The sequence below is a fragment of the Hevea brasiliensis genome, chromosome 17 (assembly GCF_030052815.1).
Source record: "Hevea brasiliensis isolate MT/VB/25A 57/8 chromosome 17, ASM3005281v1, whole genome shotgun sequence".
NCBI lineage: Eukaryota > Viridiplantae > Streptophyta > Magnoliopsida > Malpighiales > Euphorbiaceae > Hevea > Hevea brasiliensis.
In genome coordinates this window covers 55,190,281-55,255,719 of record NC_079509.1, presented here as the reverse complement: position 1 = coordinate 55,255,719, position 65,439 = coordinate 55,190,281, and the positions used below count along the sequence as shown (strand labels likewise).

At 36.5% G+C, this 65,439-nt stretch overlaps 1 protein-coding gene and 1 pseudogene across 1 annotated transcript; both read right to left on the bottom strand.

The window, feature by feature from the left end:
* Positions 1-5,922: 5,922 nt before the first annotated feature.
* Positions 5,923-36,257, bottom strand: LOC110649014 (uncharacterized; annotated as a pseudogene).
* A 1,376-nt stretch (positions 36,258-37,633) lies between these two features.
* Positions 37,634-39,223, bottom strand: LOC110639505 (NAC domain-containing protein 58-like). The gene is made up of 3 exons (XM_058140078.1): positions 38,812-39,223; positions 38,259-38,539; positions 37,634-38,179 (listed from the first exon to the last, which is right to left on the bottom strand). The coding sequence occupies exons 1-3, from the start codon at positions 39,209-39,211 to the stop codon at positions 37,670-37,672; spliced, it is 1,191 nt and encodes a 396-aa protein (XP_057996061.1). The 5' UTR covers positions 39,212-39,223; the 3' UTR covers positions 37,634-37,669.
* Between the last annotated feature and the right edge of the window lie 26,216 nt (positions 39,224-65,439).

Genomic DNA, 65,439 nt, shown 5'->3' with positions numbered 1-65,439 from the left:
AAAATTTTAAATTGGGTTTTATTATTTATTTATTTTAAGATATAATGAGAAATATTGAAAAGAAAAAGGATTGCTATCTCTCGGTAAGTTAAATTCAAATCTTATTGAAGTTAAAGAAAGACAATCATATCCTTAATTCAATTGGACTTGTAACAGTAATTAATCAATTATAAGAGGCAACTAAATCAAGGCAAACATTTAACAGTAAAGGCAATTTGTGTGTTCAATGTTTTATGTCTCTGATATATTTTTAAAATAACTGAACTTAGATATAATAAGGTTGTGGAACAGGGTTAGGACAAATCAGTTTTCTTATCATTTTAACTATTTTTATACGTGCGATTTATTTAGGTTATTGTTATCTATCTATCTATAATTTATCGATAATTATGAATGAGGAATGAATTTATAAATTGGTTAAAATATTTTTTTTAATTATATTATTTACAAAAAATATTAATTAACGTAAATTAATAATTTTATTATAAATTCTATTTTAAAAATATTTATGCATATTCTAGCTGGCAAGTAATTCTATCAATAATATACACCTAATTCTACATAATATCTTATAATTCAATTAAAATTTTAGTTTAATTAAAATTATTTATATGTAACACTAAGACCTCTATTATTCACCTAAATCTAACTTTAATTTTAATAATACTATTAAATTTAATCAAAGAAAACATATTAGCGCCGCTAAGGCAGCACAAGGGCTAAAACAAAGGGCACTTGCTCCAGCGGATTACAAATAAAAGAAGAATCATAAAGTGCTCGAGCTGCTAAAGAGTGAGCTGTTTGATTGGAAGTTGATACGGTTTCTACATTTAGTAGCTGATTCCACTAAGAAGAAAGACCAAAGGACAGTCTTCAAAACAAGCCAAGAAACTCCCTTAAACCTTCAACCCTTCACCTTGAAGATGGAGAACTGAAAATACAATTCCCAAGAAAGACAGCCAAGAAAAAGACCAATTCACCTATGCTGATGAACAACCTTGAACATATAATAAAACTTAACAAATCAAGACAAGAATTTGCTAAGAAAAATAGAGAGAGTTCTAAGAAGAACTTTGAAGCAAAACTCTAGCAATTTTGCTCAAAAAATTACCATCTGAATTCTGTCCCTAAAATGAAATAAAAGAAAGCAGAAATATGGGTTGGTGTATTCTGCCAAGACATTTCAACAACCATGGGACATGTGCAAGTCTTGGTTAATACACCAATCTCTCCTAAAAATAAATACAAAGTTCAAACATTAATAGGAAGGTCAGATTTGGCAGGCTACAAATGAGAGACAATCTGAAAAGAGATGTTTTGTCTTGAAGCTGAAAGTAGTAACTTTGCTTTTCCTATAAATAGTTGAAGCATGGCTGGAGCTCTTGGATAAAGTTATGGCTTCCAATCTTTGCAAAATGAACAAAAGCATCTTCAAAAGGTTGGTGGAGATGGGCTGCCAATTGTGCTGCCACCTAGGCACTCCACCTGGACGCCACATTGGATGCCAACTAGGATAGACTTGCTGACGTGACTGCCACATGTATGCCACCTTGGACGGATGCCACTTAGTCTCTTGGCTCCTTAAATATGCAAAGGAATGTACAGCAAGGTTGACTTCCCTCTTCCAAGTCCAAACCAAATACTTGCAAGAGGTTGGATTTGGTGATGTGCTTATGTACCAAGCCTTGAAGCTTCTTAGCCATTGCTCTAGTTATTGGCCCTTGGTGTGGAATTGGTGTAACTGGTTCCTCATCATCCTCTCCCTCTTTGAAAGAATTCGTCCTTGAATTGTCATCATCTGCATAGAAAGGAGCAAGATCAACCACATTAAATGTAGCACTTACACCATACTCACCTGGAAGTTTTATCTTGTATGCATTGTCATTAATTCTCTCTAGCACTTCAAAAGGTCCATCACTCCTAGGCTGAAGTTTTGATTTCCTTTGTGTAGGAAACCTCTCCTTCCTCAAGTGAACCCATACAAGATCAAGAGGTTGGAACACCATCTTCTTTCTTCCCTTGTTAGCTTGGGCTGCTCTCCTCTCATTCACTTTCTCCATTTGTTGCTTTGCTTTTTAATGCATTTGTTTCACCATTTCAGCTTTCCTTTTGCCATCTAAACTAGCAAGCTCATTAGTAGGCAAAGACAACAAATCTAAAGGAGTTAATGGGTTAAAACCATATACAAGTTCAAAGGGTGAATAACCAGTAGATGAATGCATAGACCTGTTATAAGCAAATTCTATGAATTGTATGCACTCCTCCCAAGCTTTCAAGTTTTGTTTAATCATTGCACATAGAAAAGTGCCCATGGTCCTATTGACAACTTCTGTTTGCCCATCCGTTTGTGGATGGCAAGTGGTGGAGAAACAAAGTTTGGTTCCTAATTTTCCCCACAAGACTTTCCAAAAATGGCTTAGAAATTTCACATCCCTATCACTAACAATTGTTCTAGGAATGCCATGCAATCTAACTCCCTAAAGAACAAAGAAGTAATGTAAGATGCATCGTCAGTCTTGTGACATGGTATGAAATGAGCCATCTTGGAAAAATGATCAACAACAACAAAAATACTATCATGGCCTTTCTTTGTCCTAGGTAAACCCAAAATGAAATCCATGGATAAATCTACCCAAGGTTCACTAGGAACACTCAATGGCATGTATAGACCATGCGGCCTTACTTTAGACTTTGCCCTCATGCAAGTCACACATCTAGCACACACTCTCTCTACATCCCTCTTCATGTGTGGCCAATAAAAATGTTCCTTTAAAATTTCTAAGGTCTTTGCAACCCCAAAATGTCCCATTAAACCACCAGCATGTGATTCTTTAATAAGCAACTCTCTAATTGAGCATTTAGGCACACATAATTTATTTTCCCTAAACAAGAAACCATTATGCCTATAGAATTTATCATATGCATCATGTTCACAAAAGGCAAACACTTTCCCAAAGTCATCATCATTAGCATACATTTCTTTCACATGTTCGAAGCCTAAAAGTCTAGCGTTAAGCATGGAAAGTAAAGTGTGCCTTCTTGAAAGTGCATCAGCCACCACATTCTCTTTGCCTTGCTTGTATTGAATCACATATGGGAAACCTTCAATGAATTCACTCCACTTGGCATGGCGCTTGTTGGGCTTGTTCTGCCCCTTTAAATACTTGAGTGACTCATGATCACTATGAATGACAAACTCCTTCGGCCACAAGTAGTGTTGCCAAGTTTCAAGTGCACGCACTAGAGCATACATCTCTTTGTCATAGGTGGAGTAGTTCAATGTAGCCCCACTTAGCTTCTCACTGAAGTAGGAAATTGGTCTCCTTTCCTGCTTCAAAACAACTCCAATACCCACTCCAAAGGCATCACATTCAATCTCAAAAGTTTTAGAAAAATCAGGTAAAGCAAGTAAAGGTGCAGAACACAATTTCTCCTTAAGTGAATTAAATGCATGCTCTTGTTCTTCCCCCCACTTGAATCCCACATTCTTCTTTATAACTTCATTCAAGGGTGTGGCTATGGTACTAAAGTCCTTTACAAATCTCCTATAAAAACTAGCTAACCCATGGAAGCTCCTCACATCAATCACAGACTTAGGTGTAGGCCACTATCTAATGGCTCTTACCTTGTCCTCATCAACCTCAATTCCCTTACCACTCACCACAAATCCTAAGAAATAACTTTGTCCATGTAGAAAGTGCATTTCTTAAGATTGGCATACAAGTGCGCTTTTCTCAACACCTCAAAGACTTGTCTCAAGTGCAGCAAATGATCATGCATATTTTGGCTATACACTAGGATATCATCAAAATACACTACAACAAATTTTCTTAGGAAAGCACGCAACACATGGTGCATAAGCCTCATAAATGTACTAGGTGCATTGGTCAAGCTAAATGGCATGACTAACTATTCATATAGTCCATATTGAGTCTTAAAGGCAGTTTTCCATTCATCTCTTAATTTCATGCGAATTTGGTGATAACCACTCTTTAAGTCAATTTTAGAAAATAAGCATGCACCATGCAACTCATCAAGCATATAATCAAGTCTAGGTATGGGATGTCTATACTTTACAGTGATTTTGTTGATTGCTTTACAATCTACACACATGCGCATGCTCCCATCTTTCTTAGGCACCAAAAGAACAGGTACGGCACATGGGCTCATGCTCTCCCTAACATGGCCTTTTGCTAGAAGCTCCTCCACTTGTCTTTGAAGTTCCTTAGCCTCTTTCGGATTGGTTCTATAGGCTGGCCTATTTGGGATTACAGCTCCAGGCACAAAATCTATTTGGTGCTCTATGCCTCTAATGGGTGGTAGCCCATTAGGTATTCTTCAGGGAAGACATCCTCAAACTCCTGCAATAAGTGCAAAGCACAACTAGGAATGGATGGGTTAAGGTTAGAAATATTGGTGTAAGCTCCCTTAAAAATTGGCAAAGCTATTGACATACTAGAAAAATATGCAGTCCTCACATCTTTGGCTTTTGCTAGCAAACTGACTTTATTCTCTCCACTCTTCTCACAACTCTCCTTTTGCCCCGAGCCCTTTCCTTTTGATTTCACTCTTTTTGAATTTTCTCTCTCCTCTTTCTCTCCCTCATTTTTCCCTCTTACTTTTTCCTCTCTTTCTTTCTCTTTCTGCACTCTTAGCTCGGCCTCTCTTTGTTGTTGCTCATTCATGGTCTGTTTTATCCTTAATTGATCTTCAAAAGCTTGTGCGGGTGATAATGCTGCTAAAGTAACCCTTCGTCCATCATGATCAAAGGAGTACTTATTCCTAAATCCATCATGCACTACCTTCCTATCATATTGCCATGGCCTCCCTAGCAAAATATGTCCAGTATCATTAGCACCACATCACACAACACCTCATCCTTATACCTTCCAATAGAAAAAGCTAACATCACTTGCTTGTTCACCTTAATTTCCCCACATTCATTCAGCCATTGCAACTTGTATGGTCTTAGATGCTTGATGGTGTGCATGCCAAGCTTCGCAACCATGAGTGTGCTGGCAACATTCACACAACTACCACTATCTACAATCATGCTACAAGTTTTACCATTCACCAAGCATCTAGTGTGGAAAATATTTTCCCTTTGTAGTGCATCTCCTTCTTCTTCCTTTGCTTGTGCACTTAGTGCACACCTAACCACCAGAATATTACCTCCCATGGCATGCTTTACATCACTAACTTCCTACAAAGGAGGCATACTCTCACTAGCATCATCATCTTCTGATTCGACCTCCCCATTCGGCCTTATCACCATCACCCTCTTATTAGGACATTGAGATGCATAATGTCCCTTCCCTAAGCACCTAAAACATTGGATATTCCTAGTTCTTCCACTAGAGGTATTCTGTCCCTTGCCTTTCTCAGTCACAGTAGGCTTTTCTCCACCCCTAGTCTCCTCTTTCTTTTTCTTAGAAATAGCCTTGGAATCACTAGTTTCACCCTTCTTCCAATTTGGTTTCCATGGAGCATTGTTGCCCAAATTCATACCTATACCCATTTTGAATGCTTTCTTCTTCTTTAGTTGTTTTTCTATCTTGATTGCCATATTTAACATGTCATCAAGCTCTACATAGTGTTGTAGCTCTATTGTGTTGGCAATATCAAGATTCAGCCCCTTTAGGAACTTAGCTATAGTGGCTTCCCTATCCTCCTCTACATTGGCTCTTATCATAGTCATCTCCATCTCATTGAAATATTCTTTCACACTTTTGTTTCCTTACACCAGCCCTTGCAACCTTTGATGCAACTCCCTATAGTAATGTTGAGGTACAAATCTATCCCTCATGATTTGCTTCATCTCATCCCAAGTTTCAACACCCCTCATCCCATTTCTCCTTCTTTTAGTGAGCAATTGATCCCACCAAACTATGGCATAATCTGTAAACTCAACTACTGCAAGCTTCACCTTCTTTTCCTCACTATAATTGTGACAATAAAAAATGAGATCCACCTTCCTCTCCACTCCAAATATGCATCCGGATTGGCTTTGCCTTGGAATGGTGGAATTTTCATTTTGATCCCACTAATGTTACCATCCACTCTCCCTCTCCCTCTTGCTTCCTCCATATTACCTCTTCTCAAGTTTCTGCCTCCACCTCTTCCACCCCTATTACCTCTAATTCCTCTCGGTCTATGGTGGTCATCATGTGCAGCAGAGTGCTGGTCATCCTCTTCATCAGAATCATCATCATTTTCATCCCCCCAATCATCTATAGGTGGTGCATTGTTCACACTAAATCCCCTAGCCCTATTCTGCCCCTCATTTGTGTTTTGTCTACCATTCCCACTATTCTACTCAATTCTTTCAATTCGGTCAGCTAGGTTGCTCAATTGTCTACCAATTCTTTCCAAATGTTGAACAAGTTCTTGTTGGTAAAAAGGATTATCCATATTAAGTCCACTAGTTTGTTCTTGTGACATTTTTAATACCTGCACAAAAAATTTAATAAAACAAAAAACCTCACAAATTCACTTAATTTTTTGGTCACTCAAGTGTTTGTATTCAGTTTATAGGCTTTTACCCTCTTGTAGTTCTTGCCACTCGATGCCTTTTTCCACTCAAGCTTGCTTACCAAGTTCTTGTTAGACCTAATGCAATTCCAGCAAGTTTAAATCAAGTTTTAATATATGTTCAAGCACAAACTCAAGCAAAACGTGTAGAATAAGTGTTTGTTATGACACTTGAAGCAAGAAATAAAGACACCAAGCTCTAGAGAAATGAAGTGAAATAGGAGTCGAAATTAACTTGCCAATTTTTAAATTAGCTTGCTATTTTTGCCTCTCCCCGAAAAAAAGGCAAAGTTTGAATTTTGTAAAATTATTTTAAGGGCAGCAACAAGACATAATTTTAGTAGGAAAATCAAGTCTAGAGGTTGCAGAAAGCACCTTGAAGTTTTGGACTCCTAATTAGCCTAATAAGTGCTAAATTTGGTTCACCAAGTAAACGGTAGAATTTTTATACCAAATTTGATTTCTAGGCTTAATTTCGCCAACAAGCACCCCTATGAAGTTTTAGAATTTTCTAGTTTGGTTTGGTTATAGCTCCCCCAAAACAGCCACCAAATAGAAATGTTGAACTTACAATGTTCCAGCACTCAAACATACACTTTAGCACCTTTTTTTTTCTTCTTTTTTTTTTCTTCTTTTTTTTTATATCATGTAACTACACAACAGATATACTCAACACATCCAACACTAAACGCTTCAACAACACACTTCACAAGCCACAAAGATGCAAATAACCAGGTTGTGAAGAAAAGGTTTAAGGTAGAAAACAACACAAATGTGACAAAACTAGGGAAACAAGGACAGATGCAAGAAAGACTCTAATATACCCTAAGATTAGTAGTATTGAGTGTTAACTCACTACTAAGCCCTGAATATGTTCAGATTTTCTTAAAAACACTAGAAAACACAAGGACTTGAAGAACCTTCAAGGCTGAAACACAAGAAAGATAAAAGAAGGAGAAAGGAAAAACAAGAACACAACAAAATGGATGACCAACCTATTTTGAAGAGAGCCTAAGCTCTGATGCCAAATGATACAGTTTCTACCTTTAGTAGCTGATTCCACTAAGAAGAAAAACCAAAGGACCGTCTTCAAAACAAGCCAAGAAACTCACTTAAACCTTCAACCCTTCACCTTGAAGATGGAGAACTGAAAATATAATTCCCAAGAAAGGCAGCCAAGAACAAGACTAATTCACTTATGCTGATGAACAACCTTGAACATATAATAAAACTTAAAAAATTAAGATAAGAATTTGCTAAGAAAAATAGAGAGAGTTCTAAGAAGAACTTTAAAGCAAAGCTCCAGCAATTTTGCTCAAAAAATTACCATCTGAATTCTGTCCCCAAAATGAAATAAAAGAAAGCAGAAATATGGGTTGGTGTATTCTGCCAAGACATTTCAACAACCATGGGACATGTGCAAGTCTTGGTTAATATACCAATCTCTCCTAAAAATAGATACAAAGTTCAAACATTAATAGGAAGGTCAGATTTAGCAGGCTACAAATGAGAGACAATCTGAAAAGAGATGTTTTGTCTTGAAGTTGAAAGTAGTAACTTCGCTTTTCCTATAAATAGTTGAAGTATGGCTAGAGCTCTTGGACAAAGTTATGGCTTCCAATATTTGCAAAATGGACAAAAGCATCTTCAAAAGGTTGGTGGAGATGGGCTACCAATTGTGCTGCCACCTAGGCACTCCACCTGGACGCCACATTGGATGCCAACTAGGATGGACTTGCTGACGTGGCTGCCACATGTATGCCACCTTGGACGGATGCCAATTGGTCTCTTGGCTCCTCAAATATGCAAAGGAATGTACAGCAAGGTTGGCTTCCCTCTTCCAAGTCCAAACCGAATACTTGCAAGAGGTTGGACTTGGTGATGTGCTTCTGTACCAAGCCTTGAAGCTTTTTAGCCATTGCTCTAGTTATTGGCCCTCCGCACTCGAAGCGACTGGAGGAGGTAGAGGCGGCTCTTCTTGGCGAGGAGGAGATCGGATCACGTCTACCTCGGGGATCGGCTGCCCCAAAGGTTGAGATGAGCCCCCTTGCATTTCCTCAACTTCATGCCTGGGTGTCTGGAGCTACTCGGATCGCTTCATCTCCTGCACTTTCCGGGAGACCTCTCTCTTTCGCTTCCGGCTCTCCTTGGAAGCTTCGCCACTTGCCATACCTGCACAAAGAAGAGGTCAGTGAGATCACTAAGGTCCAAAGATCTGAGATATAGAAAAATACCGATGCTGAGATCAGAGAGCTGAAGCCCGCGATCTTTGCCAGTGATTAACTCCATTGTCCAGTGATGCAGTTCAGCAGTCACCGCATCTAAACAAGAGAACTTCTCTCTGCCCGCCTGATCTTTCAGCTCCATCACCATCAGGCCTTCTTCCCTACTTAGGATGAGGCGCTTCGGAAGTAAGGGGCCCTGGTGCAGCCAGCTACGAGGGAAACCTTCAAAGCCATTCGGAATTTTGCTCCTAAGGATAAAGAAGCGGTTCTTCTAATTCTTCAGGGAGGAAGGCAGATCGGTAAAAAGCCCACAATGTGGCTTCGCCTGGAAGAACCAATACTCGTCGTCCTTTCGATGAGTTAATCTATGTAGTTCGGTGAATAACTTAGCTGTAGGACGGAGTCCCTTAGCTCGGCAGAGGCCCCGGAAGGCTACTAGTATCCGCCACGAGTTCGGGTGAACTTGGGCGATGCACACTTGGTGAAATTTTAGGACTTCCTTGAAGAAGTCATCGAGAGGGAACCGCAGTCCGGCTTTTAATTGCTCCTCGTATACCATGATCATGTCGTTCTCTTCGAAGAAATGATCGGCTCGAAAATCACCGTGACACTTAATGAGTTCGAATGAATAAGAATGAATGTTGTATTCTTGGCTGAACGATTGTAGGTCGGTTTCTTGAAGAATTGATGGCAGCTCGTCCATGGGAAGATTTTCCCTCCCTGAAGAAGGTACATGCCTTAATGGTGCTGTTTGCCCCCAAGCTGGAACGGAGACCCTAGGAGGTTCAGGTCGCACGCTTGGTCCGACCACCTCCACTTCATCAGACGACCACGAGATCTGAATGGAAGGGGGGCTCGCTGGTCTCTGACCCTTGGAGCTGCTCATTTTCAAAGGAAATAGAAAATTTATACTAAAAGAAGGATCAAAACCCTTATCGGAGCTTGATCGGTGTCGGAAAAACTTGAAAAATTGAGAGGATTTTGGAACCGCTCGCGGAATGCTGAAAATGACATAAGAGAGCAACTGGCTGACCCGTCCCCTATTTATACCCGTCTGAGCATTTAATGCTCACAGTGTTCCAGGCGGTGCATCGGTTAGTGGGATTCGCCAGCTGTTCTGACACGTATCACGAATATTCCAGAAATTCCATCGGCTAGTTAGAGATCGGTGAATTAAGGCGGATCGGTTAAGGGTTGTTCAGTTAGGGACCGGATCGGATAAACACATCAGAGATCGGAAAATAGTCAATGCAACAATTATAAAAATGATAGTTGTCAAAATAAAATTTTATTTCCGAAAAGTTCAGATTACATCATTTGGGCGATCTCTAGGGATCAGATTACATTAAAGGTCGGGTTACATCATTTGGGCGATCTCTAGAGATCGGATTACATTGAAAGTAAAATTACATCATTTGGGCGATCTATAGAGATCGGCAGTACATCCCATCTAATAAAGACCTATGTCAAAGCCTAGTCTCGTGGCTGAGTCAAAAGATGTGTTAGGCCAGCCATCGACATCGGACAGATGTACAGCTCAGATGGGGGGACTATGACTCTCATGAGGATGAGAGAGGTCGTCATCAATGTTATTGCTCGGAACCGAGCCGCTGTCGAGACACCCAATGTGGTGAGAAGCTAAATGAACTTCAAGGCGCAGTTACCAATGGTAAGGGAAATATTAGCAGTCTTCTCGCCCGAAGTCAGTTCACCGACTATATCGGTCGAACGATTCGAGATCGACACGATCGAAGTCCTCAATCCGGGTCGGTAAGTTAGTCCGGTTCTCCCACTGTCATCAAATGAGGTTATCATAATTCTCCGATCACCGAGGTCGTAAATTTTCAGTCGGGGAATAAGAAGAACAATCGGAAAAAGATCAAAAGCCACTATCATGGCCGGGACTACTGCCGGAGCAGTTAGAACAGGAATTGTGAGAAGGAAGAGGAGAAAATCAAATGTGGGGGGGCTTCCCGATTGAAGGTATATATATAGGAAAATCCGAGCATTTATTGCGAGCAGAAAATGAAGCGAATGCCTCGAAAATCGAGGGAATAAATACTTTGACTGAACCGGACCGGATGAAGGAAGAGACCGGAGTAGGAGAGATCGGAAAAAAGGAAGCCCGGCATGAGAGATAGGAAAAGCATCATGTTGGAAAGACCGGAAAGAAGGAGAGAGCGGAAAACAAAGAGAATAAGATGCCTACCGCTGTCGTCATAATCAGAGCCGAGGTAGTTAAAGCGTTGCAGATGAAATCTCTACCGCATGCCCCAGAATCGCCCGCATTGCTGACATGTGCCAGAATATGTCATGACAGTGCTGTACATCCTAATCTCCACCGTTGATCCGACTTGTAAGGATGAGCCCGGAGCCCTTGGATTAAAGAAGAAGACGACAAGACCAGCGCCTTTCACTCCTAGCCCTCAGATCGCCCTTGATAAGAAAATTTTGGGCCGTCAAATTAGAAGAGAGAAAGGACAAATATTCTGAAAGGAGACTCAGTCATTCGTTCTGCTTCTCTTTAATTCCTGAGCCTCAGATCATGTCCTTTAAAATCCTGACCCTCCATCTCCCTCAAAACAAATCCTGACCCTTCATGGGGAGCACCCGGTTCCTATAAATACCTGCATGAAAACTGTTCAAGGGAGGACAAAATAGTGAATATAGCGGAAGGACTCTAAAACTTAATTCAGCTCGCTACTCTGCTATTTTTGAGCTTTCATAAGAAAAACTTTTGAAACCAGTTTTCTGAAGGATTTTCTTGCAAAAGGGATTTTTGAATACTGAAACTCTCCATTTTCAGTTCGTTCATTATCCTGTGACACTCTCACTTTCTGTCTTTGTTATATTTATTTCTACTCCCATTGTCCAAGCTTAACTTCATTCAAACTCGGTTATAATTTTGATCGGACTGCATTTTAGCAAGGTATCCTTCATTTCAAGGCGAACCTTAGTCCTCAGGTTATCAGCCCGCAGCCCCATTGCATTTTGTGATCCCGTAGTTAGTTCAATAGATTCGGCTCCCTACAGGTGAGTGTTTATATCGCTACTTTATCAAGTGCTCATTTTTATTTTACGTATTTCCTTTATTTTTGTGTTTGTAATTTTAACCAAGTTTATATTGCGTTAAAAACGCGTAGAAGGTTATTCCCGGGTTTACTTCTTTGTTAATCAGTCCATTCTTTTTGTTAATCTTCATTACTTCTAAATGCAAGAGTTCTAGTTGGATAAAATGTAGGTAACTGTATCTAAAGCATTTCTTTAAAAATGGAAGGTCTGAATAATAAGTCAGGAAAGTAGTAAAGTTGAATCACTAGGCTAACACAGGGGACGATTGGGTAAGACGCCATGAGGCAGAATAAAAACCAAATCTCAGATAAATAAATGGAACAGATCGGGTACCAAAAGGTACTGGCTAGGCGACCACATAGGAGGTCAGTAAAATTCAGTTCAGTATCCTCTGTCTAGTCACGAGGTACCAAGGAGTTAAAAGAAGCCTTATTCCGATCCCCGACATCTTTGAATGGCCGAACCCTTAGTCTTAGGCTCTTATGATGTGTAGCTGTAATCAAATTTCGATAGGTCGGAAAAGTCCTTATTCGACTCCCATTAAAATAAAAGAGATCGGAGGAGAGTTCTTATCCGATTCTCAATCCTAAATTTTAACAAATATTTAAAAGGGATCGAAGGAGAGTTCTTATTCGATTCTCAATCCAAATTTTAACAAATATTTAAAAGAGATCGGAGGAGAGTTCTTATCCGATTCTCAATCCTAAAATTTAACAAATATTTAAAAGAGATCGGAGGAGAGTTCTTATCCGATTCTCAATCCAAAATTTTAATGAATATTTAAAAGAGATCAGAGGAGAGTTCTTATCCGATTCTCAATCCAAAATTTTAATGAATATTTAAAAAGAGATCGGAGGAGAGTTCTTATCCGATTCTCACCTAAAATTTTTTTAATGAATATTTAAAAGAGATCGGAGGAGAGTTCTTATCCGATTCTCAAATTGAATTCTAACAAATATGCAAAATGACCCCCTTAAACAAAACTGATATGCAATAGTAACTCACTAAGGATCGACTCATTTATTTATGTATCTGGGTAACCCGAATTGGTGAAAAATCAAATATTCCCTTTTACCAAAAGGACTAACACCTCCATTCGAACCTCCTAACTACTAATTCTAGTTTATAAAGAGCTTGAAGTTAAATCTGCTTACCCTCATTGAGGGACGAGGTGGGGTGCCTAACACCTTCCCCACCCGTTTACTGACCCCGAACATAGAATCTCTGTTTTTGAAGTGGTTTCATTTTAATTTATTTTCGCAAATGGTTTTCTTTAATTTCCCTCAAAATTAAAGTGGCGACTCCTCACTCTTTTCCACTTCAGTGAGGGTTCGTCCAGACGACCGCAAAACACCTTGCGATAGCTTGGCGACTCCACTGGGGACCGATTTCGAAATTTCGGCCCAGAGGTCCAAAAGCAGATTTAATTTTATGAAACTAGAATTATATTTAAATAGGTACAATTTACGAAACTCGAAAACCTTAGTGTATTAATGTTTGTTATTTTCGCTAACCGCTTTGTTTATTTTTGTTTTATATCCTACAGCATTCTCCGTCTAAAAAAGAAAAATAAAAATCCCCCTGTATTGGGAAGAGGTAAAGGTGTCCCTTCACATACTGAACACTCACACGATGTCCTCACACACTTCAGCCCTATACCCAGGCTTTCTTACCCTTTTAGGAAAATAGGAGGGGGTCATGTAGCGGTACCCGTGGGTTTTACCCCATTAGTATCCATGAAGGCTTCTGCTCAGATTGAAACTCGTTCTATCTACTGTGATACCCATGGAACTTTCCCGACAGTATCATGGGGAATAGAATGGGGCTCTACTGTTTACAGTAGGGGTAATTTGGGAACCTGTGGCTTTTAGAAAATTAGACCTTGAGCTAAACTGTCACGATAGTTGGAAGCCGTAGCAAGCTACCTTATAAGATAGAACTATCCAATTAGGTAGCACCTAGCCGGTACTAGGACTCTCCTTATTTTAGGACAAAAGGGGCATACTTACTCTTACCCTATTCCATTTGTGTTTATTTTGTTTTTAAGGGTAATCTTGAATCATACTGTTAAGAAAACCTACAAACTTTCCTACTTTGATAAATGTGTAGGTGTCACTCTGCCAACAGTATAATTCAAAACTATCTGAATTTATCCTGCTAACAAATCTTTCCTGCAGGCATCACCAAAATAAGGTCTGTAAAAGGATAAGTATCATTTTTAAGATGGCATCCTCGAGTCAGTCGGCAGAAGAAGTTCTTAAATCAGAACATAATGCTAAACCATGGCCCAAAATGCCTAATAGTCCAGTACCTCCACAAAGTGATAACAGCTCATTAACTCCATTGGACCTGAGCAAAATTGAGGTCAGAATGAACAGTCTCGAGGGTTTGACCAGTGGTTGGAAGTCATTTTCCGATCAGGTCAAAGCACAATTTGAGAAGAGATATGGGAGGATTGCAACCTTGATACGAGTTAAAGTTCAAGTCCCGGCATTAAAGGCCATGTTGCCAGTGTGGAATCCTAAGTATGGGGTGTTCTCTTTCAACGATATCGATACTGCTCCCACTATGGAAGAATATCAAGCATTGCTAGAAATTCCTTATGCAGCGCAGAATCGGATCTACCTACACCTCGAGCATAGGCAGACCTGGAAACGGTTCGCACATATGCTGGGAATTCCACCAGAAGAAGCAAAGGCGAGGGAAACTGTCAAAGGGAATACGCATGGATGGTATTGGACTTATCTCAAGAAGTGGTTGGATCAATGCATCCAAGATGAACAGTGGAATCAAGCTTCATTGATGCTCGCTTTAGCAATCTACGGCCTGATCTTGTTCCCTTGACCTTCCGAAATCATAACCTGCGACGTTGTGGAAATGTTCTGGGCAGTAGAGAAACAGAAAGTCAACCCGATACCGCAATTCTTATAGAAACCTTGTTGACTCTCACCTATTGTAGACGACGAGGCAAGGGATCCGTTAAATGCTGCCCTCAATTATTATACCTCTGGATCATCAGTCACATATGTCCTGTAGAGACGAAGGGATTGACTTGGTACCTTGACCAGCCTCTCATTGAGAAAATGACCAGACTAGTAATCAACCCAAAAGATGAGTTGCAATGGCAAGAACGGATCTTGAGCTTTAACAGCCCTGACTACTGTTGGAGGAAATTGTGGATGTCGGGTCAACCCATTTTGATCAGCACAGGGGATAATCAATCAGTATCCCTAATCGGAGTGACTGGATACACAAGTTACACTCCGGCATTAGTGATGAGACAATTTGGCTCGACACAGTTCAGAGTCAACATTGAAGAATACCATCAAGGACATTTCCACCATGAGCTCAAGGAAGAGGAAGGGTTGAAAATAGCTCGCAGATCTTGGGAAAACATCACTCTGATGGAGAGGTCGCCTAAAGGCCCGAGTGCCACGGGCGATTATCTCAAATGGAGGGCTGACAGAGATCAAGAACACTTAACGGCAGATCCAACAAAACCCGAAGACAGCAACCCTCACCGAAACGCCCTTTCAGAAGAAGATGGTGATCGTTTAGCCGACTCCCTACAAAAGGCAAACACTGAAAACTCACGACTGCAAGAACAAATAAAACAATTAGAGGACCAACAGCATATCCTCAAAAGAAAAGTAAGAAGACTCAGGGAAGAGGCAAGAACCGAAAAGAGGGGGTTCGAAGAGCAAGAGATACAGTGGGAAAAGGAAAAAAGCTCTCTCTAAGCTGTAATAAAAGAAGCAGAAGTACAGAATAACAAGCTTCAGGAAAAAATGAAATATCAGGAAATACTCATGGAAGAATATAAACAAGAAAGCAAAAAGAAGAAGCTTGAACTGAAGGAACAAGCACTGCTTATTAACGATATTCTGAAAGAATGTGCTAAAGAAAGGAAGGAAAAAGAGAGACAAGCTGCTCTCTATCAGGAGCTGAAAGAGAATGTTGACCAGCTAGAGAGAATGATAGCACAGGAAAAACAAGAACTCCTACCTGAATCCGAATATGCTCTAAAAGTGTTCAACCCTGCCAGACAGGAAGAAAGGTTATATGAGTATCTCAGAAAATGTAATCTCATTATAAAGAACCTCCCTGAGCCTAGGCCGATGTAAAGAATGCTGTGTATGAATTATTCAGTTAATAGAATGATTTTTGGGCCATTGTTTAGCAAAATTATGAATGAATAGTATGACTCCCATAGGAACCCCCTCGCTAGGGTTATGCGAAAAATTGGATGTGCCATATGGACAGGTATCATAGATGCGCATTCAATCCAGTCATTCACAGTCAGACTATCGAACGATGCCATGATAAAATTGATGCAATTATCCTTCTACAAACTTCATTTTGGCTCCCAAATGCCACTGTATCCTTTATCCGAACCAGGACCTTTAGTTTTTTTTTACGAAATTCAAAATTCATTAAAAGCTTTTTTACTTCCCTACAGAAGATCAACATTGCTTCGAACAAAGCAAGTCTGACCAGGCACACGGTTCAACCCAAACGAGTGTACTTAACAAGATCACGAACAAAGAAGATAATGGAAGACCAGGAACAAGTACAGAACCTACAAGGGCAAGTGTCCGAGCTGAAAGATCAGGTTTCAGAACTTATGAGACTAATGAGGGAGATGTCCCAGAATAAACCTGCTTCAGAACCTAACTTACCACTACCTCCCCCACCACCTACAACAATTGATTCGCATCAAGCTTCAACCTCTTTCACCTTTCAGTCACCTATCCCGGATCTGACAATCACTGTTAATCCGGCTACTATAAATAATGACCTACCTTTCTCCCATTACCCAGCCGTCTCAAATGCCGACCTATATCCTTCATTATTAATTCCTCCAGTTCACTCCACCTCTCATCTCCCAACTGGGGGAGCATTTCATGCAATAGGAGGAGAAAATAGGACCAGGGAAAATGAGAAGCTGTTTGCTCTAGAGGAGAGATTGAGAGCAATAGAGGGGCTGAACATGTATGGTTCAGTCAATGTGGCGTCACTGAGATTGGTGCCAGATGTGGTGGTGCCGCCAAAGTTCAAAATCCCGGACTTCGATAAGTACATCGGGAACTCAGACCCCCTCATTCACCTGGCAACCTACATTGCCAAAATGTCTGCCTTGACAGAAGATGACAGACTTCTCATCCATTTCTTTCACGAGAGTCTCTCCGAGGCAGCCCTGAGATGGTGCATACAGTTGGACAGGAGCAAACTGCGCTCCTGGAAGGATTTGGCTGATGCTTTCCTGAAGCAGTATAAATTTAACTGCGATATAGCCTCCACGAGGAGAGACCTCCAAAACCTGGTACAGAGAGACAGGGAAAGCTTCAAGGAATATGCCCAGAGATGGAGAGAAAAGGCTGCAGAAGTATATCCTCCGGTAACCGACAATGAGCTATGCTTCCTGTTCATCGAGACATTGAAGGCTCCTTATTTCAATCTGATGATTGGAAATAGCTCCAACAGCTTCTCAGATATTATCCAAGCCAGTGAGAGGATAGAAACTAATTTAAGGATGGGACGACTGCAGGAGTTGACTGAGAATCCTGCGAAGAAGACTGCCAGTTTTGGCAAGAAAAAGGAGGGTGATGTGCATTCCATCACCCGGTAAAACAATTACTCCCCACTTCCTCAGAATAAATACTGGCCATATCCTCCCCCTCATGCCCAAACCATTGCAAACATTCCACCTCCTTTCCCAAATTATCCACACCCGCGCCCACAATATCCACCACCTACAAATTACCAACCCAGACCGCCTCCTCCACCTACCCAACCCAGACCACCTCCAAATAACCCGAGACCACCAAGAAATCCTGATCCACCCCTTCCCCTCCCACTCAGCGAAATATACCGATACCTCGTCGGTATAAACCAGATAGTACCAGTTCCCCTTGACCCAATTCAGCCACCATACCCCAAGTGGTATGATGCTACTACCCAGTGTAAGTATCATGGAGGGGCACAAGGGCATTCAACCGATAACTGCGGGGCACTCAGAGGGAGAGTGCACACTTTAATCAGGAATGGGTGGTTGAAAATTGAGGGAAATGGTTCCCTCCCCAATGTTACCTCAAACCCATTGCCCAATCATGGTGCGGGCAACGGTGTAAACATGACAGAGCCAAAAGGAGAAGGGTCGACACCAGAGGTCTTCACCAAGCCGGTCATTGAAAATCCGGCAGAGGTTGAAGAATCACCCGACGAACCATCCATCGATGTCATCCACTTGGATTCCTTGTATGAGACTCTGGTTTCGCCAATAGTTGAAGGGCAAGAACTGGACAACTGGACGGCAGAGGACATTCCTGTACTCAATTTCGAGTAAAGTGCTTTTGGTTATCTACACTTGTTCATTTTGTCCATGATGACAAGTGTAATACTGTAAATGGACCCTTCTCTTATGTCATAAATGTCAATGAATTAATAGTGCATTTTATATCTAATTCTCTTTTTCTTTCCTTTTGAATTCCATCCTTATAATATAATCCATTTTCGTTCATTCAGGACCATTCATCAATTAGCACCTAATAATTCAATAGACTCAGAAATTCCTCTGGTTAATTTTGAAATCCCCATAACTGCCATTACTTCAAATGATTCTGAGGTAGAACTCACAGAAGGAAGGGATGAAAGAGATGAACCTTCCCTAGTGCCTTGTGGAGACGAAACGCGTACCATAAATTTAGGCACGGAAGAAGTGAAAAGGGAACTTAAGGTTGTGGAGAATAAAGAACCAGAAGATATGATCAGTTTGCTCAAAGAATTCCTAGATGTATTTTCATGGAGCTATGATGATATGATTGGTTTGGACCCCCAGATAGTGACGCACAAAATTTCTCCAATTCCAGGGACAATCCCGGTAAAGCAGAAGCTAAGAATAATGAACCCTGACACGCTGCTCAAAGGTAGGGATGAGGTCAAGAAACAGTATGATGCTGGGTTTCTGGAAGTAGTCAAATATCCCCAATGGATAGCTAACGTTGTCCCGGCAATGAAGAAGGACGGGAGAGTCAGGATGTGCGTTGATTACAGGGATCTTAATCAAGCAAGCTTGAAAGATGATTTCCCTCTCTCTCACATTGATGTGTTAGTAGACAATGCTGCGGGATTGGGCAGGTGTTCGTGTATCGATGGGGCATCAGGGTACAATCAAATCCCAATGGATGAGGAAGACAAGGAGAAAACTGCTTTTATCACTCAACGGGGGGGTATTTTGCTATCGGGTCATGCCTTTCGGGTTAAAGAATGCCGGAGCCACCTACCAACGCGCTATGGTCACATTATTCCACGATATGATGCATAAAGAAGTGGAGGTGTACGTGGATGATATGATCATCAAATCTAGGGGAGAAGAGAGTCATGTACAGATGATGAGGAAAGTATTCGAGAGACTCAGGAAATATCAGCTGAAACTGAACCCTGCCAAATGCATATTCGGAGCTAGATCTGGGAAATTGTTGGGATTCATAGTGAGCGAGAAAGGAATAGAAGTTGATCCAGACAAAGTCCGAGCCATTCAAGAGAAGCCATCCCCAAGAACAGAAAGGGAGGTGCGCAGTTTCCTGGGGAAGTTGAACTACATATCAAGATTTATTTCCAATCTCACCGCTAAAGCTGAGCCTATTTTTAGACTACTCCGAAAGAACAACACCACTCAATGGGATTCAGTTTGTCAAGAGGCTTTCGAGAAAATCAAGCAGTATCTGTCCAACCCACCAGTATTGGTTCCGCCGGTGGCAGGAAGGCCTCTGATTCTGTATATGGCAGTCCAACAAAGCTCAATGGGATGTGTTTTGGGGCAACATGATGATACCGGCCGGAGGGAGAGGGCTATTTATTACCTGAGCAAAAAGTTCAATGAGTGTGAGTCAAGGTATTCTTTCCTAGAGAAAACTTACTGCGCGTTAGCCTGGACAGCGAATCGCCTCAAGCACTACATGTTGAATCACAAGACATGGCTCATTTCCAGAATGGATCCTATCAAGTATGTATTCGAAAGCCCATTCGTGCTGGGGAGGATAGCCAAGTGGCAGGTCATACTATCTCAATATGACATTGTCTATATGACTCGGAAAGCAGTCAAAGGTAGCGTGATCGCCGATCTCCTAGCAGAAAACCCTATCCAGGATTATGAAGCTCTGGATTTTGAGTTCCCCGATGAGCATATTAACGAAGTGGACTGCGGAGAAGAAGAGCCAGCGGATATATGGGAAATGTATTTCGATGGAGCTGTCAATTTGTCCGGTAATGGAATCGGAGCTGTATTGGTATCCCCGGATGGGAAACACTTTCCGATAGCTATCAAGTTGAGATTTGACTGTACCAACAACGTCGTAGAATATGAAGCTTGTGTAATGGGTTTACAAGCTGCTATCGAAATGAAGGTCAGGAAGTTGGAGGTATATGGAGATTCAGCCCTGATCATTTATCAAGTCAAAGGAGAATGGCAAACCAATGATCCGAAGTTAATCCCATATCAGAAGTACTTTCTGGAGCTGATTAAGAAGTTCGAAGAAATCTCTTTCACTTACCTTAGTCGAGACAAGAATCAATTTGCAGACGCCTTGGCCACTTTGGCTGTTATGGCTCAAATGGAAGAAGGGCAGACGACTCAGGTATTAAAGATTAAAGCAAGGAGTGAGCCGGCTTACTGCTTCATGATCGAAGAAGAACCTGATGGTAAACCTTGGTACCATGACATCTTGCTTTACATCAGAACCAGAGAATTCCCCTCAGGGGCGAGCAAAAACGAAAAGAGGATGATTCGGAGATTAGCATTGGGATACTTTCCCAGTGTAGAAACCCTATACAAAAGGAGCTCCAATGGCGAGTTGTTGAGATGTGTGGATGCAAAAGAGGCGTAGAGAATCCTTTTCGAGACTCATGAGGGAAACTGTGCAACCCATGCCAATGGGCATATGATGCCTAAACAAATCATGAGACGAGGATATTTTTGGACTACCATGGAAAAAGAATGTGTCGAGTATTTTCGAAAGTGCCACAAGTGTCAAATCTACGCAGATCCGATAAATGTTCCACCTCACCAATTGTTCAATCTCGTTTCACCATGGCCTTTCGCAATGTGGGTCATCGATGTGATTGGTCCCATCAACCCTAAGGCATCCAATGGGCACAGGTTTATCCTAGTAGCAATCGACTATTTTTCTAAATGGGTCGAAGCGACATCATATGCCCACATTACACATAACACATTTCTCAAATTTCTCAGAAATAATATCATCTGCCGGCATGGCCTCCCCAATGAAATCGTCACTGACAGCGCCAAGAATTTGAATGGTTCAAAGATTCAGAAATTATGTGATCAATACAAGATCCGACATCTCAATTCCTCCCCATACCGTCCCCAGATGAATGAAGCGGTGGAAGCTGCAAACAAAAATCTCAAAAGAATAATCCAGAAAATGACGATCACTTATAGGGATTGGCATGATATGCTCCCCTACGCCCTTCACGCATACCAGACTTCCGTAAGGACCTCAACTGGTGCAACTCCTTACTCGCTGGTTTATGGGATGGAGGCTGTATTACCTATTGAAGTTGAAATTCCTTCCCTGAGGATTTTGAAGGAATCAGGGATTGATGAGTCAGAGTGGATCCAGTCGAGGTTGGATCAATTAAACTTGCTAGACGAGAAGAGGCTAGCAGCAGCATGTCATGGGCAGTTATACCAGAGGAGAATGGCCAGGGCATTTGACAAAAATGTTCGCCCACGCGAATTCCAACCTGGGGACCTAGTTTTGAAGAAAGTGCTTCTGAATCAAAACAATCCCCGGGATAAATGGTCACCAACCCACGAGGGACCCTATGTGGTTAAAAAGGCATTTTTTGGTGGGGCCCTGATCTTGACCCACATGGACGGTGAAGAATTTCCAAGACCTGTGAATGCTGACGCCGTCAAGAGATACTATGCCTAAAAAAAAAAAAAGGGGGTAGGGGTGAAAACCCGAAAGGGCGCTCCTAGCAAAATGTGTGAAAGAAGGCGAAAACCCTCGAAGGGCGCTTTCTGTAAAATGAGTGAAGGATGAAAACCCGAAAGGGCGTCCTGAAAGAGCGAGCTAAAAAAAAAAAAAAATCTAGGGGTGAAAACTCGAAAGGGCATCCCAAGAACCAAAAGGGAGAAATAAGGAAAGGAGCATGAAACCGAGAAGGGAAATAAACCGTCATGGCATGAGACTTCAGAGTACTAGAAATAATGGCAGTTAAGGGATTTCAAAGCCAGCCACAAGGAATATGTGAGATCTATCCTTGTACCCATTTTCTTTGAAACTGTACCTTTGTTTCTTAAAACCATAATAAAGTTATACTTTATTCACTTTGCTTTTATCTTCTCGTACACTCACTTTTTAATATTGTCCTTCTTCAATCTCTTTATCTAATGCGCTATTAATTATTTAAAATTTTGCCATAAGATTAGGATTTGAAAATTGATAACCTCACGTACTTTGCTATGAGATTTGTAGGAAATGGCCTAAAAAAAAAAAACTTGGAAGGGTGCTTCTAGTCAAATGGGCGAAAGGAAAGTGAAAACCCGCAAGGGCGCTTTTCGTAAAATAAGAAGAAAGTCGGGAACAGAAAAGGGGCATTCGAAGAAGTGGGGTCGTAGGTCAAGTCTTGCAACTCGTCCTCCATTAATCATCGGCTTTCGGGATCCTGTTAAGTACACTTCATCAGGGAGGAACTTCTCGTGTCGAGATTAGACTTGCTTTGTAAGTTGATTTTAATTTTCAGCATTTTAAATTTCCTGTTAATCAACCTCTGGTTCCTTGATGTAAGTTGATTTTAATTTTCAGCATTTTAAATTTCTTGTTATCAACCTCTGGTTCCTTGATCTAAGTTGATTTTAATTTTCCTACATTTTAAATTTCCTGTTAATCAACCTCTGGTTCCTTGATCTAGGTTGATTTTAATTTTCAGCATTTTAAATTTCCTGTTATCAACCTCTGGTTCCTTGATTTAAGTTGATTTTAATTTTCCTGCATTTTAAATTTCCTGTTATCAACCTCTGGTTCCTTGATCTAAGTTGATTTTAATTTTCAGCATTTTAAATTTCCTGTTATCAACCTCTAGTTCCTTGATCTAAGTTGATTTTAATTTTTCTGCATTTTAAATTTCCTGTTATCAACCTCTGGTTCCTTGATCTAAGTTGATTTTAATTTTCAGTATTTTAAATTTCCTGTTATCAACCTCTGGTTCCTTGATCTAAGTTGATTTTAATTTTCCTGCATTTTAGATTTCCTGTTATCAACCTCTGGTTCCTTGATCTAAGTTGATTTTAATTTTCAGCATTTTAAATTTCCTGTTATCAACCTCTGGTTCCTTGATCTAAGTTGATTTTAATTTTCAGCATTTTAAATTTCCTGTTATCAACCTCTGGTTCCTTAATCTAAGTTGATTTTAATTTTCCTGCATTTCCTGTTAATCAACTTCTGGTTCCTTGATCTAAGTTGATTTTAATTTTCAGCATTTTAAATTTCCTGTTATCAACCTCTGGTTCCTTGATCTAAGTTGATTTTAATTTTCCTGCATTTTAAATTTCCTGTTATCAACCTCTGGTTCCTTGATCTAAGTTGATTTTAATTTTCCTGCATTTCCTGTTAATCAACCTCTGGTTCCTTGATCTAAGTTGATTTTAATTTTCCTGCATTTCCTGTTAATCAACCTCTGGTTCCTTGATCTAAGTTGATTTTAATTTTCAGCATTTTAAATTTCCTGTTATCAACCTCTGGTTCCTTGATCTAAGTTGATTTTAATTTTCAGCATTTTAAATTTCCTGTTAATCAACCTCTGGTTCCTTGATCTAAGTTGATTTTAATTTTCAGCATTTTAAATTTCCTGTTATCAACCTCTGGTTCCTTGATCTAAGTTAATTATAATTTTCAGCATTTTAAATTTCCTGTTATCAACCTTTGGTTCCTTGATCCAAGTTGATTTTAATTTTCTAGCATTTTAACTCCTGTTACCAATCTCTAGGTCACTAACTTAAGTAGGCTTTAGTCTCCTAACCTTGAACACCTAATCGCCCAAAATATGGGTCTGAATCTTTACATAATTCCTACACGGGAAAATTTTTCCCTTTAATATAAATTATGTAAAGAGGGGCAGCTGTCGACACCATATTTTGGCCGATCCCCAGAATCAATAAATTTCGAAACCGATCCCCAGCACTAAGTCTCCCTTTGCCAGCTAATTACATTTCCGATCTCTCTTTGCCGGACAACCACATTTCCGATCTCTCCTTAAAAGGAATCGAATCAATACTAAGTCCCCATGTCATTTAAAGCCTCACCGACCTCTCAAACCAATTGTCAAATCTCCTGACTAGTCAATTACATTCCCGATCTCTCTTGACAAACGAAATTAAACCAACACTAGATCTTTATGTCACCAATTTTATTGCCGATCTCCCTTTTAAAAGTTTAGGAATAATCAAGTTAAGGTTCCAATCCAGTTTAATGATGATCCAGATCTTAAGTGTTCAAGCCAAATTTCCAATTTTAATCAAGTCCCGTTTAGCGTTGGTTCCCTGCCGATCTCATGCTTATTGTGTTTTCCGACCTTTTACACTTAGATTAATAATCACTTTTAGTTATTTTAATATGCTCAGACAATCAAGTGCTTAAGTAATTTAGAGATTTTCCAATCACATCCATTCACTGAACAAAAAGCGAATTTCATTTCATATTCAAATTTGTACAAGTCATTCGGCTGGAGGATCACCCCCAGCCTAATCTACATTTTGCTCACTTCCTCTCTCACCCTCAGCCTCCTCCTCGCTTTCCTCTTTGTCTTGGGGAGCCAGGTCAACCATCCAGGAGAAGTCCTCCTCGGGATAACGCTTCTTAAGCTCGGCCAAGAGATCCCTATGAGCATTTACATAAGCGTCGGCCTCCCTTGTTACCCACTCTTCCTCTTTCGCTTTGAGCTCCTCAGTGAGGTGAACAACTTCACCGGCCCGGAGCGCCTGAACTTCCTCAAGAACATGATCTCGCTCGGCCAGAACATGAGCTTACTCGACCAGCTTGTCCTCATAGAACTTCATCCGCCCCTCAATTTCAGATATGTAGTTCTGAGCGAATGAGAGTTGGGATCGGAGGGAAGCCACTTCATGACCCATCTTCTTGACCTCCTTACCCAGGCGGTGAGCCTTCTCCCGGACAATGTGCTGATTCACCAACCACTCCACGTTCAGGCTCATGGATCGGGTCAGGATGTCATCAAGATTATTCGAGGACAGCCTGTCCCGATCCTCCCGAAGGCAGATAGAAGCCCCTAGGACCTTAGCCAAACCCGGATTCTCCCGAACAGTTCGGTTCTTCTCCAGGGAATGGATCAGCACCTGAGCACCGCGGGAGAGGGTTCTTGAGGTAGGTTGGGAAGGACCCCCTTCCGCACTCGAAGCGACTGGAGGAGGTGGAGGCGGCTCTTCTTGGCGACGAGGAGATCGGATCACGTCTACCTCGGGGATCGGCTGCCCCAAAGGTTGAGATGAGCCCCCTTGCATTTCCTCAGCTTCATGCCAGGGTGTCTGGAGCTGCTCGGATCGCTTCATCTCCTGCACTTTCCGGGAGACCTCTCTCTTTCACTTCTGGCTCTCCTTGGAAGCTTCACCGCTTGCCATACCTGCGCAAAGAAGAGGTCAGTGAGATCACTAAGGTCCAAAGATTTGAGATATAGAAAAATACCGATGCCGAGGTCAGAGAGCTGAAGCCCGCGATCTTCGCCAGTGATTAACTCCATTGTCCGGTGATGCAGTTCGGCAGTCACCGCATCTAAACAAGAGAACTTCTCTCTGCCCGCCTGATCTTTCAGCTCCATCACCATCAGGCCTTCTTCCCTATTTAGGATGAGGCGCTTCGGATGTAAGGGGCCTTGGTGCAGCCAGCTGCGAGGGAAACCTTCAAAGCCATTCGGAATTTTGCTCCTAAGGATAAAGAAGCGGTTCTTCCAATTCTTCAGGGAGGAATGCAGATCGGTAAAAAGCCCACAATGTGGCTTCGCCTGGAAGAACCAATACTCGTCGTCCTTTCGACGAGTTAATCTATGTAGTTTGGCGAATACCTTAGCTGTAGGACGGAGTCCCTTAGCTCTGCAGAGGCCCCGGAAGGCTACTAGGATCTGCTACGAGTTCGGGTGAACTTGGGCGATGTACACTTGGTGAAATTTTAGGACTTCCTTGAAGAAGCCATTGAGAGGGAACCGCAGTCCGGATTTTAATTGCTCCTCATATACCATGATCATGTCGTTCTCTTCGAAGAAGTGATCGGCTCGAAGATCGCCGTGACACTTAATGAGTTCGAATGAATCAGGATGAATGTTGTATTCTTGGCTGAACGATTGTAGGTTGGTTTCTTGAAGAATTGATGGCAGCTCGTCCATGGGAAGATTTTCCCTCCCTGAAGAAGGTACATGACTTAATGGTGCTGTTTGCCCCTGAGCTGGAACGGAGACCCTAGGAGGTTCAGGTCGCACGCTTAGTCCGACCACCTCCACTTCATCAGACGACCACGAGATTTGAATGGAAGGGGGGCTCGCTGCTCTCTGACCTTTGGTGCCGCTCATTTTCAAAGGAAATAGAAAATTTATACTAAAAAAAGGATCAAAACCCTTACCGGAGCTTGATCGGTGTCGGAAAAACTTGAAAAATTGAGAGGATTTTAGAACCGCTCGTGGAATGCTGAAAATGACCTAAAAGAGCAACTGGCTGACCAGTCCCCTATTTATACCCCTCTGAGCATTTAATGCTCACAGTGTTTTAGGCGGTGCATCTGTTAGCGGGATTCGCCAGCTGTTCTGACACGTATCACGAATATTCCATAAATTCCATCGGCTAGTTAGAGATCGGTGAATTAAGGCGGATCGGTTAAGGGTTGTTCAGTTAGGGACCGGATCGGATAAACACATCAGAGATCGGAAAATAGTCAACGCAACAATTATAAAAATGATAGTTGTCAAAATAAAATTTTATTTCCGAAAAGTTCGAATTACATCATTTGGGCGATCTCTAGGGATCATATTACATTAAAGGTCGGGCTACATCATTTGGGCGATCTCTAAAGATCGGATTACATTGAAAGTAAAATTATATCATTTGGGCAATCTCTAGAGATCGGCAGTACATCCCATCTAATAAAGACCTATGTCAAAGCCTAGTCTCGTGGCTGAGTCAAAAGATGTGTTAGGCCAGCCATCGACATCGGACAGATATATAGCTCAGATGGGGGGACTATGACTCTCATGAGGATGAGAGAGGTCGTCATCAATGTTATTGCTCGGAACCAAGCCACTGTCGAGACACCCAATGTGGTGAGAAGTCAAATGAACCTCAAGGCGCAGTTACCAATGGTAAGGGAAATATTAGCAGTCTTCTCACCCGAAGTCAGTTCGCCGACTATATCGGTCGAACGATTCGAGATCGACACGATCGAAGTCCTCGATCCGGGTCGGTAAGTTAGTCCGGTTCTCCCACTGTCATCAAATGAGGTTATCATAATTCTCTGATCACCGGGGTCGTAAATTTTCAGTCGGGGAATAAGAAGAACAATCGGAAAAAGATCAAAAGCCACTATCATGGCCAGGACTACTGCCGGAGCAGTTAGAACAGGAATTGTGAGAAGGAAGAGGAGAAAATCAAATGCGGGGGGGCTTCCCGGTTGAAGGTATATATATAGGAAAATCCGAGCATTTATTGCGAGCAGAAAACGAAGCGAATGCCTCAGAAATCGAGGGAATAAATGCTTTGACTGAACCAGACCGGATGAAGGAAGAGACCAGAGTAGGAGAGATCGGAAAAAAGGAAGCCCGGCATGAGAGATCAGAAAAGCATCATGTTGGAAAGACCGGAAAGAAGGAGAGATCGGAAAACAAAGAGAATAAGATGCCTACCGCTGTCGTCATAATCAGAGCCGAGGTAGTTAAAGCGTTACAGATGAAATCTCTACCGCACGCCCCAGAATCGCCCGCATTACTGACATGTGCCAGAATATGTCATGACAGTGCTGTACATCCTAATCTCCACCATTGATCCGACTTGTAAGGACGAGCTCGGAGCCCTTGGATCAAAGAAGAAGACGACAAGACCAACGCCTTTCACTCCTAGCCCTCGGATCGCCCTTGACAAGAAAATTTTGGGCCGTCAGATTAGAAGAGAGAAAGGACAAATATTTTGAAAGGAATCTCAGCCGTTCATTCTGCTTCTCTTTAATTCCCGAGCCTCAGATCATGTCCTTTAAAATCCTGACCCTCCATCTCCCTCAAAACAAATCCTGACCCTTCATGGGGAGCACCCGGTTCCTATAAATACCTGCATGAAAACTGCTCAAGGGAGGACGAAATAGTGAATATAGCGTAAGGACTCTAAAACTTAATTCAGCTCGTTACTCTGCTATTTTTGAGCTTTCATAAGAAAAACTTTTGAAACCAGTTTTCTGAAGGATTTTCTTGCAAAAGGGATTTTTGAATACTGAAACTCTCCATTTTCAGTTCGTTCATTATCCTGTGACACTCTCACTTTCTGTCTTTGTTATCTTTATTTCCACTCCCGTTGTCCAAGCTTAACTTCATTCAAACTCGGTTATAATTTTGATCGGACTGCATTTTAGCAAGGTATCCTTCATTTCAAGGCGAACCTTAGTCCTCAGGTTATCAGCCTGCAACCCCATTACGTTTTGTGATCCCGTAGTTAGTTCAATAGATTCGGCTCCCTACAGGTGAGTGTTTATATCGCTGCTTTATCAAGTGCTCGTTTTTATTTTACGTATTTCCTTTATTTTTGTGTTTGTAATTTTCACCAAGTTTATATTGCGTTAAAAACGCGTAGAAGGTTATTCCCGGGTTTACTTCTTTGTTAATCAGTCCATTCTTTTTGTTAATCTTTGTTACTTCTAAATGCAAGAGTTCTAGTTGGATATAATGTAGGTAACTGTATCTAAAGCGTTTCTTTAAAAATGGAATGTCTGAATAATAAGTCAGGAAAGTAGTAAAGTTGAATCACTAGGCTAACACAGGGGACGATTGGGTAAGACGCCATGAGGCGGAATAAAAACCAAATCTCAGATAAATAAATGGAACAGATCGGGTACCAAAAGGTACTGGCTAGGCGACCACATAGGAGGTCGGTAAAATTCAGTTCGGTATCCTCTGTCCAGTCACGAGGTACCAAGGAGTTAAAAGAAGCCTTATTCCGATCCCCGGCATCTTTGAATGCCCGAACTCTTAGTCTTAGGCTCTTATGATGTGTAGCTGTAATCAAATTTCGATAGGTCGGAAAAGTCCTTATCCGACTCCCATTAAAATAAAAGAGATCGGAAGAGAGTTCTTATCCGATTCTCAATCCTAAATTTTAACAAATATTTAAAAGGGATCGGAGGAGAGTTCTTATCCGATTCTCAATCCAAATTTTAACAAATATTTAAAAGAGATCGGAGGAGAGTTCTTATCCGATTCTCAATCCTAAATTTTAAAAATTTTAAAAGAGATCGGAAGAGAGTTCTTATCCGATTCTCAATCCAAAATTTTAATGAATATTTAAAAAGAGATCGGAGGAGAGTTCTTATCCGATTCTCAATCCAAAATTTTAACAAATATTTAAAAAGAGATCGGAGGAGAGTTCTTATCCGATTCTCACCTAAAATTTTTTTAATGAATATTTAAAAGAGATCGGAGGAGAGTTCTTATCCGATTCTCAAATTGAATTCTAACAAATATGCAAAATGACCCCCTTAAACAAAACTGATATGCAACAGTAACTCACTAAGGATCGACTCATTTATTTATGTGTCTGGGTAACCCGAATTGGTGAAAAATCAAATATTCCCTTTTACCAAAAGGATTAACGCCTCTGTTCGAACAACCAATTCTAGTTTATAAAGAGCTTGAAGTTAAATCTGCTTACCCTCATTGAGGGACGAGGTGGGGTACCTAACACCTTCCCCACCCGTTTACAGACCCCGAACCTAGAATCTCTGTTTTTAAAGTGGTTTCATTTTAATTTATTTTCACAAATGGTTTTCTTTAATTTCCCTCAAAATTAAAGTGGCGACTCCTGACTCTTTCCCACTTCGGTGAGGGTTCGTCCAGGCGACCGCAAAACACCTTGCGACAATCAACATTAATATTTTGGATCTGAAGCAAAACAATCCCTCCTTGTAGCACTTTGATCACTATCTGAGAATCACCTTTTATCTGAATATTTCTGGAACCCTTAGCTTTGGCTAACAAAATTGCTTCTTTACAAGCCAAGCATTGATGTGGCGAATCCGCAAGTATACGGGTCGTCTCAAGTAATAAAGTGATGAATCAAGTATTGTTCCCACGAGGATTTGCAGTTTGAGTACCAAACTATGCATGAAGCGATTATTTGGGCTAATGATTAATGAACAAATTGTAAATGTAAATGAGCAAGGTAAATTGATTAATCTAATTGAAATGGGTAAAGAGCAACAAATAAATTTTAAATCTAGTTTGCAATTAAACTAAATTAACAATGGGTAATTTAAATGAAAGTCTAATTATATTAAAAATGATTCCAGAGTTGGGAGTTTATGCGTAAATTAATTGGGATTTGTCTTGGGCATTCCAATTTTTAGGGAAAAATAGAGTTTGAAGGAAATTGATTCTAAATTCCTTTGATATCTTTTTCAAGCAAACCAAAGTGTGTTCTAAAATAACAAAACCTACTTTCGTATGTTATTTGATTACTTTAAAACCCATTAAGTTTTGTAACCAATAATTAATTCTTCTTAAAATCCTAGTTTATTTCTAAATCTAGGTTATTTTAAGTTCCAATCCTTGATTATCTATCAATGACTTTCACCTTTCGGTCCTTCAATCAAAGATTAATACAATACCCAATGGGTGCCAACATTAGGCAAGTAAATCAAGCTCACAAGGAAGGAATCAAAACTCATATTTATGTAAAATAAGGAAATACCCAGTCCAAATCCACAAATTAATCTAAAACATATTTCTCAACTCTGAAATCTAAAGAGATTACTCACTCATTATGGTATTTACAAGAAAGGTTTATGGAAAAGTAAAGAAAAACATGATAAAAGGACTAAAATAGAAAAACCCAGGTAGAAGAACCAAAATCTCTGGTTTCTGGAGCTCCAAAACTGATGTAGCAGCTCCTCCTCCAAGAGAAAATGGCGTCTCCACTCTCTCTCTATTAAATTTTCTTTCCTTTTTGTCTTTCCTTCCTTTCCTCCTGTGGCAAAAATAAGGAAATGATAAATTTATATCGTCCCAAAAAGTTGCCCTAAAAGTAAATAGGAGCCAAGGAGTGGGTAGGAAATGAGGTGTAAAATTATCCAAGTCACAAAGACATCTTTCACGTTACGAGCGATGCTTAGGGTTCGGCCTAACCCTAAGCAGCTTTTTAGTAGATTTCAGCTTCTGGTCGCAATGTCTGCTTAAGGTTAAGCAGACTTTCAACAAATCTCGGCAGACTTAGAGTAAAATAGACTTTTCTGCTCATGCTTGACTTGTGCTGCACCTTAAGCACTACCGCTTTACCTTAAGCATGATCTTAAGCAAAGTCTCAAGCAAATTTCGGCTGGTTTGCTCTTTCAAGGCTTGATTTCTTTAACTTTCCTCCATGCTTAAAGAACTCCAAATCTTTTCAAATCACTTCCTATTGCACTCATTGATCTTCGATTTGCCACAAAATCCTATCAAAAACAAAAAAATTATAAAAATCAAATATAAAGTATTTAAAGTTAACAAATAAGCTAAAATAAAGCTAAAAACATAAAATATACAAAAATATAAGGGCAAAATGGATACAAAACTACCCTAAAATGCCTATATAAAATGAGTACAACAAGCATTCAAGGATCAGTGGGTCAGAAATGGCCTTTTGGATTTTACAGAACCAACCATGCGAAAAGACTCTAGTGATTCCTAGCTATTGTTGCTAATTCTCCTTCATTTTTATGCTTATTGACCGAAGAATCAAAATTCACTTTCACCATGCTAATATGCGGAGGCACCAATTCCTTAGAAATTGATGGATTGAATGGCTAATGGAGTTAACCTGAATTGCTTGTAATTGTAGCTAGGCTGCTATATAATCCTCATAATGTTTAATTAAGCCTAAAATAGCTTGAAGGACAGGAATTTCTTGCTTGTTGAAAGTGTAGCTATTCCCAATCTTCCACAGATGCCAAAGAAGGAAAACCAGCAAGATGGAAAAATATGTGTTGCTCCTTTAATTTGAAAGATAGGATTTTAGATCAGACCAAATATCCATCAAGAAGGAACCAGAAAGCATTTGAGAGCATAACTGAAGTGGTGAAGATGTTTATGAGTCTCGATTTGATCACATAAGTCACATTCCATTGGTACATGAGGCAATCTTTTGTTAAGATTCTCATAATTTTACCAATAATACTAAGCTAACAAAGAATGAATTATAATTTTCTAACTACCCACGAATATTTTATAAAATTTTATTCTAAATCCGACACAATAAAATTGAAGAAACTCAAAGTTCAGGTTTACCTATGTCAATTCTGACGCTTAGAACGCGTTCTAAGCATCTGCAAATGGTGGGGAGGACCACAATTCCAGCCCAGTTCTGAATCGGTTCTGACAGCCTGTCTGCCTGGCTTGAATTTGCAAATCCGGGCGATAGTCGAATTTTCACTAAACGAAGGTACCTATGCTAAACCCATAACTCTAGGGGTTAGAATAAAATTGTTAGAAAATTAAATAAACTCATTTCAAGCTCGGAAAAATACTGTGAAGTTCAAGGGACCCGCTGAAATTTTGGTGTCAGAAAATTTTCAAATTGGTGTCTTTGCGAAACCCTCGACGAGTGGAGTATGCTAGTGGTATCAGATTTTTTGTAGGATTTACGGTTTGAAAGATATCTAGCCCAGAAGTTAAAATAGGCTAAAATTTTTGAAACTTGATTCGCACAAATCAGGAAACAATACCGTGCAAACTTGGTATCTATATGATGCCCATGAAGAGAGAAACATTTTGATGCCAAGAACGCTAAAAATGGTGATCGAAGGAGAAAGTTATAACTAGAAAATAGAAAAGGAAAAAAAATGAAGAAAGAGAGAGAGAGAGTTGGGGGGGGGGGGGAGAGGGGGAGGGGCGCAGACAGCTTTTAAAGCTGTTTTTGTTTCATTATTATTATTATTATTATTATTATTATTATTAAACTTTTAAAATATTTAATATTAAAATACTATAACCCACAATATAATATAATATAACTATCTTTATATATATATATATATATTTTTTTTTCATTTTTTTTATTATTTTTTTAATTATTTTTTTTATTTTAAAATCAATTCAAATAAATTTCATAATATTAATAATATAATATTTTCCTTTTATTTTATTTATAATTTAAAATTTCGAGTTGTTGCACAAAAATTTTAATATTCTCCCTTTTAGAAAACAATAAATTTATGATTAAGCCAAAATTGAAAGGTAACATATATTAAAGATAATGACTAGCATTAATTTAAATTGTGGGTTGTTTGTTCGTCTCATTGAGTGCTATCTTAGATTCAATGGTAAGTACCTTTCTATGGGATTGGGTTAAATTGATGACATCAACCTGTGATCTTGAATCTCGATTTTAAGAAGACTATAACTATCATACCAATAGAGCCTTCATTTCTTACAGTTAAACAAAAAAAATGCCAACAATTAATGGTACCTTGTAAATGTTTTATAAAAGTTCTAATATTCTCCCATTTAGAAAGCAAAAAATTAATGATTAAGCCAAAACTGAAAGATAATATATATTAAAGATAATGGCTAGCATTAGTTTAAATTTTGGCTATCTTCTTGTTATATTTATCTCTTACTTTAGTTATTTTTTTTTTAATCTTATTTAAGCTTAAATTGAGAAATTTAAAATATAAAATTTGAATTTGATAAAAATATATGTTTTACTCAACTGATTATAGTCATGAATATATATTAACCAAATAAATATGGAAGAATCTTATTTAAGTATGAATTTAAAATAATTTATAAAATAATATTATTTTAAATTTAATTTAAAAAACTTATTCGAAATTCATAATTTATAATAAAATTAAATTTAAACCCTTATTTCAAATTTTAGTAAATAAAAATCCTTTCTTTGCATCTAAGGAAGAATTAGTGGTTTTCTCAACAATGTTATCAATTGGGAAACTTAATTACATCCGCATGTGGAAACTTACTAAATTGATCAGTAGATTTTCAGATAATAATAATAATAATAATAAACTTAAAAATTCAGCAATAATCCTAAAACAATAAGTAGCTAAAACATAACCTAAGAAATTAATTAAACATCTAAATAAGCTAAAATGTAAATAATAGCTAACTAGCGACCATGACTTAAAGAAATGTCAGTCGATAGCTCAATTATCTTTGGATTCTGCATAACCTCGGAGACTGATATTGCAGTGGCAGCCTTTTGCATCCTTACTAGTTATTACTATCATCATGTTCTTCACAAGGCAAGGGACTAAAGTTCTTAAGCGAAGGCAAGAGAATATTATCCATCTTTTGCGCAGCCAAAAATTCCTCCGGATGATGAAGATGTTCATTTATAGGATGCTCATCGCTAAAATAACTCTGCATATACAAGAATTTTGATGAAGAAGATGGTGATGATGCTCCTGCAGTTCCCATCAATGGATGAACAGCATTCCCACAGTAAGGTAACTCGAATTGACTAGTTTCAAAAGATTCAGTAATAAATGTCCCAATTCGATTCAGATGATAAGCAGGAGCATAAGCAGCATTTGCATTGAGATATCCCATCTCAATCCCTTGGCTATAATTCCCTGCCATGGTAGTCATTGGAATTTGTTTGGATTCTTCAGGCAGCAGCATTCCATTTTCCGGTGGTTGGTGATCTTGGACAGCTTGAACTCGTGGTCGAGTTGGAGCTCTGAAAGATCTGTCAAGCTTCTTATAAATCCTACATAAGACCCAATCCTCAAGCTGCCACAAGAAACTAGGTTAATGTATCATTATTCGTACAGCATGCCAATAACATTAAAGAAAAGAGAAATAAACGTACCTTCATATCGTTTCCTCCTCTTTTTCTCTTAGGAGGCTCATTTACTCTATATTCATGCATAATCCAATCAGTTTTATCACCATTTGGAGGTTTTCCTTCGTAGAATACCAATGCCTTCCTGAATCCAACTTTACGACCTTGAAAATTAACGGGTTTGTCAGCTCCAGTAGCCTTCCAATATCCTTTTCCAGCAGCTCGATTGGGTCGCTCTCCGTTTGGATACTTGCGATCTCTTGGTGTGAAGAACTACCATTCTTTCTCTCCATTTGATTTGTAGTTTGCTGCAAATTAGCAAGAACATCATTTCCTTCGACAAAATAAATAACAATTCCAAAAAAAGAAAGGATTGATATCGAGATTACTACTTATTAACACAAGCATATGGATCCGATCATTTATAATGAGTCAATCCAAATCCATGTAATTATTTATTTTTGCAATTAAAAAATATTTTTAGATTGTGGATTTAATATATTGAATGATACAAACATTGTGGATTTGTTTTACTGATTTTCTTCAATTTTATATCAAAACAAGAATTTTTTTTTTTTAATTTTTTTTTCTAATCTCATTCAGAACAATAAACAATCAAAAACTCCTTTTGAAAATGAAAAGGGAGAGAAATTATAGTGAAAAATAACTAAAATTCACATATCTAAATAAAGAAAACGTTTTTTTCTTTTTGAAAAGTTTCAAATTTACGTTTATAAAAAGAAGAAAAAAGAAAAAAGTTGTCAAATTTAATCATAAAAACAAAATTCATCAATAAAAAGGATTATTTGAGTGTCGATTTAATTAGGGGTTCAATCTTTAACTTCCCTTTTTTTATCTTTTGAAAAATTTTCTGAAGTCAAAAGCAATTAAATATCAAAGTAAAATTTCATAGTAAATCCGAAAGAAATCAATTAATAAAGAATTAATCTTTGCAGAATGTTTCCATATTATTTTTCCCCAAGAGTGTATCTCACTTTAAACTCAAGTCTCTATCTTGAGATCAATACAATAAACTAATATATTTATGATCATCAAAGAAAATATTCAAGGAAAAGAAGCCAAAACATACACCTTAAAAAAAATCCCACAAAATACCTGCAAGAGTCTCAGGATTATACTTGTACAACTCAACCTCCTTGATCCAGTTAGGTGGCAAAGGCTCATTCATAATCTTTTTTTTAAGGTAATGAATAACAAGCTCTTCATCGTAGGGTTTGAACCTATATCCAGCAGGGAATGAATCCAAATAAGCATCGTCTTCATAATCTGAAGCCCCATAATGATGGTGATGATCATAATTTTTTAGGGTTTGTTACAGCAACCTTCCGCTTACGTTGGTCCTCCTCCATAGTAGGACTCTGATGAGAAGATGAAAGCTTCTTTGACAGACAAGAGTTGAAAGTCTCATAGAATAAAATAGGGATAGATCGTTCATAATATTTAAAATAAAAAAATTAGAAAAAATAGGAATACGTCGTTTTCTTAAGCCAACCTGCTGCGAAATAATTTGAATCGAAAAATCTAATCTATCATTGGTTAATTTTTATTCATTTTTATAAATTTAAGATTTATCTGTTTATGTGAGATTTATCATTGCTTTGCCAATCAAACCAACCGATTCAATCCAAATCAACTCGATAATTTCGATTTCATCTAATCAGGCCTGTCTTATCTACAATCTCACAATCTCGACTCCCCGTGGACGACGCTCCACTCCAGACACCTGATATAAGCTAATCACTTCATAGGTAATTTTCTCCTTTTTCTCTTCTTGTTTCCTTCCTTCTCTACTCTGTCAAACACAGTAATATCTTTATCTTTGAAGTTTGGTCAGTACTCAGCTGAGTACTATCCTTGTTTCTTTCCTTCTATTTTCGTTGCTATCATCTTCGAATTTCACTCTGTTTCTTATTATTACATGCAATGCATGCGCTTATGTCTGATTAGAATTTCTTTTGGTTTTGTTTAGGTGTTGATCCAGTTTAACATTTGGCATTATATCTTGTCTTAGCCTTGGGTTTGAGCAAGAAGCGAGTCTATGTTCTGCTTTGTGATGTGAATAAAAAGAATGGTGCCTGCCATTGTCATTAAACTTGAAATTTACTATTACAACTTTCCTGCTTTTCTTTTTTTAGTGAACCTGCTTTCTTTACAAGAATGTAGTTATGATTTGAAGTTGGATCTTACTCTCTTGGAAACTACTTGAATCTTAATATTAAAGCTAGTTCAATCCTCACTTTTCTGAATGGATATTTTTGGCTTTATTTTAGAATCACAGGATTTGCTGGAATTTGTTATATTTTAATTTACAAAAATAAAGAGATGGTGTTCATGTATTTGCCATGTGGGTTTGGGAGTGAGATTGTTTTACTTGAATCGTTTGATAAATTCTGTTTGGTTTTTCATGTACTGGAATTCTGCAGAAGTAGCAATAGAGATTTAACCATATTTTCATTAACTTATAAATTTCCACTTTTCATCATGGATCCCACTGTTCACATGTAAATGCAATTAGACATGATTTGGAGGACCTTATTATTTATTTTCTGTGGCAATTTATTCAGATAAAAAAATTCCCACATGTTAATATGAAAAATAATAATAATAACTGATAAGAAAATTAAGCTTAAAATTTAGCAATCATCCTAAAACAGTAAGTTGATACAACATAACCTTGGAAATTAAAGGTACAATGTAAATGTTAGCTAACCAGCTACCAGGACTTGAAAAGAAAGGTCAGTTATCAGCCTCAACATCCTTACTAGTTATTACTATCATCAAGTTCTTCATAGGGAAAGGGACTAAAGTTCTTAAGCGGAGACAAAAGAATATTATCCATCCTTTGTGCAGCAAAAAATTCCTCCGGATAATGAAGATATTCATTTATAGGATGCTCATCGCTAATATAACTCGGCATATATGAAGAAGATGGTGATGATGCTCCTGCAGTTCCCATCAATGGATGAACAGCATTCCCACAGTAAGGTAACTCGAATTGACTAGCGTCAGAAGATTCAGTAATAACTGTCCCAATTCCATTCAAATGATAAGCAGGAGCATAAGCAGCATTTGCATTGAGATATACCATCTCATTCCCTTGGCTATAATTCCCTGCCATGGTAGGCATTGGAATTTGTTTGGATTCTTCAGGCTGCAGCATTCCATTTTCTGATGGTTGGTAATCTTGGACAACTTGAACTCGTGGTCGAGTTGAAGCTCTGAAAGATCTGTCAAGCTTCTTATAAATCCTACATAAGACCCAATCATCAAGCTGCCACAAGAAACTAGGTTAATGTATCATTATTCGTACAGTAAGCCAATAACATTAAAGAAAAGAGAAATAAACGTACCTTCATATCGTTTCCTCCTCTTTTTCTCTTAGGAGGTTCATTTACTGTGTATTCATGCATAATCCAATCAGTTTTATCACTATTTGGAGGTTTTCCTTGGTAGAATACCAATGCCTTCCTGAACCCAACTTTACAACCTTGAAAATTAATAGGTTTATCGGCTCCAGTAGCCCTCCAATATCCATTTCCAGCAGCTCGACTGGGTCGCCCTCCATTTGGGTGCTTACGATCTCTTGGTGTGAAGAAGTACCATTCGTTCTCCCCATTTGATTTGTAGTTTGCTGCAAATTAGTAACAACATCATTTCTTTTGACAAAATAAATAACAATTTCAAAAAATCTTTTAACTCTGTTTATTTCTTTTAAAAAATTTTCTGAATTCAAAAGCAATTAAATATCAAAGTAAAATTTCATCATAAATCCGAAAGAAGTCAATTAATAAATAATATATTTATAATATCTTAAGTATCTCATTTAACTCAAGTCTCTATCTTGAGATCATCAATGAAAATATTCAAGGAAAAGAACCCTAGAAAAAAAATTTCACAGAATACCTGCAAGAGTCTCAGGATTATACTTGTACAACTCAACCTCCTTGATCCTGTTAGGTGGCAAAGGCTCATTCATAATCTTTTTTTTCAGGTAATGAACAACAAGCTCTTCATCGTAGGGTTTAAACCTATATCCAGCGGGGAATGAATCCAAATAAGCATCTTCTTCATAATCTGAAGCCCCATGATGATAAGCAGTAACAATTTCATTGCCCTGGCTAACCACCGGAACAAGAGAAGCATCAGTATTGTTGCTGCTGCTGCAGCTGCCGCCGCCATTGTTTGAAGTAGCATCTATAGCATAGCCATAAGAAGAAGAAGTATACATGGGGTTTAGATAAGTAGCGTTATTGTCAGGGTTTGTTACTGCAACTTGCTCCCACATATGTTGGTCCTCCTCCATAGTAGGGCTCTGATGAGAAGATGAAAGCTTCTTTGACAGACAGAAAACTAAAACAAGATATTATAAAAATAAAAATAAACTATCAAGCATTATTAATTAATTTCACATAAAATGAATTTAAATAAAACAATTAAGTTAATCAGAAGCGCATAAATAAAACAAAAAAAAATTTATATCTTTGATGCTTCAATAGTTTTATTATGATTTTATATACAATAATTATTTCAAGAGTACTTATATATATATATATATATATATATATATATATATATATATATATATATATATATATATATATATATATATATATTTATTTATTTATTTATTTATTTATTTATTTATTGCTGATTTTAAATCAGTAAAATGAAAACTACATATAATTAAAAAAAATATTAAAATTAGAATATTATAAGCACTTTAACTAAGGGAAACACTTTCTAAAATATTTATATTTATTTAAGAATGAGAGGAATTGTTTTTCATAATCTAAAAACTTTATGGATATTCACATAGAAATTAAATTTTACCTTTTGATGAATGAAATTTGTGGAGATTTCCGGAAACACAGCTCCAAAATTTCGTCAGGCAGGGAAATTTTCTGGCTCAATTCGGCTGCTGCTACAGCAAATAATGGAAGAATCGATTGTTTTAAGATTCAAGGAATCCAACCTATAGACTTGCTACCCAATTGTCCTTTTATAGGACTTACCTTCCAAAATCCTTATCCGAAAAGGATTTAGTTATCCTCACTCTTTTCCAATAATTCAAATCCTATAAGTATTTTTTTTTTAATTTTTTATATGATAAATAGGATTTATTTATAGTTCTAGTTATCCAACGAAATAGGATTTCCAAAGGAAATAGGATTCCTATTTATTCATAGTCAGATTTAAACATTTGTTTCTTTATTTATTATTTTACTGTAATAATATTATTTAAGAATTCTAATAATAATATTAATTTGAAAAAATAAGTATCAAGAAAATATTTAATTAAAATTTCAATACCATTATTTAATACATATTAATATAATTTTTAAAAAATAATTCACCCTTTTCTAATCTAATAAAAAATTAAATTAAAAAATATTATTTTTTTAATAATTACCTTTTTAGTATATAATAAGATTTTAATAATTGAAATTCAAAAATATTTAAATAAAAAATTAATTTTATTTCAAGTATTAATATATAAATTTTTTAATATTAGTGGATATAATTTTATCTTGATAATGTATCATTTAATCTAAAATTTAAAATAAGTTGATTAGTAGATTATATTATACTATCATTTAAATTAATTGTCATATACCAATAAAAGTACAAATAAAATTGAAGGAAAAAACACAAATATCATATGGTAATTTTTATATTTATTTTATTATTATTAAGATTCTTAAACTTTAAATATAAAAATATTAAAATAAATTTTAAATTAAATGATATATATATATATATATATATATATATATATATATATATATATATATTAGATTTAAATATTTTATATAACTAATAATTAGAATAAGATATTTTTGAATGATTAGATTAATAAATCATCTAATCACTTTTTTCAATAAATATTTTTTATATTTTAAATTTTAAATATTTTTTATAATTAATAATTGAAAAAATAAAAAGTTAATTAAAATGAAAATTAAAATATTTTTTACTATTTAAATTCTAAATATTTTATATTTTTAAATAAAATCAGTTTAAATAGATGACATTTTTTACTAAATGGGATAATATGTCAATGATAACTATAATAAGAAAATAACAAATATCAAAACTTTAAGTTATTTTCTTAAACATATGATAAGATTTTGTAAGCTTGTTTGTGTGCTTTGATTTTAATATATATATATAGTGATAGGATAGATCGTTGATAATATTAAATAAAAAATTAAAAAAAATGGGGATACATTATTTTTTAAAGCCACCCTCCTACGAAAAAATTTAGCCTATATAATTGAAAGGTTTAATCTATTATTGGTTAATTTTTTTTCATATATAAATTAGAGATTTATCTAAATTCTTATTATTTTTTTAACAAATATATTATTATTATTGGTTGAACACTCATATAAATATGAAATTTCTATCTAAATAATTTTTAATTGTCTAAATTCGTATTCATCTCTAATTCTTATCTTTTTATATTGTTTAAAATTCAGTATAATCGAACTAATTAATCCAAATATGAAAATACACTAATAATTGATTAATAAAATTTTATTACTAGATATTGTAACATCAATAGATATTTATCAATTAAATTTTGATTTTGCTAAAAAATATTATAAAATTTTATAAGCACTAAAATAAAAGGTCAATCTCCTTAATATATATATATATATATAAATTTATAGACTTAAAAATATTATAAACTTATGTTTAGAGCTTATAATTTTGTTTAACTGGCTTATGAATTAAGACAAAGCTCTTGTCTAACTCGACTTAATCACTTTGCATCTCAAATAGATTCTACCCATCAGGTCTCTGTTCGACCAGAGTTCCCCACTCTCTCAGAAACCGATAGCCTAACTAAAGCCTTGACCCTTATTCACACAAAACTTGTAGAATTATACTTTAAAATTCATCACAAGCAAAAAAGCAATGGGCATTCTGCTTCTATCCTATCGCCACCAAAAAGACATTGAGACAAAATGGAAAAATTCCACAAGATTGTTTAAAAAAATGACGTGCTTGGTAATTTGCAGAGGAATTTGTTTCAACGGAATGCACTTTGTAGAGGAGGGAGGGGGTGAGATGAAATATCATTCACTAGAATTATATAAAATACACCAGGTAATGCCCAGGAAAGATGGTGGAGTTACAATGGCCTTACTTAAGTACCACCTCTTTAGACAACATTTCCTAGACATACACTTCATACAATCCTAATAAAATCGAACCATTGGTAAGTATCGTCTTCTCATAATACTACCACGATACTAAGGATTTATGCCACGAAGGCACAGATAGATAGGAGTCGCCACCCGGTAATAACTGGGACATATTCATTGTTTCTTTCGAGGGTCATTGATGGCAACTTACTCCTTGCAGAGTTTCCACAACCGTCATTACTATAGCCCAATATCTAGGTTCGGGATGGTAGGTACGTAAGAAGAAGGTGTTAGGTACCCTTTACTCCTGATTTAACCTAGTTAATTCGAGTGTCAGTCATCTACTAATGTTTCTAGAAATCTTGTTTATTATTTATCTATTAAACTTTATCCTAAAAAAATAATTCTAATCCTACACACGCAAGTAATTCACAAAAGGGTTGTTATTTATAAATAATTTTCATGCACAAGTAACTCCTATCTATAGGGTTACTAATTATCTAAATGATATTTACCAGATGGCTAAAATTAATTTATTATTGAGAATTTAATTTACAAACAAAATTCAATTTCAAATAATCATAAGTTTCTATTTAACCTAATTAATTAATTTTTCATCAAATTACCCTAAGGATAATTAAACTAAATTAATTATGTATATATGTAATTTATTCTAATATCACATAAGGCCCAAATAATCACAACCTAATAAAGATTTCTATCATGCAAATTTATTTTACAATTACCAAATATCAAATTATATTTATTTTATATGCCAAAGTTAGTTTAATTTACAAATAAGATTAATTTTAATTTATCAAGTATTTATTAAATTAATTACATGCAAAAGTAAGTTAAATTAAAAACAAAGTTAATTTTAATTTACTAAATAAGAATCATATTATTACTACATTTTTATGCCAACAATTATTTTAGGAATTTATGATTACTTGTTAGTAATTACAGTTGTCATTGGGGCAAGCTACCCTTAAAAAAGGACATTCTTTGGTACTTACCTTAGAGCAACTTATCAATTTTGTTTGTAATAAAAAAAATAAAGAAACTAAAGAAAATAAAGAAAATAAGAAAATACAAATAACAATTCACATTGAATTCTAACTCTAGTCTCTTAAAGGGGTTAAAATTCCCAATCAGTTACAACTACCTAATGGTCTAAATCTTCTAACATGATCCAAAAACTTCATCACACAGAGAAATAAAAAAAAACACAGAAAAATATATCAAATATCAATTGAAACTCAAGAAAATACAACATGCATAAACATACAATTTTCAAATTCTGGCAGATTGACAGTAGCAAGAAATCCAATTTTTGAAAAATAATTAGACATGCCTAAAAATCATGAAAAAAATTAAAGAAGACAGCGAACACATCATACATGATCATAAAATTTATAAATCAAACAAAACCCTAGCCGAATGGTCTATATAAATTGTAACTTTTATAAGTGACAAAATCGTACTACTTTTTTGTAAAATTGATAACTTATTAATCACAATAGATATGAATGCAAAACCAATTGGAAAATATTCACAACATTCTGAATTTAATTTTAGACACCAGATTCACACAAAATTATTAAGAAATAAGAGAAATATGACCCTCACAAATCTCATATACTGCAAATCAGATTTTGCAGGAACCCTAATTTCAAATAGCCATAACTTATAAAATACAAAAGTTTTTTAAGTGATTTTTGAGTCTAAAATTAATAGAATTTCGTGAAGAATATGAATATAATTTTCCTAAAATTTTTACAAATTCAAAAAATAACAAAAAATAATAAAAATATGAGAAACAAAAAATTAAATATGTGTAGAGTTGTGTATCCCTCGAAATTAAACATTATTACATGATCCACATGAACAAGCAAAATAAATTAAAAGACAAAGAGCATAAAATTAAATATTACGTGGCATAGATTTTGAAAAGAAAATAACAAAAATCAACCTTTAAGAAATCTTGCATGAAAATGTTCTTGTAGAAAAAAAAAATAAAAAAAAACTAAAAGAGTTTCTGAATATCTCTAAATTTTTTATAGCTCTAAGGTATCTTTAAATAGCCCTGAATATTTCTGAATCTTTCTTCCTTTTTCTTTTTTTTTTCTTTTTCTTTTTTTTCTCTTTTTCTTTCTTTTTTCTGCCTCTTTTTTTTCCCTTCTTTTTTTTTGCTTTTTTCCTTCCCCAGTAGTGTATTTATAGGGTTTTGGAAGAGATGTGATATGGGATTTGGAGTCCTATCTTCCAAAGAACAAGGCTTTTTTTGAATAAGCCAATTCATTTGGGACCCTGCGGATCCACTCTTTTTCCTATTCAAAGATCAGCCCTTTGTCTCTGTGTTTCACATCGAGAATTCTTTGCAGATGAAGAGATGTCAAAGGGGCTTCTTACTTCCCAAACAGATCCTCCTACATCTATATACAAACGCTGGTTTATCAAGAATATACAAGAAAAGCACTTCGAATTGTTGATTCATCGCCAGAGATGGCTTAGAACCAATAGTTCATTATCTAATGGATTTTTCCGTTCTAATACTCTATCCGAGAGTTATCAGTATTTATCAAATCTGTTCCTATCTAACGGAACGCTATTGGATCAAATGACAAAGGATAGGCAAATGAGACTGAATAGGAAAAAAAAAAGGATAGGCACCAATAGGGAGTGAGGAAGAGAGTGAGGCCAAGTGGGAAAGAGAGTTTGTATAGGAGAGGGAAAGAGGTGTGGTAGGGTCTAACGGTGATAAGTTTCAAATAACTTAAAAAACTGAGATTAGGGAAATCAATAGGAAGACAGGGAAAAAGGATAGGCACCAATAGGGAGTGAGGAAGAGAGTAAGGCCAAGTGAGAAAGAGAGTTTGTATGGGAGAGGGAAAGAGATGTGGTAGGGTCCAAGGGTGATAAGTTTTAAATAACTTAAACAACTGAGATTAGGAAATTTGAGAGAGGCTGAGATATGGGTGAGGTGTTTCAACCAATAGGAAGAGGGAAAGGGGGCGGCACCAATAGGGAGTGAGGAAGAGAGTGAGGCCAAAGGGGGAGAATGAGTTTATATGGGAAAGGGATAGAGAAAAAGATATTTTCTTATTTTAATTTTTAAATAAATTAAATAGGTTATCTTTAAAATTTCTAACTAGGCTTTCTTAGGCTCATGAGTTCCAATTAAACTTAATTAGGTCTATTTAAGAACTACCCATATTAAATTTAAATAAAATAAAATTTTATTTAAATTTAATTAAATTAATTTCCCAAAAAATATATTATTATTATTATTATTATTTCACGATCATGCCATAAAATTAATAATTCAGCTCTATACCTCCAATTACATCTTATAGTCATATAACTTTTTATCATCGACTTTTTCACAGCCTCAATACACATATTCATCACAAAATAAGGGTCTACAACTTGCTAATGGTTACACTAGGCAATTAATGGTAATGGTTACACTAGACAATTAACGGTAATGGTTACACTAGACAATTAACGTGTTTGTGGAATTGATGTCGGATACAGAGTTTAAACCATATAATTTTACTTTCCTTTGGGTGATCAAAGTTTGTGCGGCGCTTTTAAATGCTGGGTTAGGCCAGGTGATTGATTATTCATTGGATGGTGATATAGATGGCCTTGGTTTTGATATTTTGTGGGTAATGTATTGGTTGCAACGTATGAGAAAAGTGGTTTGATTGATGAAGTCGTGAAAGTGTTTGATAATATGCCTGCAAGGAACTCGGTTTCTTGGAAATGGATGATTTGCGAGTTTGTGGGCTAGAATGGTTTCTCTCAAGATAGTAAGGTGACAAAGGGTAAAACGGTGCATTTTAACTGTTTTTTTTTTAATATATTATTTAGTTTTTTGAAATTAATTATCCTTTTATTCTTTAATCACTTTAATCATTTTAGACATTAGTTTAAACTAGTTACCTTGTCATACGTTACGCAATCATAAGTTAAATTTAATATTTTTTTATTTTATCTTATATTTTAAATTTAAATAATTATATATTTTAAAATAAAATTACATAATCAAACATTATTTATTATTAATAATTAAATTTATAATAAGAAAATAAATTAAAATGAAATTTTTAAAATTTAAATAATAATATATTTAAAATAAAATTATTTAATTAAACATTATTTAGTATTAATAAATAATTTTATAATTAGAAAAAGATAAATTATGATGAAATTTTTATATAAAAAATATTATTTTCTAAATTATGTCTAGATGTATTATCTATAAAATAAATTATTAATTTCTTTTTTAAAACATATAATTCTTAAATTTTACTTTATACATGTTTAACATAGACTAATTATATTTATATTAAATATATTTCATTTCATTTTATTTTATATTTTAAATTTTAAATAATTATATATTTTAAGATAAGTTTATTTAATTAAACATTATCTAACACTAATAATTAAATTTTAATTTGAAAAAGATAAAATAAATTAAAATTTTAAAAATTTAAATAATCATATATTTTAAGATAAAAACTATTTAGTTAAATATTGTCTAATACTAATAATTAAATTTATAATTAAAAAAATTAGAATAAAATTTTTATATAAAATTATTATTTCTTAATTATGCTTTTGTATTAATTATATCTTATATATACTATTTATAAAATAAATTATTAATTTTTTAAAATATATAATTCTTCACTATATATATATATATATATAAACTGAAATTATATTTATATTAAATATAAATAATTACATATTTTAATATAAATTTATTTATCCTAAGATACTTATGAGTTCTTTTTTGAATTATTAATTAATGTTAGTTGTTCAAAGCCTTGATTATGGAAAAAAAAAAAAAAAAAAAACACAAAATCTCAATTATTTGATTTCTCTTTTTCTTTATTTTTTGGTTTCTAATTAAAAAGCATAAACACAACTACAATACCATCCATCGTTATGAAAGAACAACGATGAAGGAAAAATAAAAAGAAAAAAGGCCTCTCATACAAATTTTAAATAGCAGACAATTTATAATAATGTATTTGACGACCTCTTTCAACTCCTTTTCATCAATGTTGTCATCCCCGATTTCTACATGATTCGTAGCTGCCTTTCATTGATGTAGCCATCTCCATTTTTGTCAGCGTGAGCTCTCAAACACACACACCTATACACACATGCACATATATATATTCCATTTGATTTTATCCTATATTTTAAATTTAAATAATGATATATTTTAAAATATAATTATTTAGTTAAGCATTATCTGATACTAATAATTATAATTAGAGAAAGATAAAGATAAATAAAATAATTAAATATTATCTATAAAAATTTATAATTTTCAAGTAAAATTATCATAAAAAAATTATTATTTTTTATGATAAATTTATTTACTTAAATATTATTTAATACTAATAATTAAATTTATAATTAGAGAAAGATAAAGATAAATAAGATAATTAAACATTAACTATAAAAATTTATAATTTTTGTAGTAAAATTATTATTTTAATTATGTCAAGCCTCAACTAATAGTGAAGCCAAATGTCAATTTTTTGTCAAACATATTTGAGTCCTTAACTTTCATATATATATATATATATATATTAGATTGGGTGTTTGATACATTTTGTAGGTGTAGCTTATTACTAATAGACAGCCAACAGTTGGTTGATAGCTACCCAATAGGTGAAACAAAGTATTTAGTAAGCAAAGTTAATAGTTAATAAATAACTGATCAGATACTTATTAGCTAAAATTTATTTGTTTTACATTAATTTATAACTGATTTAATTTTATTTTTTACTTATATTATATTATCTTTTAAAAAATTTATTAATTATAAAATTTGTATCTTTAAAATAATTTTTTATATCAATAGATTATTTAAAATTATAATAAATAAATATAAAACATTATAATATAATAATAATAATGTTCATTTTATATACACTTAAAAAATAACTATATTTTTAATATATTATATAATAAATTAATAATTATATGTCTACTTTCAATAGTAAAATAAATAATATGGTATATATCATAATTAATCATTTAACATAATTTTAACAAACGCTTAGAATATATTAATTGTAATCAGCTACCAACTATTAACAGCACCTATAAGTTATTAGTCACATATAACAGTTAAACCAAATACATTCTAAGTCTCTATAATTTGAAAAATATAATTTTATAGTCTCTTTATTTTTTTTAAATGTTAAACTATTTAGTTACCAAAATTATAATTTCTCTTTCATTTGAATACATGAGCGGACTTAGAATTACATATAAAGAGGGTCGAAATTTAAATATTTACATACTTATTATAATTAATAAAAAATCATAAATTACATTTTTATTAGATAATAATCAATATTCATTGTTTTTTTTTTTTTGATAAATCATATATCTAAATTTTTAGAAAAAAAAAAAAAGACGATGGGTTACTTTCTTGTCACGACCCAACCTATGGGCCGGATCGGCACTAGGACCTGGGCCAGCCTAAAGCCCCCGAGGCCCGTAGTAAGCCTAACTGTTCATTAACCCAACTCTAAGGCCCATTTGGGCCCAAATTCAAGAAATCAAACGGACAGAGTCCGGCCATAAAATGGACTTTCCAACGGGGAGTTTTCGACTCACCCGACCTGTAAACACAATAAATACTCAATTTTGGAGCTCAGCTCACCCTCCACATACTCATTAGCATAAAAATAAATGGGAGCTCAGCTCCCTCATCCAATCCATCAAACATACATAGAATATTAAGTTTACAGGTCCAAAATAATAAATTTAGTTTACAGACCCAAATCAAATAAACATTTCTAACACATGCGGAAATTCTAAGATTTAACAAGTTTATACAAACATTAGTAATCGACCTGCGAGGGAGAAAGCAAGTTAACCTCAAAAACATCCTCCTGTGGCCTGGAAAAATTTTTTGAACAGGAGTGAGCGTTCGACTCAGAGAGTAAAATATCAATTTTAACCATAATCTCTATAACTATCTAAAACTAATGCACCCTGTAGAGTGAAATGCAACATCAACAACATTTTCACATCATAACATCAAAAAGGTAATTTGGAGCACTCACGCACCCTGTAGCATCAATCATAATATATGGGAGCTGATCCCCTATACAGCTCTCTTAAATCCAACCTGGTGCCAGCGAAGAACTCAAGCCGGACTTTCGCTTAATAAACCAAATCGAGGGTCCCAGCGAAGAACTCAAGCCGTGACTACCCCTCGAAGGATCGGGTCCCAGCGAAGAACTCAAGCCGTGACTACCCGTCCTGTCCATAGTCCACACCACATCACACGCACACCAACGCACGCACACTGCTCCAAATTACCACAACAACATCCATGGCACGTTAACAGTTATAAATGCAACATAAATCGTGCCTAGAGTTTAACTGCATAAATGTATGCATATAAGTGATGCATGGGCATGCTGAACATATAATAATATCGAAATTACAATTAAAATTAATATTTTACTCACAGACTTTACGACAATCACTGTGGCGGCTGGGCGGAGGAAGAAGGCTGTCCCGACTCACCTGATAATTATATTATAATTATTTAATACAAATGACTCAATACAAATCAAGAAAAAGACCAATACGTCCTAAGTCGTGCCGAAAATCCGGCAGAGTCTCCCCTATACCTAGGACCTACCCAACCTGCAAAAGGGCTCAAAACACACTTCTATATTCACAATCCATATGTCCACAATTCAATCACATCACACAGCCCCTCCTGGGCCCATCAAATCAATCATCCATCACAATATGTAAAATTTCAATTTAGTCCCTATAATTGACCATTTTTGCAAAAACTGCCCAAATAAGCTCTAAAAATTCTAAAACTTTGCCCCGCGGTCCTTAGTAATATTACTAAGCTATTGCAAAAAGAATCATAATTTTCTAAGCTACCACGAATATTTTATGGATTTTTAATCCTATTTAAGCACTAGAAAATTACGAAAAAGCAAGGTTCGGGTTTACCTTTGCCGATTCTGACTTTGGGAACGCTCTCGGGACTTCTGACAATGGGGGCTAGCCAAAACCTCGATCCAATTCGAAGACTTTTCCGGTAACGGGTCTGTCTGGCTGGAAATTCACAGACCCGGTCAACTATCGAATTTCCGCGAATTGAGGATACCTACACGAAGCCCATAACACGGGGGTTAGTACATAAATTTTTCAGAATTTTCTAAGCTCATTAAAGGTTCGGAAAAACACTGCGAAGTTCCGTGGGACCCACCGAAAAACGGTGTCGAAAAAATTTGAAATTTATGTCGCCGCGAAGCTCTCGACGAGTGGAGCGTGCTGGTACCCTCGGTTTTCTCGTGGGATTCACGGTTTTCGAGAAATCTAGCCCAAAAATCGAAATGGGCTAAAAACTTCCCGAGCAAAAATTGGACAAACCGCTCGATGGATTTCGGCGTTCTTGGTGTCTATGGAAAGCTCTCGCCGAGTAGATGATTTTAGATACAAGACCCGATCCAATTAGTGGCCGGATCTGCCAGATTTTGGCCGGAGAAGCCAAAACACCGCGCGCGCGAGGGAGGGAATTCGCGCGCGGTTTCCGGCCGTTTGGGGCGGCGGCCGGCTGGCTGGGGAGGCTGGGTGGCGGCGCCGGTCGGCTGGGGTGGCAGGGGGAGGTGGCTGGCCGGCGGCAGGGGCAGGGGGAGAGAGAAAACGGGAGGAAGAGAGAAGAGGGAAGGGACGCGCGCGGGAGGAAGAAAAAGGGAAGGGAGCCGGTCCGATTCAAGATACAAAATTTTGAATTTTTATCACGGACCAAAAACGTGGTCCAAAATTCAAAAATTTTAAAAACTCAGAAAAATACGTAGACTCCAAATATATTTTTAGTTTTGCCACGTGGTCTTTAAATTAATTTTTAAAAATCATCAAAGTTTATATTTTCGGAAAATCGAACCCGATTTTTAAAATCCGAAAAATCTCAAAAAAATTCCTATAATTTAAATAAAATTAAAATACCAAAAATGCTCATAAAATTTAAAATTTTGGGGTGTTACATTCTTCCCCCCTTACAGAAAATTCATCCTCGAATTTTACACAAGGCAGAATAAAGTACAGGATTACACATTGAACAGATAAGGGTACTTGCTACGCATGTCCCGTTCTGACTCCCAGGTACGCTCTTCCACTGATTGACTCCTCCACAAAACCTTAACCATAGGGATCTGTTTGGATCTTAGCTGTCTCACTTGGTAGTCCACTATGGCTACAGGTTGCTCCTCAAATGTCAAGTTCTCTTTTAGCTCTATTACATCCGGCTGTAGCACATGACAAGGATCTGGAATGCATTTCCTGAGCATGGAGACGTGAAACACGGGATGAACGTGAGAAAGGTTGGGTGGTAGCTCCAACCGGTAGGCAACTGCTCCAACTCTATCAGTAACCTCAAAAGGTCCGATATACCGAGGTGCCAACTTGCCCTTCTTTCCAAATCTCATGACTCCCTTCATTGGAGAAACCTTCAGGAATACATAGTCGCCCACTGCAAACTCCACATCCCTCCGTCTAGGGTTCTCGCATAACTCTTACGCCATCGAAAGTCGCCCTCGCCGTTCCTGATTAAAGGAACTACCTTTGAAGTGTACTGCACTAGGTCTACATCATGCACCTTCGCTTCCCCCATTTCTGTCCAACACAGAGGAGACCTACACTTTCTTCCATATAGTGCCTCATAGGGTGCCATCCCTATGCTGGAATGGTAACTGTTGTTGTAGACAAACTCCACCAAAGCTAGCTGCTCATCCCATTGACCTCCAAAATCCAAGACACTCATGCGAAGCATGTCTTCGATGTTTGGATTGTCCTTTCTGATCGTCCGTCTGCTCGAGGTGGAAAGTCGTACTGAAGTTCAACTGTGTGCCAAGTGCCTCCTGCACCTTTCTCCAAAACCGAAAAGTGAATTGGGGCCCTCTGTCAGATATCATGGAAGCCGGAACTCCATGCAATCTGACTATTTCTCGAATGTAGAGCCGGGCATTCTGTGCCACAGAATATGTAGTCTTCACAGGTAAAAAGTGAGCTGATTTGGTCAAGCGGTCTACAATTACCCATATCGAATCATATCCTCGCGTGGTACGAGGTAACCCAGTCACAAAATCCATAGTAATCATTTCCCACTTCCATTCTGGGATAGGGAGCTCTTGCAGCTTCCCTGACGGTCTCTGGTGTTCAAACTTCACCTTCTGACAAGTCAAGCACTTGGACACAAAGTCTGCTATGTCTCTCTTCATGCCATTCCACCAATAGCTATCTTTCACATCATGGTACATCTTGGTGGAACCTGGGTGGACATTGTACAGTGTGTAGTGTACCTCTCGCATGATTTCATTCTTGAGGTTGTCCACATCGGGCACACATATCCTAGAACCCTGCACTAGGGCACCATCATTGGCAAATCCAAACTCACCACCTTCACCTTGCTGTACTTTTTCTATGATCTTCATCAATTGTTGGTCTCTGTGCTGGGAAACTCTAACTCTGTCCCTCAAGTCTGGCCTCACTGAAAAATAAGCCAACAACACCCCCTCATCTAAAAGATCTAGGATTAAACCTTGATCCATCAACTTATGTACCTCCCGAATCAACGGTCTCTTCTCTACTGAAATGTGCGCCAAACTACCAGAAGATTTTCTGCTCAAAGCATCTGCTACTATATTGTCCTTCCCAGGGTGGTACTAGATGGTGCAATCATAGTCTTTCAGAAGCTCCATCCATCTCCTCTGTCTCAAGTTTAAATCCCTCTGTTGGAAGATGTACTTTAAACTCTTGTGGTCGGTGTATATCTCGCACACTTCACCATACAGGTAGTGTCTCCAGATTTTAAGTGCAAAGACTACAGCCGCCATTTCCAAATCATGGGTGGGGTAGTTCTGCTCATGCCTCTTCAGCTGCCTTGAAGCATAAGCCACTACCTTTCCATTCTGCATCAAAACACACCCTAGGCCAACTCTGGAGGCGTCACAATACACGGTGTATCCTTCACCACTCACAGGTGGTGTCAACACAGGGGCAGTGGTTAGATACTCCTTAAGCTTCTGGAAACTCACCTCACAGTCATCTGTCCAAATGAATGGAACATTCTTCCTGGTCAACTTAGTTAGGGGAGCCGCTATCCTGGAGAAATCTTGCACAAAACGCCTATAGTAGCCAGCTAAACCTAAAAAACTTCGCACCTCAGTGACTGTTGTAGGCCTAAGCCAATCGATTCTGACTTCAATTTTCTTGGGATCCACTTGAATGCCGTCACTAGAAACCACGTGTCCCAAGAATGAGATGCTTTCTAGCCAAAATTCACATTTTGAAAATTTGGCATATAACTGGTGCTCCCTCAAAGTCTGCAACACCATCCTCAAGTGCCACACGTGTTCTTCCTCGGTCCGAGAGTACACCAAAATGTCATCTATGAATACGATGACAAAACGGTCCAAAAATGGCTTGAACACCCTGTTCATCAAGTCCATGAAGGCTGCTGGTGCATTAGTGAGTCCAAAAGACATCACCAAGAACTCATAATGACCATATCTTGTCCTGAAAGCCATTTTGGACACGTCCTCATTCCTGATTCTCAACTGATGGTAGCCTGATCGCAGGTCTATCTTGGAAAAGAATCTAGCTCCTTGGAGCTGATCAAACAAATCATCGATCCGAGGAAGTGGATACTTTTTCTTCACAGTCACCTTGTTCAGCTGTCTATAGTCGATACACAACCTCAATGACCCATCCTTCTTTCTCACAAATAGAACAGGAGCGCCCCAAGGTGAAGTGCTCGGACGTATAAAACCCTTGTCCAAAAGCTCCTGTAGTTGCTCCTTTAACTCTTTCAACTCTGCTGGTGCCATCCTGTAAGGTGGCATTGATATGGGGTTTGTACCCGGCACAACATCAATGCAAAACTCTATTTCCCTTCCTGGTGGCAACCCTGGAAGCTCCTCTAGGAAGACATCCATAAATTCTCTGACAACAGGAACATTTTCCATGCTGACACCTTCTACAGATGTATCTCTCACCAATGCCAAATACCCTTGGCATCCACGCCTCAACATTTTTCTAGCACTAATTACTGACACCAAATTATATGGAGCCACGCTCCTGTCACCATCAAAACTAAATTCTTCCACACCAGGTATGTGGAAATACACCTTTTTGTTCCTGCAGTCTAAGGTGGTATAATGAGTTGCCAACCAATCCATCCCCAAAATTACATCAAAATCCATTACTGGTAGAGGAACCAAGTCTGTTGGGAGGACCTTTCCATCCACTACTACTGGGCTACCCGGAAAAATCATATCTACATCTATGTTGTCACTAAGTGGGGTAGCTATCGACAAAGGACACTCTAAGGTTGTAGGGTTTCTACCCAACCTCATGGCAAACACATGGGAGACAAATGAGTGCGTAGCACCCGGATCTATTAAAACACGAGCCTCATAAGAACAGACCAGAAGAATACCTGCCACAACTGCATTGGAAGCTTGAGCATCCTGGTGGGTCAGGGTGAAAACCCGAGCTTGACCCCTAACCTGAGTGGCAGAACCCTGATACTGACTTCTACCTCCTGATCTGCCTCCAAATCCACGTCCCCCTTGTCCTCGGCCCTGTTGGCCACTGAACTGACTGCCTGCCATGTTGGAAGCACTCGGATACAACTGGCGAGGAACATTTGCAACAGAACCCTGTGACCCCATCTGTGGCTCACTGAAAACGGGGCATTCTCTAGCAAAGTGACCCGGTTGGCCACACCTGAAGCATACTCCTGATCCCATCAAACAAGGTCCTGAATGTCCTCTTCCACATTGTGCACAAGGTGCCAAGGAGGATCCTGAACCAGACCCAGAACTGCTGTACACTGAACTGTGACCACTGCCAGATCCGTACCCTGGTCTGAATCCTCGAGGTTTGTGTCTAAAACCACTCTTCTTGTTCCTACTTTTTCCTCTGTAATTACTCTGGCCACCACTGTCCGAAGTACCCATGGAAGGGACACCTGAGGAACCCTATGCTCTGTTTTTCTTTACTCTCCCGCTGTCATCCGCAGCATAGCTAATCTCAATCTGTCCGGCTCGATCAACCACCACATCAAAAGACTGATTAGACATCATGGCCAGGTTCGCATACCTCTTGTCAAGCCCCTTTAGGAATCTCTTCACCTTCATAGTTTCTGTAGCTACTGCTGTAAGGGCATATCTGCTCAATTCCAGAAATTCTGTAGCATATTCATCTACAGACCTGCCATTCTGTCTTAAGGCCTCAAAGGCCCACTGTTTCTGATCTCTGAAGCTTTCTGGCACAAACCGATTGATAAAAAGTTCCACAAACTGAGCCCATGTCAAACCCTCCATCCGGGGTAACACATAGTCATTCATCCATTGTCTAGGCATAGGCCCCATGACATGCTGCATACACTCTATCAGTCTTCTATCAGTCAACTGTAATTCTGTTCCTGTCTGTCTGCAGGAATCTAAAAACCGATATACATCGTCTGACACATCATAAGTTCCAGGCACCAACTTCTTGAAATTAATTATCTGTTTTTAAGGTTCCCCTCTTTGTGCGGTGGACTGCTGCTGCTGTGGAGGGTGGACCATATACTGCGCCATCATGTCGATGGTTCTCTGTAACCCAGCTAGAGTAGTTGCCATTGGGTCCATGGGACCCTGTGCCATAAAGGACTGATCCTGTACTGGGGGTGGCTGCTCCTCTACTTGAGCAGCTCTAGGCCTCCTACCCCGCCTCCTTGGGGCAGGAGCCTCATCCTGTGCTGACACCTCGTCAGGCACATCTGGCTATGGTGCAGTGGCAGCTCTCCTGCTTCTACGCATTTTCCTGAAATTCAGCAGCATTAGCCCACAAAATTCAAAATTACTCATTACACAGCTCTATTGACTCATATTTATACATAATTATATGAAGCATAAACTAGAAGCAAAGATGACAATGCAAGACGAATGTGGACCCTATTTTTCCGCATGTGACTCCTAGTAGACTCTTCCCAACACTTTAGACAAACATTCCCTAAGAATCTGGAGCCTAAGCTCTGATATCACATCTGTCACGACCCAACCTATGGGCCGGACCGGCACTAGGACTTGGGCCAGCCTAAAGCCCCTGAGGCCCGTAGTAAGCCTAACTGTTCATTAACCCAACTCTAAGGCCCATTTGGGCCCAAATTCAAGAAATCAAACGGACAGAGTCCGGCCATAAAATGGACTTTCCAACGGGGAGTTTTCAACTCACCCGACCTGTAAACACAATAAATACTCAATTGGGGAGCTCAGCTCACCCTCCACATACTCATCAGCATAAAAATAAATGGGAGCTCAGCTCCCTCATCCAATCCATCAAACATACATAGAATATTAAGTTTACAGGTCCAAAATAATAAATTTAGTTTACAGACCCAAATCAAATAAACATTTCTAACACATGCGAAAATTCTAAGATTTAACAAGTTTATATAAACATTAGTAATCGACCTGCGAGGGAGAAAGCAGGTTAACCTCAAAAACATCCTCCTGTGGCCTGGAAAAATTTTTTGAACAGGAGTGAGCTTTCGACTCAGAGAGTAAAATATCAATTTTAACCATAATCTCTATAACTATCTAAAACTAATGCACCCTGTAGAGTGAAATGCAACATCAACAACATTTTCACATCATAACATCAAAAAGGTAATTTGGAGCACTCACGCACCCTGTAGCATCAATCATAATATATGGGAGCTGATCCCCTATACAGCTCTCTTAAATCCAACATGGTTCCAGCGAAGAACTCAAGCCGGACTTTCGCTTAATAAACCAAATTGAGGGTCCCTCGGTTTTCCCGTGGGATTCACGGTTTTCGAGAAATCTAGCCCAAAAGTCGAAATGGCTAAAAACTTCCCGAGCAAAAATTGGACAAACCGCTCGATGGATTTCGGCGTTCTTGGTGTCTATGGAAAGCTCTCGCCGAGTAGATGATTTTAGACACAAGACCCGGTCCAATTGGTGGCCGGATCCGCCAGATTTTGGCCGGAGAAGCCGAAACACCGCGCGCGCGAGGGAGGGAATTCGCGCGCGATTTCCGGCCGTTTGGGGCGGTCGGCTGGGGAGGCAGTGGTGGCGGTCGGGTGGGGTGGGGAGGTGGTGGCAAGGTGGCGGAGAGAGAAAACGGGAGGAAGAGAGAAGAGGGAAGGGATGCGCGCGGGAGGAAGAAAAAGGGAAGGGAGCAGGTCCGATTCGATCGGTCCGGTTCGATTCGGCCGGTCCGATTCAAGATACAAAATTTTGAATTTTTACTCAGCCTCGGGACCGAAAACGAGGTCCAAAAATTTCGAAAAAATTTCAGAAAACTCAGAAAAATACATAGACTCCAAATATATTTTTAGTTTTGCCACGTGGTCTTTAAATTAATTTTTAAAAATCATCAAAGTTTATATTTTCGGAAAATCGAACCCGATTTTTAAAATTCGAAAAATCTCAAAAAAATTCCTATAATTTAAATAAAATTAAAATACCAAAAATGCTCATAAAATTTAAAATTTTGGGGTGTTACATTTCTCATATGTAAATTATATAAAAGTGAACCAGTATTTGTGGGAAACATCTTGCAGAACCATAAAAAGACTATAATTATAGAACCATAAATATTATAAAATACATGGACATAGGCGAACAGAGTAATACATGGACAAACTACTAGAACCATAAGAAAGTCCATATGAGTTATTGCAAAAATACATTAAATATTTGAACTAAAAATTATAAGCTGATATTATTTTTTAAGGATTTTCATAATAAAAAAATTAAACATACCAAATAATTGTTTTTTTACAGTACACAAGTGAATTGAAAGCAACTTAATTTTTCACCTTTAAGCAATTTAGCAGTCGTTTAAGATAGAAATTTTTAGAGAATTTAATTTAAGTTAGGGAGTTTAAATGTAAAAGTGTTACAGAAAAATTAAATTAGGATTTAGAGTTTGATGTGTAGAAATATTTTAAAATTAATTATTATTTTAAAATAAAATTTTATAATTATTACAATAAATATTAATTAAATATTTCGACATTATAGAAATAAAATAAATAGAGAAATTTCATGCCACGAAAAATTATAATTTTTATTTTAATATTTAATCTATTTTCTTGGTGGTATGATTAATTTTAAATATTAAATTTAATAAAATTATAGTTTCCTAATTTTAAGGAAAAATTTTAGTGATGAATTAGTAAAATTAGTTATTAAATCTATCTTCCTTTTAAAAAAAGGGGCCAAGTACCTTTTTACATATTTCCTAAATCAAAAATCATAATTATAATATATATATATATATATATATATATATATATATATATATATATATATATATATATATATATATATATTTAAACTAAGGCCAGGCCTCGCACTATGTTGCTAAGTCCTGAGTCCACTTATGTTTAAGTACATTAATTAATAGAAAATTTAATTTAAATTATAATATAGTTAAATTTTGTATTTTTAATTTAACATTAAACCAATACATAAAGGGGGAAAATTTCTATATTTGAGGACTGTGAACTGAGTCGAGTTAGTTAAAAATTAAATTCAAATTATTCATTCTGAAATTTTTGGATTGAGTTTGATGTGAGTTTTGAGAAACAATTTTGTTTTAGAAATTAGAAATTACTTTTTTTTTTAATATTTTTATTTTTATATAATTTTTTCACATGTATAATAAGAAAATTTATTTCAAAAATTCTTAATTAATATATTTTGTGACAAATATACATTAAATAAATGAATTTATAAATTAAATTAAATAAATAAAATTATAAATAAGCGATGAAAAATAAATGGGTTATAATTAAATTCCTGAAATTTGGCCCCAAATTCATAAGTTAGACATTAGTTTATTTTTTATAAGCAATTTAGTTCTCATCCGTTAAAAATTAATCTTTATTGTGTAAATTGACCAACAACTCTGTTAATTACATTTAAATTTGAAACAATTTAGTTCCTAAAATTTTTTTTATTAACAAAAATATTCCCAAAATGCAAAAAATATTATATTTATTATATAATAATTTATATATTATTTAAATTATTAAATATTATTTTTTTTTAATTTTTTATATATAAATAAAAATAAATATATAAATAATTAATTATAAAAATTATTTTGTTAATATAATAAAATAAAATAATAAAAAAAAATTATAATTAAAAATAAAATAAAAAATTAAAAATTATTAATTTATTAAATTGGAAAAAAAAAAAAAAAATTTTTTTTTAAATTAAAAATTAGCAACGATGTTATAGACTTAATTATAATTTGTTTAAAATAAAAATAAATAAATAAAATAAGGTAGCCTAAATTTGGCCCAAATTTTATTATGAGCTTCGAGCTAAGCTCGGGCGCAATAACTCAAAATTACGTCGGACTAAATTTGGGCCTAGGCTCCACAAATATAAAATAGCGCATGATCAGGTGTCTTGAATTAATCTTCTGCAGGCACTACTGCTTTATTCACGATATGTGGTGCTATCTGATTTTTTTTTTTTCCGAAGGATAATAGTTTCATTAATAAAGCTTTGCGTACACAAAGAAGCTCAGAGCCCTTACAACAACTAGAGAGTTAAGCCTCAAACCCAATTTCAGACTAACTAACATACACTGGGTCCATGACAACAAAAAGCCCCTAGTCCTACCTGTGGCTCACTCTCAACAAAAGGCCCAAAAAATAATTAACCCAGGTTAAGACCCGTTCCGCATGACCAGTAATATGTAACCCGGAAGAAGATAGCCACACCAACTACAGCGCGTCAAGCAAGAACACACCACCGATGAACCATAACAGGGGACAATCAACTTTAACCACAACATCCATAGCAAGGATCAGTAAAAGCTAAAGGCACCAACAGATGTAAGAAACAAGGTCATGGCTGCCAAAAGAACTAAAGATGGAGTATCCATTGAACCATAGGCTTGCACTAATGGAGCAGGGAGAGCTACGATGACTTAGATCGTCCGGCGTCCCACTCGCGCCCTACTTTTGCTGCATCCAACCAGCAGGCGAATAAATAGCACCCATCCCTAGCCCAACAAACATATCAGCAAGGAGGTCGCAAAAACCCAGCAGCCATACACCAAATCGACTTAGAACCATGGTCGCCAACGAGAAGACTTTCAAATAGAGCTGGTCTTCCAACACCCATACCCTCTCAATTATCCACTTAACATGCAAGCATAACACAAACAAAACAAAATACTTAGGGGTGGTAATTTTGGACACCACCCGCAAACACGATAAGAACACGACACGAAAATATAGGATTTGTGTTAGGCTTATTTGTATTCATGTTGATCCATTTATGACACGGTTATAATCGTGTCGTGTCATTGGTTAACCCACTAATTCGACTTGACACATTTATGACACGATTTAATATTTGTGTCACGTGTTGACTCGTGACTCACTAACCCATTTGACCCACTATGACCTATGAACCCACTTATGTAGCGTATTAAATGGGTTAAATGGGTCGTGTCGTCTTGAATACACCTAATATAATTCAATATTAATCGTATCGTGTCGAGTAATCCGTATAATAAAAGGGTCGTATTTATGTTTTAATTTTTGATACGATTTATTAATCGTGTCGTATTTATATCGACCTTAATCGTATTCGTGTCACGTGTTGACACGATACAAACACAACCCATCAACCTGAATTGTCACCCCTAAAAATACTCCATATACATCCCACCCAACAATGGGGAGGGTAAGTAATCTACAGTGATACAAGAAGAAAGGAGACTCTCGCCTACCCGAAAGGGGCAAGGGAGAGCCAATGGAGGGCCAACAAAGTACTTCTAGTGAGCAAATTGTTGTGACTCATAAGAACTATCACCTCTTGATAAAATTGTCATAATTGTCCTAAAAGGAATGTCATTTTTCTATATGACGATATATATACATTGAGATTCTTGAAAAAAAAAAAAACACTTATTATTTTATTTCACAATTAAATTATTTATTATTTTATTTTATTTTATTTTATTAATATAATTTAATATTTATTTTTTTATATTTTACATTTTCAAAATCAAACTATCAAAATTTATAATAATGTAACTTTTAATTAATTATACTAAATTCAACTTAAATTTGTATTAAAAATTTGAACGATTATTTACCTGTCAAAATTAAAGTAAATTTTATTTATATAATTATTTTCTTTCTAAATATTTTTCATAAGAATATAATAATATAATATCCTATATTTTTAATAGTAATTGATATATATATATATATATATATGTTGAGTTTAAAAAATTGCTTCATCAAAGAGTATGTCACCTAATTTAATAAGAAGACTTTAAAGATCGCCACATGGTACAATAATTTTTTTATTTTTATACTTTTTATAAAAAATTAACTTATTATATTCATCATCAACTTTTTATTTAAATTTTAACTACTAAAATTTTATCTCATAATAATAATAATTATCTAAAATACCTTTTACTACATCTTTTAAGAATTTTAAATTTTTTTAATTTATAACATTGTAAAACCATATTCATCATATTATATATCTTGAAAAAATAATTTTTTTAAATAAATTTTTAGTTAGATTAAAAAGATTAACTCCTTTTTAAAAATTATATATAGAGAGAGAGCGATTAGAGATGTTCAGATCGAGTTTGTTTCCATTGCAGTTTTGATGGAATCTTAGCCTTCGGTGAAACAGATGATGGCCATCACCATACCGATTTATGGTCATCTACAAGGAGTAAATAGTTATCTGTTCTATTATCTGTACCAAAATCTGTGTTATTATTTTACCCTGGTTTGATCTAACGGTTAAAGGCATATCACTAAGTGTCAGATTTGAGTTTTCACTCTTTTAATCTATTTATAAAAAAAAAAAAATCTCTCTTTCCCATGGAATATCTCTTCTATATTCAAGGCCTAATCTCTATCCCTCTCTCTCTCTCAAGATTTCTCCCTCTCTAGTTCGTGGTATCTCTTCTGTTATCTAAACCAAAATCTCTCTCCCTCCCTGCTTCCCTCAGAATCTATCTTTTTCTCTCTATAAAGTCTCTACAATTCTTAAATGATCTCTCTCTCTCTCTCATGTTTTCTCTACAATTTCTGTCGCTCTTCATAACATATATACTATCTCGTGTCACCCTTTAATAATTTTACTACTTTTACCGGTATTTCTTTTTACATTATTATATTTTATTAACATTAAGCACAATTTATAACATAGATAGATTAAAAAGAAAAACAAATAGAATTAGACTATAGAATAACCAAATTATTGAAGAAATATAAAGGGAAATGATCTTATACTAATCCATTATTCAAATGTATTTTTGCTAGGCCATGGAATCTCATAATCCCATCTTTGGTCAATCTCATCAAAAGCATAAAGACCATATACTCCAACCCCCCACATGCAATGCTTATAGCAATCACGTCTTCTAATTTTTTTCTTGTTATCATAAACTACAAAATGGCCTCTATTTGGAAAGCTTCCATTATAGAATTCTAAATGACATTCGAATTTTGTGTGCCCAAACAATAATTCATTGGAGAATTGCCATTGGAAATCTTCTTGAAATGCAAGGTAATGTGTTCCTAAAGAATTGTCTTTGGACCAGCAATGCATCATCAATGTCCCTTCATTCTCCAGCCAGTTTACAATGTGTAAATGCTTTTGGGGAAAGAAAAATCCCAGAGACTCCCTAAATGTTGCCAATATAACTAAAGTTAAAAGGAGAGTTGCCAATGTAGATCTCATTCTATATGAAATGCAGACTATCCTGCAAAATTCAAAACTTGGGATAAATTTGGATTTGATTCCTTCATAGTTAATGATTTAAGTTGAAAAGAAAAAAGAAAATTCTATTTTGATTGAAGGTGATGATGGTGTCAACCTAAGAATAGAAGGAGAGGATTAAGATGACAACAAGAATAAGAAAAGAAATAAATTACTAAGGTGGAAATTAAAAGAAAGGGCTTATAAGAGCAAAGAAATCTAAAAGAATGGAAAGACCCAATGCCAAACGTTTGATTCCTTTGTTTGAGGAGCGAGAATTGACCAATTCATATATTTTTTTTTTCATAATTTTAGAAAAGTTGGAGCGCTTCATTGTTATATGTTTACAAAACTCCAAGTTTTTAGAGTTCATATTATGAGGAGAAGTTACCATTTGGCCCTCGTTTGTCTCATCAGTTAGTTGACCTATTTATATTTTTGGATTTGTTGAAGGGACATTAGGCTAGGTATAATTGATGAGCCATACAACAGAAGTAGCCCTTATTTTTTGAATTCAGATGATGCCAGATATAATTAATGGGCTACACAACAGAAGTAGCCCTCCATTTTTTTTTTTTATAATTTTATAATGGACAAATGAGTAAACTCAAATTCAAGAACTCCTCACTCCTATACTTTAAGTGTAACACCCCTATTTGTATAGCCTAGTATATTTCATTGTTCCGATGACCAGTGTCGGTCTGGACAATTCAGGGGATTAGAACCACACTTAAGACAACTAGAGAAGTCATAAACACAAATAATTAGTAATGTTCAATTAGTTAAGTATAAATAAGAAAAACGGAATATAAGAAGTTAAACGAGCCGAGAGTTACAGCGATGGGTGACCTTCTCGGAAAGGACTGCGAAGTCGTTTTAAACTCAAATTTTAAACTGTAAAATGCGACGCTGCGGTCCTTAGGACCCTCATGAACACAGTGGAAAAGAGAAAATCACGAAAAAGAACTGTTAAGTCAATCAAATAATTAGGTCAGGGAGCCGAAAGAAATATTGAATTATTTGCAAACCGGGATGAACCGGCGAGGGGCAATTTGGTCAATTGACTCCGAGAGCTGACTCCTGACCTAACTGTCAAATAAAATCGGAAAAAAGAAAATTTCGGAATCTAGAATTAAATTAAAGAGTGAATAGAAAAAAAAAAAGAGAAAAAGAAAAAGTGTAGGGAGATGACATCATGCATGACATCATGCATGATGTCATAAAAGTAATAATTAATATAGTTAATTAATAAGATTTTTTTTGGGTCTTCCATAAGTAAATAAAAGAAAAGAAAAAAAAAATAAAACAAAAGTTATCTTCTTCTCCATATTGCCGTCCAAGTCTCTCTCCTTTCTTTCTCATTTACTCCACCATTTTTAAGCAAGAAAAGCTTGGGATTCTTTGGTTCCTTTCCATAAATCCTCTAAATCCCAACATTAAATCTTATCCCTAGACCTAGATAAACACTTTGGGAGCAAGAAGGAAAAGAAAACTTGGAGAATTGAAGAATTAGGAAATCTACAAATTGAGGTAAGTGCAATTTCAAGTTTGAATTCTTATGGAATTCATGAATTTAAGTTTATGTGTGATGAGATTGCATTAGAAATAAAGGAAATTATGCTTAAATAAGGGAAGAAAGAATGTGGCAGCCATAGAACCCTAAGGTTTTAATGGTATTTAGTTAGGTTAAACATGAAATATTGGTGAATAGATGTTATATATGTGAATTGTATAATTAGATTACATGAATTGTGAAGATTGGACAAACTTAGGGTTTTGAATATTAGGGTTTATGAACCAAAAATGTAAGAAATGAGTAAATGATGTCTTTAACCTATTGTGAAGTGAAAAATGGTCATTTATGACCAAATGAGTTGTGTTGGAATGATCGGAATTAAAACTAAATTCGGAGGGAGTGTGGTCATGCTGCTGGCAGCATGACCAAGTCAACTTTGAAGGACCAAAAATGAAATTTTACAAGTCCAATTGATATGGGACCAATTGGGGATGAAAATAGACATAAAATGACACAATTTTCATTTAGGAACCATGCCCAAAAAGTGACCAAAACCTAGTGAACAAATTAACCAAAGTTGGATAAGTGCAGGCTGCCCTGTACAAACTAACCAAATGAACAGTGTTTGTTCATTTGATCATAACTCGAGCTAGGAAAGTCCAAATGACCTGAAATTTTACCAGTGGTTAGATGAGATATAGACCTAAAACTTTCATGAAGAACACAAACCCAAATTTTGCCAGCAACCAAGTCATTTGACCACCCCAAGTTGGTAACGCAAAACTGTCAGCACCAAAATTGCCCAGAAAATCTGTGTTGTTTCCAATCCGGCAGCCATGGTTCAAATGGCCATAACTTGAGCTACAAAACTCCAATTGGGGTGATTCAAAAATGAGAATAAACTTAAGACAATAAGGAACATTTTCTATGAAGGAAGTTTTTCCAAATTCCAACAGTAAAATTACCAATGGAATAGTGCAACTAGGAGCACCAAAACTGAAAATTTGAC

What these genes read in the sequence shown, in the direction of transcription:
- LOC110639505 (XM_058140078.1), bottom strand. Translation starts at nt 39,211, where the DNA reads ATGGAGGAGGACCAACATATGTGGGAGCAAGTTGCAGTAACAAACCCT. An exon ending in TAATCCTGAGACTCTTGCAG is followed by an intron (nt 38,540 to 38,811) that starts GTATTCTGTGAA and finishes ACTAATTTGCAG; the next exon opens with CAAACTACAAATCAAATGGG. An exon ending in GAGGAGGAAACGATATGAAG is followed by an intron (nt 38,180 to 38,258) that starts GTACGTTTATTT and finishes TTCTTGTGGCAG; the next exon opens with CTTGATGATTGGGTCTTATG.